Source organism: Elaeis guineensis, chromosome 5 (genome assembly GCF_000442705.2).
Source record: "Elaeis guineensis isolate ETL-2024a chromosome 5, EG11, whole genome shotgun sequence".
Lineage (NCBI taxonomy): Eukaryota > Viridiplantae > Streptophyta > Magnoliopsida > Arecales > Arecaceae > Elaeis > Elaeis guineensis.
In genome coordinates this window covers 128,096,487-128,168,575 of record NC_025997.2, presented here as the reverse complement: position 1 = coordinate 128,168,575, position 72,089 = coordinate 128,096,487, and the positions used below count along the sequence as shown (strand labels likewise).

At 38.9% G+C, this 72,089-nt stretch overlaps 4 protein-coding genes across 5 annotated transcripts; 2 read left to right on the top strand and 2 right to left on the bottom strand.

Moving 5' to 3' along the window:
- Positions 1–23,443: 23,443 nt before the first annotated feature.
- On the top strand, positions 23,444–39,483 carry LOC105045792 (uncharacterized). 2 transcript variants are annotated; one of them, XM_010924195.3, is made up of 14 exons: positions 23,444–23,590; positions 24,160–24,259; positions 24,456–24,583; positions 24,683–24,839; positions 24,925–25,037; positions 27,248–27,331; positions 27,508–27,556; positions 27,678–27,769; positions 30,628–30,757; positions 30,895–30,974; positions 31,048–32,639; positions 34,154–34,270; positions 34,513–35,254; positions 39,179–39,483. In XM_010924195.3, coding segments are annotated over exons 1-13 (3,201 nt in total). In that variant the 5' UTR covers positions 23,444–23,588; the 3' UTR covers positions 35,070–35,254; positions 39,179–39,483. The 2 variants fall into 2 exon arrangements, with proteins under 2 accessions (XP_010922497.1, XP_073114605.1); XM_073258504.1 differs by having other exon boundaries at positions 24,456–24,839.
- A 4,265-nt stretch (positions 39,484–43,748) lies between these two features.
- LOC105046162 (uncharacterized) lies at positions 43,749–46,161 on the bottom strand. The gene is made up of 3 exons (XM_010924685.4): positions 45,782–46,161; positions 45,504–45,647; positions 43,749–45,420 (listed from the first exon to the last, which is right to left on the bottom strand). Exons 1-3 carry the CDS (start codon positions 46,100–46,102, stop codon positions 43,990–43,992), a joined length of 1,896 nt encoding a protein of 631 aa, XP_010922987.1. The 5' UTR covers positions 46,103–46,161; the 3' UTR covers positions 43,749–43,989.
- Positions 46,162–50,084: 3,923 nt separating this feature from the next.
- On the top strand, positions 50,085–53,324 carry LOC105045793 (L-ascorbate peroxidase, cytosolic). The gene is made up of 10 exons (XM_010924196.3): positions 50,085–50,194; positions 50,279–50,424; positions 50,519–50,693; positions 50,816–50,881; positions 51,445–51,493; positions 52,160–52,245; positions 52,521–52,600; positions 52,695–52,797; positions 52,899–52,957; positions 53,045–53,324. The coding sequence occupies exons 2-10, from the start codon at positions 50,306–50,308 to the stop codon at positions 53,058–53,060; spliced, it is 753 nt and encodes a 250-aa protein (XP_010922498.1). The 5' UTR covers positions 50,085–50,194; positions 50,279–50,305; the 3' UTR covers positions 53,061–53,324.
- Positions 53,325–54,816: 1,492 nt separating this feature from the next.
- Positions 54,817–64,719, bottom strand: LOC105045794 (probable LRR receptor-like serine/threonine-protein kinase At1g67720). The gene is made up of 16 exons (XM_010924197.4): positions 64,510–64,719; positions 63,118–63,652; positions 61,172–61,677; positions 60,930–61,062; positions 60,713–60,784; positions 60,539–60,607; positions 60,387–60,458; positions 60,046–60,114; positions 58,019–58,170; positions 57,689–57,930; positions 56,598–56,724; positions 56,420–56,488; positions 56,165–56,348; positions 55,811–55,946; positions 55,301–55,648; positions 54,817–55,189 (listed from the first exon to the last, which is right to left on the bottom strand). The coding sequence occupies exons 1-15, from the start codon at positions 64,577–64,579 to the stop codon at positions 55,313–55,315; spliced, it is 2,772 nt and encodes a 923-aa protein (XP_010922499.1). The 5' UTR covers positions 64,580–64,719; the 3' UTR covers positions 54,817–55,189; positions 55,301–55,312.
- Positions 64,720–72,089: the final 7,370 nt, after the last annotated feature.

Genomic DNA, 72,089 nt, shown 5'->3' with positions numbered 1-72,089 from the left:
TTCTATAAACCTACAAATTAAACTTAAAGCGATGTTATTGATTTGATGTTATGCAAGTTTTTTCATAGTGAACGTATGATCCTTTAAGGATCATACAATCCATGATCTAATCCTAAAATCCAAATATATATCTTATGATTAAGGATGATAATTTATGATCTAACAATCAATTTGATCCACAAAAACAATCTACTTTAAGCAAGTTCAGTTTTGATATAAATAGATTTGGGTTATATATAGATTATTCTATCTCAACATGTTCATCAAATGGATTAGGTTCGGATATAGATTTTTGATCCATTTAACTTGTTTTGACTTGTTTGATAATTAGGTTGGATCATGATCTATTTAAAAATTGATTAACTTGTTTCTTTTTTTTTTAACCTAATCCACTTAATCTGTTTAACCCATTTAAATCCATTGGATTTTAAAAAATCTACTTAACCTTTTTAACATATTTAATTTGACTCTGCTTATTTAATAAACAAGTTTTGTGGATTAGGTTGGATTATCTATTTAACAAACAAGTTAGATTTGGATTAACAATTTTTGACCCAACTCATATCCAATCCAATCAGGCTTGATTGCCACCTCTACTTATGATCCATAGCTACCGTGATCTGAGAATCCAGGATCGCAAGGGCCATTTTGATTTGAATCATGGATTCTTGGATCTTGGCATCAATGATCCAAGATGAAAGAAAGAAATAAGTTTATAGCATTTTCTATTCCTGAAATAACAAAAACAAAAGTTAAAAATCTAGCCTATCAAATATATATAGGTATTTCATGCCAAAGAGATTTTGATGCATATAGAGAGATTTATTGAATGTAACTTTCCTTTCAGATAAAAGACTATAGAAGGAACCAAATTTAGAAAAATGGTAAAAAAGATATCTCAAGGTCTTAGCTCCAAAGAACTAAATCTATTTTTTCTGTGCTCTTAATAATAGAAATTTAAAGGGATATTACTGATTTTATGTTTTAGAAGTTTATAAATAGTGAACTTATGATTCAAAGGATCATATGATCCACAATGCGATCCTATGATCCAAATTTGTAGCTTATGAATGATAGCGACCTTGATTCAATGATCCAATCCAAGTCTAGAGCGACATTTCGATCTGAATCATGGATTATCAGATATTGGCATTGATGATCCAAGATATGAGAGGGAAGTAAATTTCCAGCACTTAGTATTCAGAAACTAAAAAAGACTGAAGTAATCTAATGCATTAAATATATGCAGGCATTTCACTCCAAAGGGGTTTTAGTATTGTACACGTCACCTGTATATGGTGTCCATTTAAATATGCATATAGGTTCAGCGTCGCTTAGGAAAAGTAAATTAAGGGAAAGATTTGTTGATAACGATGGAAGCCATGTAGGAAATAAAATTTTGGAGCCCTGGTTTTATAATATCGACCCATACAGCACATACTGCTCTAGCCCAGTGCAAGACAAGTATAATATATATATAAAATCAGAAGGTGACTACGTACAGGTTTCTACAAGTTCTATTTTTATATGTCTTTTATAGATTTTATAGATTTTTACAGATTCTGTTACAGATCTATAAATTTTTTTATTGAATACATCCTGTATTGCATCTGTAGAGATCAGAACCGCTAGTCATGTTCAGGGCTTTACGCGGAATGTAAGCTCTGATTCTTGCACAAGTCTGTGCTTACCTTCCAGTGAATTAGGATATTTGAATCATTAATTTAGTTCTATCACCATAATATCTTACTTAATATTATAAATATATTTTTCAATGATGGAAGCATCTTATTTTCTCTATATTTTTTTAAAAAAATATATAATATATATATATATATATATATATATATATATATATATATATATATATATATATATATATATATATATATATTGTTGGGATATGTCGATCGGTCCCTCTCGCGCCGACTCACCGTCGGACCCGCCTGACCGGCACCCGACTCTACCAACCGTACCGACCGATGACTGCCGACGCCGCCCGACCGAATATATATCGTTCGGGCAGACCCTCTCCGTTCCCGACTGACCGAACTGTAGAGCCCGATATCTGACTCCCGCAACGCCCCCGACTATCCGTCGGAGGGTTCCCGGGCTTTCACCCAACATTCCTCAATCAGATGCCAACGTACAGTCGGTCGGTTCCCCCGAATGCCGTACGACTGCTGTGGGCCGCCACCCTGACAAAGGCGTGCGGAGTAGCCGCCCTGGGACATTGTCCCACCTGAAGCATGGATCAACCCTAGTGATTTGACAGCCCCACAGCGACGTGACAGTCCCACGACGACTCTGACAGTCTCCGACGATTTGACAACTCTCTCATTATCTGCGCTATAAATGACGGCATCATGCCGCGCTCTACTATAAAATGGGGAAGGCAACAGTGCTGAAAGAGGTTCCTTTTGAAATCCCTAAAGTCTTCCTCTCTAGCTCTCTCACACTCTCTCGCTGAGCTCCTTGATTCTTTTCTACTGTTGCCTAGTCTTCTCTCTGACTTAACCGTCGGAGGGTCTCCGTCGGAGCCACCTCCGGTCAGTGCGGATTTTTTTTGCAGGTGTTCGCTCCCGACGATCAGACGACGAAGAGATTGACCGCAACATACATATATATATATATATATATATATATATTGTACTAGTACTAGTGCTTATCGGTACTTTCAGGACTCGAATCTTTGGCATCAATGCATGATAAGCTATATACCATGTGTTTGTGCGAAGGTCTAAAATACCAACTTGGCTTGTACAAATAAGCTACAAATACTGGGTCTAGTACTAACATTAAAATTTTTGTTTGAAATGACCTACAAATGGAAATAAAAAACCATGCGGGATAATCCATCTAAAATTTGGGATAGGAACTATAACTATGATAATGACCTTTTAAATCATATAAATTGAGAAAAGAAATCTCATAGCTTTGCTTCTTCCTTGGTTATAGCTGAATCCATGTCTACACTTGAATTTGGACTTGAAGTAGAGTTATCAGAACTGGGGTTTTGGCTGGAAAGGCTTATGCTAGCACTGACAATTTACATCCATAGTTTTCATCTCTAAACTCAGCACACGCCTTGCAACAAACTTACTAAAGTATTCTGCTACTACTCTCAAACAAGACCTCCTCCTTCTCTGACCTTCTTAATTGTTAGCTGAAAGTGCTTGAACAAAGATAATTGGTAGAATTTACAAGCTTGACATGTTAGCACAAACTATTAATGCCAGTTGTTTTCTACAAAAAATGGTTCGCATTCATCATTTAGTACGGATAATTCAACTGTGGCTCACAAGATTTTGACAATGCAAAGTATATCTTAAACTTTCAAATAATGATGACTTAAATGTGTTTGTAATGCATCTATGCATTTCCGCTATCTCAGTTAATTGCCAACTATTGTCTATGGAAATTGCTATTAGCATTTGTTACCGTCAATCTCCTCATCATTTGTTCGTCGGAAACGAGCACCTACAAAATAAAGTCCGCACTGATCGGAGTTGTCTCCGACGGAGACCCTCCGATACTTAAGTCAGAGAAAAAGATTGGACAACAGTCGAATGAGAATAAAGATAGAGCTTAGCTATCAAGATTAGCTTATCGAAATTTGTTGTCTTACCCCCTTTTTATAGAGTAGATCATCGTAACTACCGGATATAGTCCCGTATTTAGCGGTGTAGAATCACAGGGTGGTAATCTCATAGTGGGTTATTAATCTCCATGGATTACGCCGCGATACCAGCAGAGTAACCGTTCGTGACGGGTATGATATATTTGAATGAGTCGGCTGACTATTCGTCGGGAGTCGGTTGTCGGTCAGTAACTCTGAAATACCGACGATCGAAGTAGCTTATTGTCTGTAGAGTCCGAACATCGGCTGCCTACCGATCTTTATTTGGTGAGGGATATTCGGTTGGTCGGTCGAGAGTAGCGTCGGTCTGCTCAGTCGACATATAATCGATAATCACTTCTAGGATCGTCTGTTCGTTTGGTGGGTCAGAGTCGGGCGTTAGTTGGTATGTGCCGGAGATCAGTCGGTTTATAGAGATCAGTCGGTTTACTCCAACAGTTGCCCCTCCACTCTCGAGTCCAATGGTGGATCATCGCGTTGCATTGTCATGTGGTTAATTGCTTTGGACGAAAGGAGTTGTTGTCTGTCATATCGAATTCCGACTCTAACACCACCTTCGTTGGAGTATGACCAAACAGTCATTTTGTTGCTTTCGAGCCATCATATCGATAGGAGGATTTGGTGTCAGGCGTCGTATCGGGAAGGTGAGCCGACGCCAGCTGTTATATTGGGAAGGCGAACCGGCGTTGCGGGATTTAATTCTGGCATGTAGATTTTTGTCACGTGTCGGGGTGCCGTTGGGTCGAAAACTTTCATGCGGATAGGGATGACATGGTTCAATCTAGGGCAGGTGCGACGAACTATCGTCTGGTGATGGGTTCAGATATTACCAAGTGTCGTCATCCAGCGTGTTCTCGATCTGACCACTTTCATCGAGGCCGTCGAGCATTCTTATATAAAGGAGCTGCTGTCAGCCAGGTACTCGTCCCTCATTTCATCCTTTCTGATGGGAGAGCTTTGTCAGAGAGCCGCTCTCGAGTAAAAATTGTTCTTTTTTGTTTTGCAGAGCCTCCCAAATGGTTTTGATGGATGAGGTTCATGCAGGGGGTGGTTGGTTGGAGATTCCGACCGACGGCTACCTGTCGGACATGGAGGTTTTCCTGTTATGTGGTCTGAATGTAAGTCAGTTTCGGAAGCAGAATTGTGCTTCAAGTCGTCGTCAGCTTTTCACCCTTGGTGCCGATGGTGGGGTCGACGACCCGTTACCATATATTTCGCGTCTCCGTCTCAACTGCATGATCAAAGTCATTTTCATCGGTGGAAGAAAATCTAAAGCCTGCCTCTAGCTTCAGTTGTCAGTCGGGCTTCAGCAAGGAGTGTGCGGTTGTTGATCGTATTTTCCATGTAAAAGTGGATCGGCTGTTGGCGTGGTTGGTCAGGCAGTATGATCGGCCAACCATGTTCACAGTCTGATCCGATTCGTATCGTTCCTGAGCTGGAAGGTAAAGTTTATTGGAAAAATTGATTCAAAGAGGGTCCACCGATTCTTAGACGGAATGAAAAGCGGCGACGAAGATTAGTCGGTGTATCTTTTTTTTTTATAAAAAAAGTTGTAATCAAACTTCGGTCCAATTTTATATTTTTTTTTATAATGAATAAAAATATTTTCATTCAAGATATAGAATTTTTGTTTGCTGAAATATCTATAATGTCCGTCCGTAGAGTAGTCTCCGAATGTAGATCGTAGATCTGACCATTCTGCAGATTGTAAGGTCTGCTAGTCGTGTAGTTTCCAACGTATTTAGTTAGGATAACGATAGTAAGTCGTATATACATTACCCAGAGATTGATCGGGTTCATACGTCATTTTATCTGATAAATGGTGGCAAGCCAAATATCTCTCGACTGGTCGTGATCATGTCGATATAATTTCAATCCGATTTTGATCATTTTGGTATTTTGCCTTTCTTAGTTGATATCAAGTCAACAAATTAGCCAGCCATTTGAACGAAAAGCTGACTATAGGGGCGGTACGGCTTTTGTGGAGAAAATCTGCATGGTCGGTGCTAGCCTCCCGTTGAAGTAGATAGGTCGGTTCTATAGGGGAATAGGGATGCAGTCGGTGGTTAGGCTGAAGGTTTCTGACTTCTTTGGAAAATCAGACCCCAAGCCATGATATTGATGATCCGGCTCCATAACGAGGACCAACATTTCATTAGAAGTCTGGTTTACGATTCTGGAATAGAACTGTATTTTCAAGTGTGTACAAGGATCATTGATAGTACAACTTTAGATTGTCGGCGTTTCATGTTCGGAGAATAGCCGAACCTTCCAAAGTTTCGAGCCAATAGGCACCCGATCTGTTTGTCTATGATATCCTGTAAGGTCCTTCCCAGTTCAGAGATAGCTTTTCTTGATCTAGAGGTTTTGAAATTTTTGCTTTTCTCAGAACTAAGTCTCCTGATCGAAAAACTTTCGGCTTGACTTTGGTGTTATAGTACCGAACTATCTTTTGCCAGTACATGGCCATACGAAGTTGAGCTTCACGTCGGAGTTCTGGTAGGAGATCTAAGTCAGCTCTCCGACACTCAGAGTTGTTCGATTCATTATATTACTCAATTCTTATCAATGGTAATCCGATCTCGAGTGAGATCATCGCCTCCATCCCGTAGGCTAAGTTGAAAGGAGACTCTCCAGTCGGTATACGGAGAGTTGTCCGATACACCCATAAGACTGGATATAGCTCTTCGACCCAAAGATCCTTAGTCTCTTTCAATCGGGTCTTTAACACGTGCTAGATTGTTCAGTTGATCATCTGAACCACTCCGTTTGATTGCGGGTGCCCGACTGATGTAAGCTTATGTGTAATATGAAACTTCGTACAGAATTCTCTGAAGTCCTGATTATCGAATTATCGTTCGTTGTCAGTGATGATGGTATGCAGCAGTCCGAATCTATAGATGATGGATTTCTAGACGAAGTCTTCCATTTTGCATTTGGTGATTTGGGCCAAGGGTTTGGCTTCTGTCTACTTGGTGAAATAGTCGATTGCAATCACTATGAATTTTTTTTGGTCAGACGTCGGGGGAAAAGGATCGAGTATGTCGATTCTCCACTGAGCGAAAGGCCAGAGTGCGACAATGGACGTTAGCTGACTGACGGGTTGATGCTGTACGTTGGCATACTTCTGGCATGGTTCACACCTCTGGACCAAGTCAGCTGCATCCTTTTTCATGGTGGGCCAATAGTAATCTTGTTGCAAAATCTTGTAGGCTAGGGACTTGCCCCCCAAGTGGCTTCCACAAATTCCTTCATGTACTTCTCTAAGTGCATAATCGGCATTAGTCAGTCCTAGGCACTTCAGTAAGAGAAGGGAGAATGATCTTTTGTTGAGATGACCATCCATCATCACATACTGGAAAGCTGCCCATCGGATTTGTTTTGTCTCCGCAGGATCCTCAGGGAGGTCTCCATCGGACAGATACCGGATGATCGGATCCATCCAACTAGGTTCGGCTGTTAGCTGTAACACTTTTTCATTTTTGTCGATGCTCGATTGCTCAAGACACTCTATGAATGTTCGGCCCAGTGAACTGTAAACAGTCATTGCCAGTCTGGAAGGTGTATCGGCTCGAGCATTCTCAATCTTGGATATGTGGAAGATCTCGAAGTATCTTAAATTCATCACGAGGTCTTTTATCTTTTGAAGGTATATTGCCATGATCGGGTCCCGAGCTTTGAATTCGCCTTTGACTTGTCCCACGATCAGTTGAGAGTCGGTGAAGACTTTTAGACTATCAATCTCGAGCTCCTTAGCCATTTTCAAGCCGGCTAAGAGAGCTTCATATTCGACTTAGTTGTTTGAGGCTTTGAAGTCGAACCGAAGGACGTACTCGGTGACTAACCCTTCTGAGTTGGTGAGAATGAGGCCAGCTCCACTGCCTTAAGCATTCGATGCCCCATCGATATGCAGCACCCAGGTCGACCTTAGGTCGGGCTCGGGGGTTGTAGCCTCCTTTGTAGTTGCATCTTTCGACCTGCTGTCAGTTATTGTGCATTCTGCGATGAAGTCGACTAGAACTTATGCCTTCATGGACGACCGTGGTTGGTATTGTATGTCAAATTCATCTAGCTTCACCGCCCACTTCGTCATTCATCCCGATGTATTAGGATGGTGCAGGATCACTTTTAATGGTTGATCAGTAAGGACCTCAATGGAGTGTGCCTGGAAGTAAGGGCGAAGCCATTGCGCCAATATGATCAAAGTGTAAATCATTTTCTCCGCTCTTGAATATCAGACTTCAGCATTGTGGAGTACTTTGCTGGTATAGTAGACAGATCGATGAATTCAATTTTCATCTTTTCGAACGAGTACCGAGCTAACCACCTCTATCGATGTCGTCAAGTAGAGATATAGTTTTTCTCCGACCTTTGATTTTATAAGTAAAGATGGAGAAGTCAGATACTTCTTCAGGTCTTCGAAGGCTTGTCAGTATTCATCTGACCAGGAGAAGTCCTTCATTTGCCTCAAAGTCTTGAAGAATGGTAGACACCTTTCAGCCGACCTAGAGATAAATCGGCTGAGTGCGGCGATTCTGCCATTCAGTTGTTGTACCTCCTTCTTCGTATTTGGATGCTTCATGTCGATGATAGCTTTTATTTTTTCGAAGTTGGCTTCGATCCCTCATTGCGAAACAAGAAATCCAAAAAATTTCTTCGAGGCCACTTCGAATGCACATTTGGTCGGATTTAACCTCATTTGGTGTCGTCGGAGCGTGTTGAAAGCTTCTTCGAAATCTCGAATATGGTTCGAAGTCTGGGTGCTTTTCACCAGCATGTCGTCCACGTACACTTTCATGTTTCGTCCGATCTGTATTTTGAAGATTTTGCTGACGAGTCATTGATAGGTGGCTCCGACATTTTTCAAACTGAAAGGTATTACTTTGTAGGAGTATAAGCTCTTGTCGGTCACGAAAGCCATGTGTTCCTCGTCCTCTGATGCCATACGGATTTGATTATATCCAGCAAAGGCATCCATGAAGCTCAGTAGTCGATGACCCGATGTTGCGTCTACCAGTTGATCGATCTTTGGCAGTGGGAAGCTGTCTTTCAGACAGGCTCGATTCAGATCAGTGTAGTTGATGCAGATCCTCTATTTTTCGTTGGCTTTTTTCATCACGATTACGTTGGCAAGCCAGTCTGGATATATGGCTTCTCTAATGAATCCTGCTGCGAGTAGTTTGTCGACTTCCTCATTGATGGCTTTATCTTTTCAAGGCAAAGGACCGCTTTTTCAGTCTCACCGACTTGATGTTTGGACTGATGTTGAGCCGATGGATCATTATTTTCGGAGGAATGCCGGGCATGTCCATGGCCGACCAAGCAAAGATGTCGGTATTGACTTTGAGCAATTTGATTAGTTGTTGTTGCTCTGAATCGGACAAGTATGATCCGATTTAGATCGTTTGCTCGGGATTTTCTATTATCGGAATGGAAGTCAATTATTCGGCTGGCTCACCCCTTTCTTGGTTCTTCCTTTGGTTTAATTTGTTGGCCAGCAGAGAGTCCTCAGATTTATTGTTCTGGACGGAGATCGTGAAACAGCATCGGACAAGTTGTTGATCTCTACATATTTCTCCAGTGCCATTTTTGGTCGGGAATCATACCAACAGATGGTATGTCGAGACTATCGCTCTTAGGGCATTTAGTTTGAATCTTCTGAGTATGGCGTTATAGGCCGAGGGTAATCGAACGATCGTAAAGGTTATGAAGATGGTGCTTTGTTGTGGTTCAATCCCAGCAGTTAGGGGGAGGGTGATTTCTCCTTCCACTGTGATTGCATCTCCAGTGAAGCCGACTAATGGTATCGAGATTTTTCTGAGTCGGTCAATCGACAATTTCATTCAGGAGAAGGTCAAGTAAAACATAATATCAGTTGAGCTTCCATTATCAATAAGTATCCTTTTTACATCATAATTTACTATTGTTGATGAAACAATAACAGCATCATCATGGAGAGTTTGAATTCTTCGAGCATCTTCCTCCGAGAAGGTTATTACATCATGGAGTCTTGGGCACTTCATCGACTCCTCATCGAGAGTTACCCCCCGATCCAGCCATCTGGTGATCATATTGATGACTCCTATGATCGGTTGGTTATTCACAGCTTCCTCAGTCGTTTGGGATCGTTGATCGAGAGGGGGTTGAGTCGGCGGCTCCCTCCTATATTTTTTGAGGTAGCCACGTCGTATTAGGACTTCTATTTCATCCTTGAGTTGGATGCATTGTTCAGTGTTGTGGCCGTGGTCTCAATGAAACCGGTAATACTTCCTTCGATCACGGTTCCTCGCTTTCATCGATGGAGGGTGTCGTAGATATTCCGCCCCTTCGATCTCCATGAGGATCTATGCACGAGGAGTAGAGAGAGGGGTATAGGAATTATACCTGTTATGTGTCGGCCTCGAACTCCATCGTCAGGGTGAGGTTTGCTTGTTGGATGGGGGCCTACTTGTTTCAGCCGGAGCCCCACTCTTCTTCTGCTTTTTCTTCTAACCTTTGTTTTCTGCCTAGCGCCGGTCAGAAGCTCTTTCATCTGCGTGCATGTATTTGTACGTGCGGTCTAAGAGTTCAGCATACATCCGAGGGAGGATTTTATCCAGTGAGTACGTGAATCAGGAGCCTCTCAGATCTCTTTTCATGGCCGATATGGCCATGTCTTCGTTGAGGTCCTTGACCTCAAGCGTGGCCGTATTGAATCGAGTCACGAAATCTCGTAGTGTTTCGGTCTCTCCTTGTTTGATCGAAAAGAGACTATCCGAGGTTCGTGGCGGCCTCTGGCTAGTGCTGAAATGGGCCACGAAGGAATGTTCCAGCTGCTCGAAGGAGTGGATACTTCCTGACCGAAGCCCAGAGTACCAGGCCCGTACAGCTTTCCAAAGTATGGCCGGGAAGTCGATGCACAGGAGGGCGTCAGTTGCTCTCTGGATTGTCATGAGAGCCTTATAGCTCTCGAGGTGATCGATTGGATCGGTGGAACCATAATAGGACTCCACATGCGGCATCTTAGATCGAGTCGGGATCAGTTCGTTCAAAATAAATCGGGAGAGAAGCTGGGTGGTATGAAAATCGAAGTCGTTTGATGATTTCTGACCGTCTGTCTGGAGCTGGACAAGTCGGCGATCGATTTTTTCAAACTTACGTTCGTAGTCTTCAAGCTGCCGGTGGTGGGAGACTCCGGAGGTTGATCCTCTCGATGAATTAGAGGCAGACGGTGTTCGCGGTCGCTTCCCTTTCCTTGCTCGATCTAACTGGGAAGGAGAGAGGCATCGTGAATGATGGGTGGCACGTCGAGCTTGCCGCAAGTGCCACCATTCATCCCATTGAGAGAGCCAGGATCGCCGCTCTAATGGAGGAGACGGAGATCATCGCGAATGATGGCGGCTATGCTTGAAAGGCGCTAAATGCACCACCGATTGCTCCGCCAGCGATTGTGGTGGCTGGGTTTGCTGTTGTTGGAGGCTTTTGACTACCTCCGCGAGGACGTTTATTTGTTACACGATCGAAGTAATCTGAGCGTCCGTGATAACCACAGGACGTGGAGAACTGGGCTCTGCTAGTGGAGGCAAGTGAAGGGCCTCTTTTCGACAGGAAGAGTGTCTCGCTGAGTCGATCGCCGTTGATCGTTGAGCTCTGGTTCTCGTCATTGCGAGTTTCCTTCTTGTCGCTGTTTTTTTCCTATCTGGCGTGCTAATCTATTGTCGCCAATCTTCTCGTCGCCTGTTCGTCGGGAACGAGCACCTGCAAAATAAAGTCCTTACTGATCAGAGTTGTCTCCGACGGAGACCCTCCGATGCTTAAATTAGAGAAGGAGACTGGACAACAGTCGAATGAGAACGGAGACAGAGCTCAACGTATCAAGATTAACTTACCAAAATTTGTTGCCTTATCCTCTTTTTATAGAGTAGATCGTCGTAACTGCCAGATATGGTCCCGCATTAAGCAGCGTAGAATCACAAGGCAGTAATCTTGTAGTGGATTATTAATCTCCATAGATTACGCCGCAATATCAGCGGAGTAACAGTTCATGACGGTTATAATATATTTGAATGAGTTGGCCGACTGTTCGTCGGAAGTCGATTGTCGGTTAGTAACTCTGAAATACCGACGGCCGAAGTAGCTTATTGTCTGTGGAGTCCGAACATCGGCCGCCTACCGATCTTAATTCGGTGAGGAGTATTCGGTTGGTCTGTTGAGAGTAGCGTCGGTCTGCTCAGTTGACATATAGTCGGTAATCGCTTTCAGAATCATCTGTTCGTTTGGTGGGTTAGAGTCGGGTGTTGGTCGGTATGTGCCGGAGATCGGTCGATTTATGGAGGTCGATTGGTTTACTCCAACAGCATTAAACTTTTTTTTGTAGGTTATTCAACCATAGCTCATGTGTTGCGTGTTGTAAACTATAGTAGTTCTACACAATATTATTGAATTAAATGCATTTGGAACACATCAAACCATATTTTGTTGCCATACCAAATCACCAGCTATTATTCATAGAAATTCCCATCATTGTCGGTCATCCTATGATTATTAACTAATGTTTCATAAGAATTTCATGCAATAAATTTTATCGGACCTAAAAGATATAAATGAATTAAATATGTTTGTGATGCATCTAAGTATACCAATTGTCATTGACAACTAGGGGGTTAAATAGGACCGGGCTAGGTCTAGCCAAGTCCGATCCAAAATTTCTTTTAGTTTAAAGCTGGGCTTAGATCCGAAGATTTTTTCAAAAGTACAGCCCAAAACCCAATCAGGCCACCTTGAATTAGCCTATTTGCACCAAAAAATTGATTGACATGATTTATTCTCGTTGCCTTGCGGAAGACTTTAATTGCCATGATTTATTATTTTTTTAGTCGTCACTCACTATTGCCAACTTCTTCCACAAGCTAGATCTATCATTGTCACACTTCTACTACCCGTTGACACACTAGATACTCTGTTGTGGTTGATGGATGATGATGGGTTGAACCTCATCTTCTCCTTCGCATTCACCACCATCTCTGTCATTGCTTCTTGTTACCCCCACCATCTTCATCTATTGGGACCTCTGTCATTGTTCTTTGATGATGAACATGGATCAAGCTACCAGTATTTTAGAAACTAAAAAGGACTTGAGTAGCAATGGGTATGACCTCCTCCTCCATGGTGCAGCAGTGTTGCTCTTAAGATGGTCTACTTCAGCCATGAAAGATTAAAGAAACCTTATAGAGAGAGGAAAAGGGGAGTCCTCTTAATATACAGGAGCTTGGAGAATCCTACTAAGGGTATCACAACATGCTCTTGATGCATGGCATGGGAGGGCCGGAGACCTTGCTGGGAAACCCTAGCTCGCCACAGATCCTTGGTTCAAGAGAGAATAATGAAGTGAGCAAATGAGAGAGAGAGTTGAGGAGCAGTGTTGATGGGCTTAGTCCCCACGCTTGGTCTGACCTCGGGCTCTGGGTGGGTTCTCGGTGGGGCCTAGAATTGACATGAACCTGACCCAAAATTTCTTTGGGCCCTTTTGTTAAAATCCAAATCGGACCCAAATTTCCTTGAGCCTAGCCCATGACTCAATTCCAAAATCGGCCTTGCCCGATGGGCCTCTGTCCAACCTGTGCCCACAATTTTTCTGTTTAGAGTGGCTTGTACACAATAATTCTTTCATCTCCTATTTAGTTCTATTAACCAAATTTCATAGGATTGTTTGTTAATAATTTTGGTATAATCCTTTCTCGGTTTATAACACAGCATACATTTGTTAGGTAAAGAAGTTTTCTTACTTTCACTGGACCTATTATTTCATTCTCCTAAATTAATGCGATGAGAAGGATCATATCAATGTCATGGTCAGCAAAGTAAAGAAGTCATGTTTAATATTATGATTTTTCTATCCATTTCATGTCTTTTCTTCCTTTTTTTTTTTTTTAATGATAATGTTCGTTTAACCAGAGAATTTGCATGGATCATATCTTTTATTTACGGACTGTCCTAAACCTACTATGCAGTATAAAGCTTGATGTTGAAGGATACACCTCTTATTCACAAAATTGTTTCAAGGTGACTATGGATCGAGATGTCCTCACCCAATAAATTGTTTCAATTTGGCTATAGATTAAGATATTATCACTTGGCAAAATATCAATTCAATGGATTGCACGGGCTATGAAGCCAAGCATGCAGAATAGCTAATTTGCTCCTACACCAAGGTCCCATCAAATAATCTAAGTGAAAAGGGTAAAAACAAAAAATAAAAAATGAAAAATAAAATTGTAAGGTTGATTTCACTTATAATGATTTATAAGTTAGACCATGAGTACCTGAGGCACATAATTTTTTTTTTTTTATGATTTGCAAAGTGTTGTACATGGAAAATACCTACTGCCCCATTATATCAGGACCTTTGAAAACCGGTGTATATATAATAGAGATGAGAGTGGGTGGAAAGTATGACATGCCAAAATCCCATGAAGATGTCTCTTGAAAGCCAATTCCATGACTTCTTAGCTATAAAAACTAGCAGCCTATGGTACTTCGGCTTGAATCGTCTATAGCTCTCAAAAAATGAAAAAAAAGGTAGGTATGTAACTACGCACACAAGAAGTAAGGTAATATTGGTGAGTGGTTGAGTTATTAAAGGTGCCGATTTACTTTGTTAGCAAAGTCTCTTTTAAGTCATTTTGCTAGAGAAATGGCCTCAAATCCCATCTATCGTGCCTGAAAGGTTAGGGATATTGTAGGGAAAGCATTCCCTGTTGGGTAGCCCACACTGCACTTGGGCTACCTTTTTATCCAAATAGGAAAAGGAGGTCAGATTATTGGGCTTGCAGCATCATAATGGGGGCTAATGGAGAAAGTCGATCATATAAAGAAAGAGAAAAAGTTAGATGAGGCTACAAGCTTGGCCTACAACATAGTAACTATAATGGACTCAATCACCATCACAACCAAGCATTGTTCTCTTTTTCCATCAAAAGAAAAGAAAAAAAAAAATTGTATTATTTTCTGGTATCGAAAATTTAATATCTTTGAATGTCTTCTAAATCCTCCAATAAGTTTAAATTGCACTATGACTTGATTCATGACCATTATATGCTCACATACAGGATACTGCAATTGCCATGACATGATCCAGAACTATCATTTACAAACTCTGCTTTGCATCTTTGAGATGAACATCAAATGTTCCTTATTGGCAAAATAGAAGTTCAAGCTCATGCTCATCGTTAGGGACTACCTAAATTGTGGCAAACTGGCAATGCAAGTTTTCCTTTAAATTCATGATAACTAGTACGGGACCATGCTACGCGGCGGGCTTTAATAAAACACAAAGCAAGATAAAAAAAAAAAAAAATCTTCAGTGTCTCTTGTATACTCGTCCCAACTATATAAATATTATAAAAAATCATTAAAAGTATAATCAAATTATAAAAATTTTATTACGAAAGAAATAAAAAATATAATGTCAAAATATCTTGATCAGTCGATAAAAAAAAAGCAACGAGATTCACAATCTTACCTGCTAAGTACAGTCGATAACTTCATTACGTTGTATCAAACTTCAAATTTATATATTAAACCTCAACTTCATTATATTGTTTTAAACTCTCCTTTCAGAATCTAAAAACTGCCAGATTCGCATCGACATCATTTTATTAAGCTAATGAGAAAATACAAAGCATAATGAATGATCAAACAAACTAACAAAAAAAAAAAAAAATATGCAACTCATCTTTCGTGGCTTAATTCTCTAAGTTTCTTCTCGAGCAAACTGGTGAAACGACAAAAAAATAATAATTAAAAAAAAAGATAATCAATAAGAAATAATATCGCTAACCATACCTTGGTTTGAGCGAGAGAATTTGTAGCTAGAGCAGGATCAGGTAAATTTTTTTGTTCTCCATCAGTATCATGTAGTTTTTAGCATCATATGAGAAACCTAATTCGATTTCTCATCAGCTATATAGGAGGATTGCTATTTTAGTAATAACAGCCTTTCGCTCTTTATTTTATAACATTATTTGGGGAGAGGGGCAGTCAGAGGATCCAGACACAGTTGCTGACACAATGCAGTAGCTTACTATCTCAAAAAAAAATTTCAAAATGTGGTTGCCGCTGCAATGCAGCAGCCTTTCAGTACCCATGAACTTGAATAGAAGTTGCTGCTAGAACTTAGCGGCCGTCCATTATATCCATGAAAATAAAAAAATCTCAAATAAAAATTAATACTAATATTATTCTTATCAATCTGTATTAAACATATCTTAAATCTTGCTTACCAAGAGATTTATAATTAAATACCAACAATATGAAATAAATAACAAAATAAGTGCAGCTATAAAATATAAAAAGATAATTACATCAACAATCAATATAAAATAAAACGATACTATAAATTGAATTTAGAAAATACCCTAACAAAAATACCAATAATAAGACAATAAAATTATTTATTATACTATAAAATATAAAAAGATAATTATAATAATAATCAATATAAAATAAGACAATACTATTTGCTCTGATCCTATGGATCAATTCAAATCTCGAAACATATTATTTTTAAAAAATAATAAAAAAATATTATTTTTTAAAAAAATAAATAAGTATGTTATTATTTTTAAGATTAGAAAATAATATGTTATTATTTTAAAATAATAATTAATTAATATCTTTTAAAAAATATTATTATTTTTTATAATATTTTATTTTCTAAAAATAATATTTTTAAAAAAATATTATTTTCGTCTCTTATCCCTACCCACTTTTATTTTTTAAAATATTATTTTTTTCTAATTTTTTAAAATACTACTTTATTATTATTTAAAAATAATATTTTAAATTATTATTTATAATAAAAAAAATCATATTTTTTAAATATTTTTTTAAAATATTTTATTTTTGTCTCTTATCCCTCCTCTATTTTTATTTTTTAAAATAATATTTTTATAATTTTTTAAAATACTACTTTATTATTATTTAAAATATTATTTTAAATTATTATTAATAATAAAATAATATTATTTTTTTCTCTCCTTCTTCAAATATTTTTATTTTTTCATTTTTTTCCCTTCCCCCTTCCCTTTTTTCCTTGCGCCGCCTCCCCCCACCCCTCGCCCCCACCACGTGAGGCCCAGGTCGCAGTCGTCCGCACCGCCCCCACCGCGGTTCCACTCTGTCGTCCGCGCTGCACCCACCATCCATGCCGCGTCCGACTCCGCATGACCCCCAAACCCTCTCCCCTGACTTCGATGTCACCAACCCCCCTCTCCTCCCCTCCCCTCTCCGGACTTCGGCACCACCAACCCCCCTCGTCTCCCCTCCTCGGCCTTGGGCGCCTCCCACGCCTCCCCCACCCCCTCCAATCTCCTGCAAATAAAAAAAAAATGGAGATCTTAGGAAAGGAAAGCACCTGTGGGAGATTTGGGGGATCCGACATCGGTGAGGATCGGATCGATGGAGGTGACGATGGTGAGAAAGTCGATGGTGGTAACCCCACATCTGCCATTTAATCCACTGTCCCTAGCCCTAAAATCCCATCTCCTCTCCCTTAAATTAGTAAATCCCTTTGTTCCCCTCACCCCACTCCTCCGTCGTTGCCGATGGCCACGCTCTACCATCATCTCTATCTCCTCTAACTCCCCTCATCACCTTCACTGCACATGCCCTCGAAAGTTTCGGGAGGGCTCGGGAAGGGATCCACAGCACGCTCCTAGGAAAAGAGAGCCCAGGACCCCTCCCATTAACATTATAACCAAAAATTGATCAAGTTTTTCGATTTCCTAGCAACGAAAGCTTCTATGGCATCGATTTCAAGCTGCTTAAGTTAATAAAAGAAGAAACAAATACAAAGCCATAAAACAAAAAATCCATCCCAGAAATCTAAACAAACTCTAACAGTAACACCAACATTAACACTATATCAAAAATCAGTCAAGATTTCTATTTTTCAGCAACAAAATCCTCTCCATACAAATTCTAAGTCATTTCAAGTCAATCAAAGAACCAACAACCACAAATGCATCAAAGAAAATACAATGTATAACAAAACCCACCCTAAAATCTAAGAAAAAACTCAAAAAGAAAAATAAAACCCTTAAACCCATAGCAATCCACAATAACAATAGAGTGAGGGGGGGGGAATGATAGGGATTTGGATGCAGATAGCGTCGGGGTCAAGGGACTGGATAAATTTGTGGAACCCGACTTGGTGACAATAGGGAGGAGAAGAACCGACGAGCCACATCTACCACAAACTCCATTCAGTGGGGGTCGGAAACTGGCGAAGTCGGTGGGCCACCACTGCCTCCCTGATGCTAGCCATCGGTTGCCCCTATAAAATAAGGGGAAACCGTCGATCAAGGTAGGATCCGATGACCCCTCTTCCCCCTTTCTTTTTTTTTTTTGTTTGGTTGACTAGGCAGCCATTGAGCCGCATCCAACGCCTCTTTCACCACAAACTCCGATCGATAGGGGTTGGAAATCGGCTAAGTCAGCGGACCGCCGTTGTCTCCCTAACGCTAGTCGTCGGTAGCCCCCTGGAAGCAAGAAAAAATCGTCGGTCAAGACAGGATCCGATGACCCTTCTTTCTCCTTTTCTTTTTTTTTGTTTGGTTGATCGGGCCGTCGGCGAGCTGTATTCAGCACTGCCAACTACCCGAATCGTGATGCTTCCTATCCGGATGGCCGCTAGTGGTGGCAACATGGGAGGAGGAGAAGGGCACGACGGTGGGAACCATCGGTTTTTTTTTTTTTATAGGAGGAAGGGGAAGACCGGCGAGATCGATGAGCCCGACGAGGTCGGAGGGGAGGGAGGTGGCGATCGGGGCTGGGGAGGGGAGGCGAAGGGGGTCAGTGGTGGTGGAGCCGAGGGAGGGGAGGGGAGGGGAGGAAGGTTGGTGAGGACAACAGAGAGGGGGAAAAAGCCTTCTCGCGCACCGAGCAAAAAAAAAAACATGGAAGAAGGCCTAGTCGCCTGCTACACATTGTGCTCTCATGTTGGGAGAGGCCAGGACTCTCCTTTCATGTATTGTATAAATATCTTAAATAGTAATTCTTTTTTTTTTTTTTGTATGTGGCGGGGTCGGGGGGGGAGGGCGATGTAATAAAGTATACAAGTCTTTTTTTTTTGGTAAGAAAGGCATGCAAGCCTTTGTCTAGACTTATTAAATCATAAATCTCAACCTAACCTCTTTTCTTAAAGACTTGGATGGATAGGTCAAGCTTTAGCTAGCCACATTAGTCTATGCATCCTTATTTGTCTATCAAATTGAGCTTGGTGGAGCTAAATGATCAATGATTGTCATATAAAGATACATTTATATGTCATTGTGCATCACACTAGTTTGGCTTCATAACATTAGTTTCTATTAATCAAGGGACTATCATACCAGAACATGTATTACATCAATTTCTGAACACTTGGCTATGTCAAGATAAAGTTGCAAAGAGATGTTTTATTTATAATTTTACAACTCATGGCCCTATTGCTGGGTTTTGAGGCCTCAAATTCGATCTACGACAGTGAAGATCGGATCAGCAAAGCCCAAGATGAAGCAGCCGATAGGTGTGAGGGGGCTTGCAGCACGTGTGGCCTAGGCGGGGTCGGTAGCGTGTGAGTGCACGTGGCCCAAGACGACCGCACGCTCGTGGGAGAAAATGCGGTCCACACCTCGCGCGTGGACCGTCGCGGCCCAAAGGAGTTTTTACGTGGTCTACGCATGATTTGACAGTGGTTTCACACGATCGGATGGCCACGGCATGCGCAAACACGTGATCTTGCACGATCAAGCGGCCACGAGCACGTGTGGGAGCGATCGAATGGTAGGAAAAGATTTTTGAGGCTTTACAGGAGTTTGAATTCTATTTGGACTCGATTTTGGGTTTTTAAAGGGCCTGATGGTCTGTGGAAACAGTGAAGCGAGCCTGAGGATCTGATAGTGACAGAGAATGGCCTGTGAGACAAAGGTAGCGGCCAGAGAGTCTGTGGAGCGAAAGAAGATCTCCTTTGGGGTTTTTGTAAGAGTTTTTATAAAAGTTATGCTTCCTGTTGAGAGAGAGAGAGATTGATGTATGAGAGTTGATAAGGTGTGATCTTCTCTTGTGTTTGTTCTTTTTTTTTTTTTATAGTGAAGCTTGCATGTCCTATGGAGGTAAGTTTTGGACTAATTCATGTTTTTGATTGTATCTTTTTTTTTTAATTTCTCTTCTTTCTTTCTGTTGTGGTATCAATATTGTCACCTAGGTTAACGATCTTGGATGGAGGATCCATATTCCGCACTTATGAGGGATCATTTTCAATAAGTGGTATCAGAGCTCGTGATTGTCCAGATTGTGACAGTGTTGATAGAGATTGAAAAAGATAGAAAAAATATGTTCAATTAAGATGGAGATCAATCAGTACAATGGGAAGAGCAATTTCTCCTCATGACAAGCAAAGGTGAAGGATGTGTCATCTAACAAGAGTTGATTGATGCTTTCTTGTGTGAGAAGAAGTCGACTATCATGGAGGGGAATGATTGAAGGTGGCTCCAAATGTAGGCGAAGAGTACGATCCACTTGTACTTGACGGATGATGTGTAGTGATCCATATGCTTAGCAAGACTTCTCCAATAATGACATGGACGAAGCTCGAGGAGATGTACATGGTGAAGTACTCACCAATGCTCTCTTTTTTTGAAAGCAGTTCTACCAGCTATGGATGAGTGAGGGACGGAGCGTGTATGAACATCTCAGCAACTTTTAGAAGATCTTCACTGATCTCCTCAGTGTTGGTGAGAAGGTTGAGGATAAGACTAGGATGTTAGTCTTGCTTTCTTCACTTTTTCTTTCTTTTGAGTCCTTGATGATTGCTCTTCTTGTGGAAAAGAGTACCATCAAGATGGATGAAATTACTGCTGCACTACTTTAGAACAAGATTCTCAGATGAAAAAATCAAGCTTCAAATTCAGATGGTGACTCGATTGTGGCGATGACTGGAGGTGGTGGTGGCAGAGGATGAAGGGACAGAGAATCGTAAAGTAGGTGGTCCAAGTTCAAGTCAAAAGACTTCAGCAAGATCAAATGCTACGGATGTGATGAGTTGGGACATCGAATCAAAAATTATCTGCAGCTCAAAGATCGAACGAAGGCTACTATGGCGGTGGTCCATAGTAGCGACAGTGATGAAACTGATGATATGCTTATGGTATTAGGTGAGATATCTACTTCTTTCCTTTAGTAGATTTTAGATTCCGCATGTTCACATCATGTATGTTGCAGAGAGAAGCTGTTTGATTTCCTAGAGAATAGTGAGGGTACTATTTATTTGTCGGATGAATTAAGTTGTGCGATCAAGAGCATTGAGAATGTCAGCTTGTAGACACATGATAGAGTAATGAAGAAGTTGGATGAGGTCCGCTATATACCTAATTTCAAGAGAAATCTAATTTCACTAAGCAGACTGGATTCAAGCAACTACAGGTGGAGAGCTGATGATGAAATCTTGAAGATTCTGTGAAGCGGTAGGATTGTGATGAAGGAGAAGAGGTATGGAGGATATTATCTTTTAATAGAGAGCTTAGCATGAGATGAAGCTTCAGGAGCCAGTGGGAGCTCAGAGCAAGATGGAGCTCTAGATATATATGGATTGGGCACGAGACAAGAAACTCGGAATGATGATACCCGACGTCATAGGGTGAAGTTTCTATTACCGTAGGAGGCTATCTCGAGTAGATCTCAAGTTAGACAGATCACAATATATGACATAGATATGATAGAGCAGTTTGACTTGACTCTCATATTTATCTATCCATGAACAACCAGATATATGCCCCAGGGCATGAGGGCGAGATCATCATAGAAACTCTCAAAGTTATGTGGAGGCTGAATATCGAGTCAAGATAGAGATTGTTGAATTTTGGTACCTCGAATTCGATCCATAGCGACGAATAACAAACTAGCAAAGCCCAAGATGAAGCGACCCACGGTGCACAAGCTCGTAGATCGAGGGGGCCTGCAGTGCATGTAGCCCAGTCGGGCACGCACTCACATTGTGCACATGCGGTCCACCATGTGCTTGTGAAAGAAAACACAATCCACACCTCGTGCGTGGACCGTTGCAGTCCAGAGGAGTTTTTACGTGGTCTACGCACGATCTGATGGTGGTTTCGCATGATTAGACAATCGCGACACATGCGGACGCGCGATCTTGCATGATCAAGCGACCACGGGCATGTGCAGGAGCGATCGAATGGTAGAAAAATGTTTTTGAGGTTTAACAAGAGTCTGAATTCTGTTTGGACTCGATTTTGGATTTTTGAAGGACTTGATGGCTTGCGGAAACAGTGAAGTGAGCCTGAGGATCTGATAGTGATTGAGAGCGGTCTGTGAGACAAAGGTAGCTGTCGGAGAGTCGGTGGAGCGACAGAGGATCTCCTTTGAAATTTTTGTGAGAGCTTTTGTAAGGATCGTGCTTCTTGTTGAGAGAGAGAAATTGATATGTGAGAGTTGAGAAGGTATGCTCTTTTTTTGTATTTGTTCTTTCTTTCATAGTGAATCTTACATGCCCTGTGAAGGTAAATCTTGGATTAATCCACGTATTTGATTGTGTCATTTTTTTTATTTTTCTTCTTCGTTCCTGTTACAGTATCGACATCGTCACCTGAAGTAGCGATCTTGGATGGAGAATCCATATTCCATATTTGTGAGCGATCCTTTTTAATATCTATAAACCTAATATGATCATATTTGTATGGCACTGTTCGTTAAGTACCACTCTCAAATCCAAAGTGCAGCATCTATTATCCTGATATGTTGTAGCTAAGAGCAACAAGTTCCTGAGATAATCTTAGAAGAACTACTGTTCATTCAAACAACTCTTTTTCTCACACGATAATGCATGTGAAAATTTATTTAACTTGTTTTGCTTAAGCCAATCATTCTTCCACCATGCATCACTTGCCTTTATCAAGTATTCACATGGACCATGAAATTGAGCATAGATTTTAAAAATCAATTAAAATTTTTAATATACTTAATCATCGTACTCGTAATATTTTGCTTGTTCTAAAAAATTAGATCATGAGCATGAATAAAACACGACTTCACCACAAAATGTGAAAGGCCAGGGACTCTTCCCTTTCCTCAAAAGACTGAAGGAGAAGAAAACAAAAGCAAGGGATGGAATAAAGTGGGTCTAGTGACATGACAGGGAAAAGAAAGAAGAGAAATAATTGAAGAAGGGTCGAGAAAAATTGAATTGTTGGCAAAAAAAAAGAGCACATTTTTCTTTTAATAAATGTTAATGAACTTAGGTAGGAAATGGGACTTTTATTATATCATCTTGCAATTTTTAGATGATCATGACATCGTGACCTACAAACATGCGTGCAACTCAATTCCTTATCGTCTCATTCTCTCTCTCTCTCTCTCTCTTTTTTGGGTCAATGGTGAAATCCATTCAGATGAGTTGATTGGACACTCCAATTTCCGGAACATCCTCGAGCCCCTGCCACAGCACAACAAAACCATAACATCCCGTTTCCAGGGCTCAAATAAAGCTTGGCTCAAAAAATTTGTGTGACCACGTGTCGTTCGCGTGAGATTTGCCAGCCAACGCCTCACTTCCACATCCGGTTTCCATTTTTAGGCCGCACATTCTCTCGTTTCTCTCCCGTTTCACGCGGAAAAGGAACCGCTCTCTGTGAATCGCGTCGGCAGAGTGGGGGTAGAATCGGAAATCCGATTTTTCAAATGGCACGTCCGTAGTTTCTCACGACAACGAGGGCGGTTGTCGGTGGGGCGATTATTTTATAAATCGATAGCGACCCATACAGCAGCAGCGACAAAACGATCCACAAGAGGAGAGGGTTTGGTTCGTTCTCGACCCCTGGTTCCTTCCCGTTTCTCGCCGAGCGCTTTCTCACCTCCTTCCTTTCCCCTTTCCTCCCCTCCGATTCGAGTTGCCTTCGCGATCAGGTTCCCCCCAATGTAAGTCTCCATCTTTCCCTCTTCTGGTGATTGTTTCTTCGATTTCGATTCTTTGTGGTAATTTCGTTATCTGTTTATTTTCTTGATCGTTCTTGATCCACGAAAAATGGTAGATTTTAGGGTGCGTTATGCGATTTTTCTCCATTTATCTCTGTTTCTTGGATCTGGATTTGAGATGATTTTTTTCTTGCGGATCTTGGAACTTTTCGGTTCTTTGAATTCATGCAATGGAAAATTTTATGGCGATCATTGGATTTCGGAGCGTATAAGAGAACGAATTGAAGGTTTTGGTTGTTATTTTAGAATTTAGTTTGGTGAGATTAGATATTCTAGGAGATGAAGAGTGGGGGAATCGGGGAATAAAAATAGGGTTTTTTAGGGTTTGTATTTGGGGCTACTACGGAGGAGTATCTTGAGCTAATCCTGTTACTCTTCTTTTCTGAGGTCACGATCTTGATAGGGATTTAGTTTTCGATTGGATTTGGAGACTAGTTTGATGAGCTGTGAATGATTGTTTTTTAAATATTTTGATTTGTTGATTCAATCTTTATACTTAACCATGTCTGAAGGACAACCATGAGTGACGATGGAGAGAAGACGTGCCCTTTGTGCGCCGAGGAGATGGACCTGACTGACCAGCAGTTGAAACCATGCAAATGTGGATACGAGGTATGAGTTGCCTTCCGCTATGAGAACAGCAATCAAGCGCTGTGTCCTTTTAGCTTTGTATTTCTATTGTTTTATATTTGCTTTGCATGTGAAAAGTTCAATTTGTGTCTAGTGAGAACGCATGAATTCTTGGTCCATACTATTTGTAGGGATTCTGGGGTTGGAAACCTCTGATTTGATTCTGCAATGTTTATAGATTTGTGTTTGGTGTTGGCATCATATAATGGATATGGCTGAGAAGGAAGAAACAGAAGGGCGATGTCCGGCATGCCGAACACCATATGACAAAGAAAGGATTGTTGGAATGGCTTCCAAGTGTGAAAGGTTTCTATGTTTTTATTTTATTAGTTCTGTTCTTTTTATCAATTTGCATGCTGTCATGATTGTAATGAGAGTTTATCTGATATTTTTCTTTTGGGACAGGGTGGTAGCTGAGATTAATGCTGAAAAGAAACTAAAGTCTCAAAAGGCAAAGCCCAAAGCATCAGCAGAAGCTAGGAAGCATCTTGGCAGTGTTAGAGTGATACAACGGAACCTTGTGTACATAATTGGACTACCTTCTAATTTATGCGATGAAAGTGTGCGTAAGATCTTCACAACAAGCTGTTTTTATAAATGATAACCTAGGTCTTTCATCTTTGCCAAGCTTACTTCTGGTGTTTCAGATACTTGAGCGCAGGGAATACTTCGGCCAGTATGGGAAAATTTTAAAAGTATCAATTTCTCGCTTAACAGGTGCTGCGGCCCAGCAAGCATCCAATAACAACACATTTAGTGTGTAAGTTCTATTGTTGTAATTGTTTCGCATGTCATCTTCTAGTTTCTTAATGCATATTGCACGCACTAGCATTGATGTTTCTGGCTGTTTCACCCCCACCCACTCACCTGTCCATCCAAAAATAAAACAATTAGAACAAATAGAAAAAAAATATGCAATAAGTTATTGGATCAATAGTTAGGTTCGCAATCATATTTTTCTCTAGGGTCTAGCCCTTTTAATTATTTCCCATTTAACCAGTTATCTAATCTGAAGTCTCTATATCTTGGAAAGTATATCACACTGCCATTTCTCCATTTGTCTTATCAAAAGTTACTTGGAAAAAAAGTATATGTTCAGGACATTGCTTGTTCAAATTTCAAACTCCTTGACTGACCTAATTTAAAAGTTTCTTGGATTTTTTAGTGGAGGTTGTTAGTTATACGTATCTTTACTTACACAGATATGTTGATCAAGGGTGTTAGTGCATATATGTTTCATATTTGTTTGTGAAATTTTAGACATGTAAAAGTAGAGCGCGCGCGCGCGCACACACACACACATACATATAATATACATACATACATATATTGTGTGCGCACACACACACATACATATACATACACACACACAGACACACACAGAGAGAGAGAGAGAGACACACACACACAGAGAGACACACACGCACACGCACGCACGTGTTAGTATCTAAAGACTGAGCATTTACTTTTTTCCTCTCTTGTGGGGAAACTTTAAGCTCCACTTGGCCATGCATTCTCAAAATCTTTTGACCATGTTTCCTGTATTCCTGATTTAGTATTTACTTATTTTAAATAGATATATAGAGCATAGTTAAATGATTTTCAAGATTGTAGAAGGTATTTCTGTAATTGCATGGAATTCCCTAAGGTTGACAATACATTCTCACTTGGCCATGTTAAATAGGCTTGTTTCTGAAACATGTTGGTCCGTAAGCATGGATAATAAACATAGAACATAATAATCATGACTTGCCAAAAGACATTTATTATTAACAAATCAATATAGGTAGGTGATGATAAATCGTCTGTGGTTACATAAGGCTTTTCCTTGTCAGACTATCAAGCAAATCTGGAACAGCTCACCAAAAGTGCAATTGTTTAGTAAATGTATAGAGGTTTGCCTCATCTTTAACAGTTTAACCTGTTGGCATCTGTTTGGGGAGGCCTCCCAAGCTGTGACAAATACAGTTATTGACTTAACAGTCATTTCCAAGAAAGTGAAGTGGTTTTGCTAATGATAACTAGGATAATGTGGGCACAATACATGTATAGTGCAAACTTCCGCTTCGTATGTTCTGTCTTTTTTGCTGAAATAGAGTGCTGAATTAAGAATAGCAGGATCTGCAGGGAACAAGCATTACATTTCAATGAATCTGTAAGTTCCAATGCATTTAAATTGCAAGAATGATACCTATTATACTCAATGAGGAAGGAGTGAAGTTGCATCTTTAAGGAGGATTCATATACTAATGATGTTTCTGGATATCTGTAAATTAATAGTCCTATTTATAATTTGGTTAATGACATGCCATTTTTCTCTCTTGGTGTTCTTTTTGTTGTTGGCTTTAGGCAGATCAAAAGGAAATGCATATCTAATGAAGTATGCAGGTATAGTGTGAAATGTTGCTTTTTGCTGGGAAATCTGAAACTAGCGGGTTCTTATTGGGATTTTCTTTAATGGATATGGGACTTCAGTTTGTTCCTTTGTGGCAACCAAGTTGACTACTGAAAAAGTGGTGAGTCAGTTTGTCATGTGCAAGATCGATGGGCAGATATGTTCGTGAGGAAAGTTGGATGAATGAGGGCAATCTGAATCAACCTTAATGATCTAGTACTGGAAGTTGATTCAGGTTAATGGAGTGGACATCATATGTTGCAGAAAGTTGCAAAGGAGGATGTGAATAGGTTTTTAAGTATTGAGAAGCGTTAAGACAATGTGAACATCTAAGCATACGAGTATGAGAGCATTTTTATTATCCTAAACTGTAGAAGGTGACTAAAGACATCAGAAGAATTAGGAATAGGTACATACTATAGGGAAGAATATTTTAATAAGTGGATGTCCTCATTGTAAAGTTTGAATGTGATCTCAACCTGAGCAAGCTGTTGCTTTGTTTGGTCTCCTGGAATAGATTATTCATGTCTTTCACTAGTTTGGACTATTTAAGTATGAGTTTGTGACTGGATCAGGTACATAACATATGCTAGAGAGGAGGAAGCCATTCGATGTATTCAAGCTGTGCACAATTTTGTTTTGGAAGGTAAATCTTTGAGGTAAGCATGTGATGTTCTTATTCGCTAGACCATTATGTTTTTCATTCAATGTATTCATGCACAATGATGTTTTGGAAGGTAAATCTTAGAGGTAAGCATGTGATGTACCTTCCTATTTGCTAGACCATTTTGTTTTTGTATTATCATTTCTGTGATGCTGGAGTTTACAATTGCAGAGCTTGCTTCGGCACTACGAAGTATTGCCATGCTTGGCTGAGAAATATGGTATGAAGAGTATTTTGTTTGGACACTGCTGCATTGCTATATGGATATTAATATTAACCATCTAGCAATCCTGGGTTTTATCTTCCTTCAATTCACTTGAGTAGTTTGTTGACTAATCCAGGCTTGCAACAATCCAGATTGTCTATATTTGCATGACATTGGTAGCCAAGAGGATAGCTTCACTAAAGATGAGATAATTTCAGCTTATACAAGGTATTTTTATTGTATTTTCTTTGTCTCACAATTTACAATTTCTTTAGTGGACGCAGGTAGGATCAATTATTTACATCTATCTCTGTATGGATACATATTATACATAGTTTGAACCTTAAGTCCAGATATACTGTTGTGGATAATCCTTGAGTTGATAATAGTCAACTTGAAGATGCTTGAAGGTTTGACTTTGTCCTTAGCTTCCCTCTCAATTGCTATGACATATATTGACTGTATCTTTGCCATATTTAGTTGTCTGATGGTTTTGTTAAGCAATATATGGTTTAGGTTGTTCATTAGAAAAGAAAATCAGCAAGAGCATCATCTGTTGTATGGCAAGCAGTTCCTGGTGCATTCTTTGTCTCTGCTTTAATAGCTATCCTGTGCTAATGTAATGATTTGTTTTGTATATAATTAATCATGAGTCATTGCAGCTTTATCTGTTCTTTATATGGATACATGTGCTGGACAGAGATCGAACCTTACGCTGGCCCTATTTGGTTTGGGAACAGCTATGTCCACTTTAAGAGGAATAATGGAAAACTTGGGGCCCAAAATGAGGATAAACTAGATTTAAACTATTTTACTCTTTTTAAATAAACTTTTATCTGGGTTAAGGGGAACAGATGGGGAAAGAAGTCTTTGTGGACCTTCTTGTCCCTGAAAATTTATTCTAGATCAGAAGTAGCCATTTGATGGGATGGGGCGAAAGTGAATAACAGGGGTTATTTCGGTTTATTTTGGACTATCCCAAATTAAGCAGGGTTGTTGAGTAGTATATTTCGTCTTGCATAAACCTGATGGTGAATATGAACTGATAATGAAAATGATTGAGAATTTACACTTTACATTCCTTAATTCATGTTTCATTCATCTATTGCATACGTCTATAGCATCGCTGCATTACTTGTTTGATGTCATCATCTATCAATATATAGGGATTTTTTAAGAAAAGATGAATGAGAGCATTTCTTGTTTGGCAAACAATTCCTTGTGCATGTTTGTCTATGTGCTTTTATGGTAATTTAAGCAACACCAACAATTGTGAGGCCCCAAATTTTCAAGCTCAGGGAGATTGATGTAGAGCTCGCACTATATTTTGTTGATTGTTTTCCTCCAAACCATCTTACCTTTTATCATGATCATACGTTTATGTATACTGGAAGGTAATTGAATTAGAGCTATGTTGTTTTGATGAAGTGGTTTCTGCTGCACATGTCAAGTAGACTTTTGGTCCATCCCTGCGAGCCCCCCCTCTTTCTTTTTTTTGGTGTCAGCTGGTTATTATCATGATGCACTTACAGATAATAAAATTATGTTGACATGGGGATTCTTGTACCATATGATGAGGAGGGAGCTTTTTGCAGATGAATCCTCACTTGTTATTGGTTTCCTGCCATCTAAATACTCAAATAACAAGATATCCACTTATGCTGTGGGAATAAATGCCATAAGTACTGTACTTCATGTGATTTGCTCTGAATCTTGATAGAATCATGACTAGCATGCAGGCACTGTGCATTGTATCAACTTCCTCATTTTCTGGATGTTTATGATTTGAAAACATGCTGGGATAACATTATAACGAGATGGTGTTGTGCATGTGATAACAAATATAGTGGTCTTCAAGTTTTATATTTTGCTTTTTACGTAATCCAGTTATAATAATTTTGATGTATTGTTTTGAGCTCTCTTACCAATTGAAAAGAGCTAAAAGCTTGACACAGATGTGGTTCCAGAGGTAGTTCAGATAACTTATGGAAGCAGGTTGATTACATGTATGGGGAAACAGGTCTTTTAAAATAATTTAATGAGAAAGCATTTAGCAAGCAGACGGAAGGATGAGTTTCTGACTAGATTGGGAAGTTCGTACACCGTTTGAAAGGAGGGTTCTTGCTACTAAATTATGAAATATACTTATACTAAATCAGTTGATTCCAGTCAGTTTAAGTGGTTTGAATTGGGAAAAGATCCTGTGTAAGGATAATGCCAACTGTGATTTGGGTGTTGAGATTAGATCAGATGGTTGCTGGTGCATGTGCTTGTTGATCCCAGTATGTTTGATGGTGTGATTTGAACCAAACAAATCCCGCAAGGAACGCTAAGCTTGATGCTTTGCATTAGCTGCTTGATTTGACAGCCATATTGGTGCCATATGCCCTGCACTAATGATGCATGAGATTATCTTATTTTATTTATTTTATTCTTGATCTTTTTTTTGGGGGGGGGGGGGGTTGGGGGTGGTTGTTGTCGGTGGTTGAATTGGCGGGTTCAGCTTTCCTGTGTCTGCATAGATGGAAATGTGGGTTGCTGATGTGGCATCGTCATGCCTTTGAATGATTCCACTGTATATTATATAGGATGATATAAAATAATTCTATTTGAGACTGCAAATACCAAGACATCATCATTTTGCATAAGATTGCGGGAATCTGATGATCAAATGCAGCTTCTTTGTTATTTAACTCATTGAATTACAATTTCTTGTTGGATAGTTTAGCTGGCTTGATTCACAGACAAACTTCCATGTGGTAACTACAGTTGCAAGAGAAGAGTACATCTGATATTATCATGTAACATTCATGTGAGCACTTCTAAAATCAATAAGAAGATAGCAAGACCTACGAATTGAAAGCATTACATGGATTAGTAGTTTGGAGCTTTATATCTATTTATTCTTAGTTTTAAGACATGCTTTCAGTTCATTGTGTGGTTGATGACAATATTTGCTTTGGCATTTGGTTGCTGCATTTTTATAAATATTATTGTCTTCGCATAAATGATTATCTGATCAAGTTACTCTTGCCTTATTTTTGCCTCATTTTATCATTTGGTTAACATCTAATATGGTTCAATAGGAGTCGGGTCCCACAAATTGCTTCAAATAATTCACAACGACGCTCGGGGAATGTGTTGCCACCTCCAGTAGATGATTTATCTAGCAGTGGGATGGTTACAGGCAAACAAGCAGTCAAGAATGTCTCAAATGTATATCCTTATTCAGACTTTTGCATTTTAGCTTGCATTGTAGTACTACTTTTTATTTGAAATAATCCACATTCATGCTGGTTTTTTATAGCTCTGCTTTGATTTTCTTATGTTAATTGAACTATTTGTCTGTACAGAATGCTCCAAGCCATGCCAAAGGTTCTCCTCCTAATACTTGTCCGGGAAAGCCTACTGTTTTACCTCCTGCTGCTTCATGGTATGTTGTTTCCTATTCTGCTTCTTCTTATCTTGGCAAAAGATAGTACTGCTAAAATTTGGACATGTTGCAGGGGACTTCGCGGTTCAAATTGCCGGACTCCGGCTGTAAGTGCAGCATGCTCACAAACTCCTGTTAAGCAGAAAGTAGAAATGTTAAATGGTACATCCTTGTTTTCGTCATTGACTGCAAGCACAAAACAGTCTTCTGCATGGCATGATGATGTAGTTACAACATCGAAGATTCCAGAAAGAGTGCACGTAATGCCTATGGATGGCATATCTAGACCCTTAGAACCATCAAAATCTGGTTCTGTGAAGGAGTGCCGAACAGTGGTGTCATCAGAAGCTCTTACAGATGCAGATTGTGCTTCTGTACCCTCTGCATGGAATGATGATGTGATTGTACCATCTGAGAAATCAGAGCCTTTCAAATCTGTTAATGAGGAGTCCGGGATGTCTGAGTCAGATTTATCGCTTGATGATGTACTGGATTCACCTCCTACTTCTCAAAATTTTGGTAGTTGCTTATCTAGACTTCTAGCCCCGGTAGCTGAAGACAAGGGAAGGGGCACCACTCTTGCTGGGAGCAACACGGAGGCAATGAACAACCGTAGTCCTAAAGGTACTGATGGACGATCTTCTAGTGCTGATAAAGCTGCTAAAGGTAGTATAACTGTGAATGGTAACATAGGGAGTTTATGTTTGGGCTTGTCTTCAGTGAATATTGATAACCATATTGGGCATGGTCAGTCAAACATGGACCAGCGTCAGACTTCAAAGTCTGAGCTATCTTCAAGACCTCAACATTGTCAATCTAAACATGGGGTTGAACATTTATCTTCAGAGCCACGGAGCAGAGCCTCAGTTGTGCCTGATACATGTATTGCAAATGAATTATTTGCTTGGGATCTGGAGCCACAAAAGCAAGGTTTTACGTCTACAGAAATTGAGAAGGAAGATGAAGATAATAATCAGCCATCATGTTCATCTTATCTACATTATCCTGACAATATTGCAAATCAATCTGGTTCTAGTTCTTGGAATAATGGCATTGCAATGAAACGCCCGTCATATACTGGGGATGTTAACAGTATGGAGACAAAGGCAGACATGGCCTCATTTCTTTCAAGAGAAAATAAATCTGCGCTATGCAATGGACACAAGGAGGACGAGTTAAGCTGTTTCTCTAAAAGTGGGAAGGTTTTTGAAAGTCCTGAGATGAACTGCTCTGAAGAAAGGATAACATGTTTAGGGAAAAATGATGATGTAGCTACTTCTGACAATACAGCAAGTGTAGATATAGGAGAAAGCAGCATCATTTCGAATATATTGTCACTAGATTTTGATCCATGGGATGACTCAACCTCAGCAAATAATTTTGCTAAGCTGCTTGCTGAAACTGAAAAGCAGGATAGGTTGTCAAAATTATCGAGTTCATGGAGATCTCTTAATAGCAATCAATCCAGATTTTCATTTGCAAGGCAAGAAAGTCAAGCAGGTGGTCCAGAGGCTTCTTTTAGAGACAATGGTAATGCGCAGAAATTATGCTCATCTTTGCAGGATTCTTTTGGAGATGGTTTCCAACATGGTTTTCAATTCAATAATTTTGAGGGTCCCAATGCTGTCTTCAACAAAAATCCGGCTATTTCTGTTGATAGACTTGGTGAGTTTTTGTTGTTAATTTCAAAATGGGCAATTTATTATATTGAACTAATATTTACCAGTCAACTATCTGGTCATTCTGACCTTCTTGCCACCTGCTTTTTGCCTTGCTTCCTTTTCTTTTAATTTATATGGTATTGCATGCTTCATTTCATCTTCGTACATGATTCTATATTTTTGTTTTGATATTTTTAACATGTAATGATTACTGGATTGTGCGTAAATGGTGGCACGCACGATATGTTGCGTCCAACCAGTTTATGATTTCTAATGTGCTGATTGTTGTTGGTTTTAGAGACTTTCCATGCGATCTTATTTTTCTCACTTTTTGGACCTAAGATATGTAGGCAAGTGGTAGTTGCAGTTTTAAACAGCTTTAAATTGAGACTAGGCATGGAACATGAGAGATATTTGCTTATTCATAGTTATAATTTTTTCAATACCTCGACTTGGATTTCTAAGAAAACAAGTCATGGGCCCAATTATATCATCAAATGCATTGCAAAATAAAACTGAAGGAGTTATTATGGCGATAATACAGTGACATTCTGTAAATCATTTATTGGGTCCTGTGTGCTTCTTTATTTAGGTCATATTTATTGCTAGTGCAAACTATAAGCAGCATGTTACCCACACCCCCTCCCCACCCCCACCCCCCAAAAAAAAAGAAAAAAAAAAAAGAAAAGAAAAAACAACTTACTTTGGGCAACCATGTTATGTGTATCATCATTCAACCCTCCTCTTTTGAGCTTTTCTCATTTTGTCATGATATCTTGCTTTATAGATTTATACTTGATCTGATTTCCCTCTTAGTTAAACTGCAAACCAATAATCTTGTGACATTTTTAAATGCATGGGGCCTCAGGTTGTTGATGTTATCCATTTCAAGTTCCTTGTTTTTCAAGCTTTTGTCATTTGCTTCTTTCTGTTTGGATTATCTATTTCAAGTCCCTTGTTTTTCAAGCTTTTGCCATGTGCTTCTTTCTGTTTGGACCCAATTCATTGTTGGTGGGATAGTCTTGACGTTCTGTCTCGCATGTATATTGGGGAATGCAAGATTTTGGAGTTCAACTGTTTCTGGCTTGGTTTACTGATTTTTTTCCTCCTTTTGGGCCCAAGTCTGGACAGATACTTTCAGCTCACAATAACCACAATGTTTGAATGATTCTGAGCTTTAGCTTGTTTCATAGATTATCCTGAATGTCTGTTTCGTGGTCTGAGGTCTACCATTTGGACCATCTTTTGATTAGATTTGAATTTTCTATACTATTGTGAAGCCAACCCTTTTGGTATGCGGGCATTATCTTCTTGACAACTCTATCTTATCCTTGTTAATGGTTTTATGATATCCTGACCTGTTTGATATGTGGATGGTTTTATGATACCTTGACTCGTTTGATATGCGGATGTTAGCTTGCTTGATGGTTATATATTATCTTTGTATACATATTTATGACATGTTGCTTTTTAGTTATGCATGCTCTCTTAATGCATGTTATCTTCTTCCGTTTGAAGGAGTTTCAAGGGCTAAAATATCAGCGCCACCTGGATTTTCGGCACCAAGTAGAGCTCCCCCTCCAGGCTTTTCATCTCAAGAGAGATTCAACCAGTCTTATGATTCAACATACTCTGGTTTGTCCACTTTCTAATGGAGATTGCTTTGGGGCATCCACTGGTGCACATGAAGGGTTATATGTGCCAAGTGCCAACAATGCTGGCCTGGCAACTCTGTATTCAGGCACTGCATTCCTCCCCTTGTGCCACATGGCAAAGGGGACTTCTAATGTGCATGAACTGGGTACCCTGTAACATATTTTGCCTTGACTTTTTACACTAATTGTTTAATACTTTTGTTCTTTTTCCTCCCTCACCAGATAATCATCTGCTGCGTGGTCCTTCAGTTGGAAATCAGTATCAAGCACATTTAACTGGAAATCCAGATGATGTGGAATTCATTGATCCAGCAATACTTGCTGTGGGCAAAGGGCGAATGCCACTTGGAGTAAATGGTTCAGGGTTTAGTTCAAAACCTGATTTTCCTTCACAGTTTAGCCCTTCTGATGGTGATCCAAGGCTTCAGCTATTGATGCAGCAATCCATCTCTTCTCATCAAAATCTAAGAACACCAGATCATATTGGGGATAGATTCTTACCTTTAAATGATGCTTATGTTACATCTCAGCTCGTAGCTCAAAACCATGGAAGTTTGTCTCCATTTGCACCAATGTCACTCCAACCACCAAGAAGCATGCACATTTCAAATGGCCAATGGGGTGGTTGGAATGATGCAAGAAATGGCAGTGAAATTGGCATGCCTGAGTTCTTGAGGAACGAGAGATTTGGGCTTAATGACTTCTATTCTGGCAATGAGGAACATAAGTTTCACATTGCAAGCTCAGCTGGTCTGTATAGCAGAGCATTTGGATTGTAATGCTGGTCCGATGCTGCATGGCTTTCACCTGTCTTTCGTGCATCCTAGTGCATCTCTAGACATGGAGAATAGTTGGTTCTTCAGAGTAGATGACTTTGCCTGGTTGTTGATTGACATTTCTGTCACTGAAACCTTGGAGGAGCTCCATCAAATAGTACATGCAATTTAGGTCTCTTTGGCAACAGGTATGACTTTCATTTCATTTATTATATCCAAATATGAGTTGCCCTAGTAAGCAGCACTGGCTCCCTAAGAATGCGGCTGCATCCCTGCATGATTGCTAAGACATAGGGACAGGTGGTATGCTCCAGCCATTCATGAGTGGATACAACATTTTGGGAAAAGTGATTTCCACCATAATAGTTCTCAAGCATCCCAATAGCATGCTGCCGAGTGTTGAAGGCCAGTGTTGTTTTCTATCATATCTTTTATATAATTCATGTCAGTGGGCACCTGAAAGAGATCTTAATTTTGCAGAATTTAAAATATAGAGTTACCTCCCTAATTTAACTTGAATGATAAATACTGTTGGGGGAGCCTTTTGTGTCTGCATTAAGATATATTGCATCTCTTTTCGATAAAATTTACACCTAGCGGGTTGAATGGCTTTTTAAGTGACTACATTAGAAGATTGCCATTTAGTTACTTCTTGTTGGACAAATGCTGTATGGACCCACAATTCCATTGCATTGAGGTTACCATGGAATCAGCTGGTGAAGTTTGAATCAGGGTTAGGCCTAGCGGTGTGTATTGGACATCAAGTAGTGGCGGATCAGATGGGCCTTTGTCATTTTCTCATCATGGGCATCTCGGTAATCCCCTGTGCACCCGTGTCTCTACCTACTGTCTAACAGCAAGTCAACAAAAAGGGAATGACAAGCTTGGGACCTCAGGTTACAGCATATCCTTTTATGCTTAATGTATATGCTATTATGGTTTGAATGTCATGCACTGTAGGAGAAGTGCATATGTGGTGCTCTAGTTTAGCTGCGAGACTTCTGGGTAATTTTTGAAGGTTTAATTACTTTAAAAACTTTGAACCTTTTAGGAGTTCTCATTTTTATCCTAAACTTGATTTGTTGCAATTAGATCATTAAATTTTTAGAATATTGTAATTTCTCCCCGGCTGCTACTTCTATCTAACGGCCGTGACGGAAATGGTTACGTGCTGTCATGTGACATGTAGTGAAAGTTGATATGGCATGAAATAGCCGATATGAAACCTTTGTAAATTCTTTCTTCCTCCTTTTTTCCGTCTAGCTAGATTTTCTACTTTTGACTTCATCCTTTTTTCTTTACCACTACCTCGTTTAAAACCTCACCACCTCCTACATCACTATCGGTAGCTCTATCTCTACCATTATCAACTCCAAAGCCTCTACCATGACCACCACCACCACCAAGACTGCCTCCACCACTACCATCAAGTCCACCACTGCGTCCCCCATGACTCTTGAGAAGCAAGCCATTTTCATGGAGTATATGTTACGAAAGGTAAATCTCTTACACAATAGTCTATTGATGTTATGAAACTCCTTCAACCATGCTATGCTCATGTGCTAGTCTTCTCCTAAACATTTAGAAAAGGAGGTACAAATGATGTGGGTTTTGAAGAAGGTAGTGGTGGATGAGGAAAATGGGAACAAGAAATCCTAGCTAGAAGAGGAAAAGAAGGAAGAAAGAGTAAACCTTAGATAGAAGAGGAGAAAAAGGGAAAAGTAGTTTAAACCTTAGAAGAGGAAGAAAAAGGAGGAGGTTAGGATTCCACATTAGCTACTTTCATGCCACATCAGCTTCCACTAAGTGTCATATGAGGGCGTGGGACTATTTCTGTCGCAATATTTAGACTGAAGTAGTAGTCAGTGGAGAAATTGCAACATTTTAAAAGTTCAATGACTAGATTGCAACGAATTAAAATTCAGGATAAAAATGAAAACCCCCAAAAAGTTCTAGGTTTTTAAAGTAGTTAAGCTATTTTTGAACCCATATACAACCAAAGAATTGGCTGCTGGTTTAAGAAAAATCATAAATGAGTTTTAACTGTTTGCACATGTGTGCATGTGTGTTTTGGAGCAGGGTAGCTAGTTGGGAAAAGGCCTGATGATTAAGGTTATGTTTATGGGGTAGGGTAGCTAGCTTATAGGAAGCTTGTTCACTTCCAAAATGAGCTTGGCTACTGAACATCTTAGTTATACAGTTGAAAATTGTAAATAATTCCTGTATTTTCAATATTTTTTGGTTGCCTGGTAGATTTACATATATGCCCAAACTATATAAGGCAATGCAATGTTCAAGACTTTGCTTGCCCGAGTTAATGACTTTAGTCAAAACTAAGAAAAATATTTAAAAAGGGATGTTTGGTTGGGGTAATTAAGATTTGGAACGGGAATCGGAATGGATGACTCCCATTCCCACTGTTTGGTTGGGGGAAAGTCCTATTCTGATTCCCATTCCAAAGAGGAATGGGAATGATCCATTCCTTGCGTAATCAAATCCGGCCTCATTTCAATGGAGTCAAATCTCATTCCCAGCAGAATGAGATAAAAAAATAAAAAAATCATCCGAACGCAGCTGGGAGAGGAGCAGTGAACCCACCTGTAGTCGGGCATGGAGCTCCTGCAGGCCCGACGATCTTTGCTGTCCGACCTCGTAGAGCACCTCTACCTCGCCCTCAACCTCGCCTGCAAGGCCGCCGCCTCCTCACGATGGATCGCCTGTTGGCTGGAGCACCAGATGCCCGCCCATGTCCTCTCTAACGTCCACCACCTCCGCATTGAGTCCGTCGTCCGCTTCGACCGCATCGAGTACCACCTCCAGGACGGTGCCGCTGCAGCCGCCAACGCGATGATGATGATGAAGCCGACGACGATGGGGGTGGCAGAGACGGAGTGGGAGGCAAGGCGGTGCTGCCGGTCGGGGCGGCGGTGAGGGTCGGGAAGGAGAGGGTGAGGGAGATGTTCATGGCGACGGGAGGTAGTGGGGACGTGGTGGGGATTTGGGGGATCGAGGGAGTGGGAAGACCACGTGGGGTTGAATCCCTTTCTTCCCCTCTTTTTAATTCCTCTTTTTAAAATCTTTTAAAATTTTAAAATTTGAAAAAAAATATATTTTTTTTAATTTTTTAAAAAATTTTAAAGATATTATTATTATGTTTAATTTTTATTTAATATCAATTTTTAAATAATTAATTTTTAAAAATTTTAGTTAAAAATAAAAATAAAAATTTGAGTTGATTCTTATTCTCATTTTTATATGAATCAAACAACAACAATGGGAATCATTCATTCCGATTTCGATTCCAAACACGAATCAAATGCTTCGGAGGATTAGGCCATTTCGATTCCGATTCCTATTCTGATCCTAATCCATTCCGATTTTCATTCCCATTTCCATTCTCATTTCGATTTCAATTTCGATCGCAAACCAAACAGCCTCAAAAAGTATTTTGGTTTTTCACTATACAATTTTCTGCCTATGTGTTCTACGTTTTTTCTTTCTTAGGAGGTTCGTGCACTTTGATGCTATGGGTTTGGAATGTTCTGTTGGTAATTATTAGTGCGAGAGGCAAGTGCATGATGCTCTTGACTAAGTCATAATTATGATATTGATAGTTGCTTTTTGTTCAGACATGGTATTACTTGTTGGACCACTTCTTTCAAAAAATGGAGTGCTGATGAGTTCTAGTGTCATGGTGATGTAGATCAAAGGGTGTTGATACCTCTGAGAGTTTTGTTATATTCGGTACATAGGGTGTGCTTGGACTTCTCTTCTGACAATTAGATTAGTAGAATATTTTTCCTTGTTTTATTCTACTATCATTGTTTTGTATTTTTGCTAATTTTTAATGGGAATTTCCTGTGTATTTCCTTTGAAAGGATTTAAAACTTGTACGAACATCTTAACCGCTATGCTTTTGTCTATGTGGCACCTTTTATTTGATAATGTGAGCTTTCAAATCCCTCTATGAGAGGTCTCTTTTTGAATTTATTGTTCTGTTTCATCGGAGATGACCAGCCCTTTCTGTAATTGACTTTTTCTGTTTCACGCATGCCTTATTATTTTAGTGCTGGAGGGATACAGTGTCTGATGTCATTGTTGTAATTATGTAGGGACACTATTCAGAGTAATGTTTGCCATGCTTATGTTGATAGTGTTCGCCGGAGGCAGTGCGGAAGGGTGTCAGTTCAATTGTGTGCTTGTATACTTCTTTTCTATTGGAGGCAGGCTCTGAAGAGAAGGTTTCGTATCATAGGTGCTATTTTGTTTCTTGTCAAGGCTGGAATGACATTCAACCTTGAACAAATGAGACATGTAACAGCAAAGTGTACATAGTGTATCTTTTTTTTTTTTATAATCGGTAATCATAGACTATTTTGATATTTTTAATGAGAAAATGATCTGGATCCTTCTGCTTCGCCGACGGTTTCATGTAATGCAGCCTCCTCTTTTAGTAGTCGAGACTGCACCTTGCATTATATAGCGTAGATTTGGGATGGATGCTGCACAATTGAGTTCTGGTCACAGAAAGCCTGACCACGGATGCTGATGTGCAAATACTGTGTCGAGCACAAGGTGAATTTGATCTTCAAAGCTGTATCTGGTACTCTTCCCAAGGAAGTTCTGCAGGATGTAGCAGTAAAAGATGTTGCAACTGCTCCCCAAAATCGACCTATCTCAGAATTCTGATAAAATTGTGATAAAAGATTCTGTGCTAGATGGTAGGATAGAACAGGTTATAATCCAGCAGCCTGATGTTCCAAAGTAAAACCCTGAAGTTGGGTGGGCTTTAATACCCGAGATTTACCTATGCTGAGTTATTGTTAAATGGGACTGTTTTATTTGTGGTTATGTGCGTGTTTACTGACCGCAAGTGGAGGCTCTTCTGTTCTTCGGTGGGACCTTAAAGGTCGTCTTTGCAAGTAAAAAGTGATTTTGCCATCATGATTTGGATGTTCAAGAACGATCAGGCAAATGGTGGCTACCTTGGCAGGGAGAGGGGGTACCCTTGATCAATGCTTGTCTCGGTGGTTTTATGGAAAAAATTCTGAAATGATTATAGTTCGGTATGGTTTATGTCGTAGATTGCAAGAGAATCTATAGAGTCTTAGGGGGCAAAAAAAAAAAAAAAAAAGCGATGCACACATGTTGAGAGAATGCAATATCAAAAAAATTGCAACATCGTAGCTAGTCGAGGATTCAAAGAATCCTATAATCGGGATACGAAAATCAAGTCAGGGTGATATGCTCAATATGAAGAGGCAAACAGCAATGGCCATGAATAGCACGTGCATGTAAGAGGCTGAGGGCTTGTTTGGATGGCACAATCAAGTCAGCACATGTGAAAGGCTGAGGGCTTGTTTGGATGTCAGAGTGATATGCTTAATATGAAAAGGGAAACAGCAATGGCCATGGATTCTATTCTCCCCGAAATTGAGGGATAGGATGAATCAAATTTTTAACCGAATGAGTAATTCCTGAATACTGGGTACTACAGCATTTGTGCAACCCAAATTCTCTTGGATTCCCCTCTACACGAGTGAGGATCTAACTTGATCTAGTATCTGAAGGGCATTAATAGTTAGCCATTGCGTGAAGGATATTTGTTTAGTTGATAAGAATGCTAAATGTGGAGTGATTATTTGGAAATAGAGACAACTCTAGAATATCGAAGACAGGATATGACAATGTCAAGAGAGGTGTTCATGGACATGCTTGTATAGGAAGAGAGGATATGACGATGTCAAGATAGGTGTTCGGTCACATGCTTTACCTTAGGCCTTAACCACATCATATAGATAGATACTATGAGATAAGAAGTTGACAAAGGTTATCTACATTACTTGTATTGATTTGCTTAAAAAATGATTTTGGAAGCTATTTTATGCAATGAGACTTGGTGAACATGCAACCATTTTGCTCAAAAAAGGCTCAAGCAAACATCAAACACAAACAAGGGTTCTCAAAATATCGTGATAATTTATGGGACTCCTTCAAGGAGATTTATTATCAAAGGATAGATGATATTAGTCATCCACGCAAATCAGCATTTCTGAGTCTTATAATGATGTTGATTGTTGAAAGAATTGGGAGTGGGATATAGCTGACTTAATCAGAGTGGCTTTCATAAAGGAGGATGGGTTATGTAAGAAATCCTTTTTTTTTTCTCCCCCAAATGGAGGCCTAAAAGTAGATATGTTAGTAAATGCAACTTGGAAAAATGTATGATAACATTGCATGTCGTGATGAACTATTCTTCAGGGTACAAAAGAAAGATTGGATGGGCGGTGTGAATTATTGCTATTTTTTTCAAAAACAGGGAGAAATTAAAATTTGTTTAGAGAATCCGAAGTTTAGGGTTTCATTTGGATCTTCACACTCCATAATGTGAAGGATCTAGATAAGCTGCTGCTCCATTAGGCAAGGGAAATAAGCAGATACGATCCCCTCTCTCTGGGAGGAATTGGTTTCAGTTAGTCTATATGAATGTGTTTTTTCAAGAGAATTATTCTACTTCAGTATGAAAACAACTTGAGGTTTTCATTTTATATCTTCTACCTTCGGCAATTTATCATGAGAAATTATTATGAGCATCAAATCAACCTTCATGACCAGCTCAATGTTTCATGTTGTTGGCGCAGAATAAGAAAGATGTAAAGTTAGTTGTTTTAGTAAATTATGAGAGACACGAGTGGTAACGTTAACATCAAATATGGTGAACTGATTAAAAGCATCTAAGGTGCCTTGCCGGTATACTCTCCTTGTTGGGCTATCATCTGTTTGTCTAGGGTGCTTATCAGTTCAGCATTATCTTGATGGGATTTTCTTTTCCCCATTTGGCACCTCTTTTATACTCTTTGCCCTCTTCGCTTGAAATTATTTGTTTTTCTTTGATAAGCTTTAAGAAATATTGATACTGCAAGCATCCAATGCCAGAGCCTTGCTTTCTCCAATCTAAATAATTATCAACTTTTGATATTTTAACTCTATTATATTTACATACTATCGTATTATATAAGTTGGTTTTTTTATTTTTTATTTTTTTTGATAAGCCGGAGCATTTATATAAGTCTAATATGAATACAATCAAAATATCAAAAAACAAAATATCATAGAATGGTCTTGGAGCCATCCCTATGTCCATCCATAGCATGTCTCCAGAATATTCTGTAATAAAAGATGCCACTTAATCAGCAATACTGTTTGCCTCTCAGAAGACATATCTGTTATCAAGCGAAGTGCTCTTCATTAGCAATTTCGATATATCCTGCAAGAGGAGATGAGTAGCATCCCCCTTTGCATGCCTTTGAATCCATCTTATCACCGTGGATGAGTCTCCCTTAATGATGAGATAATTGGCTCCAAGTATTAGTTTCACATAGATGATCCCGATTGGCCCAAACAGCATACAGATCCACTCCCAGAATGGTGGGCTCAAATAGATGACTCTAGCAAGCGGTCACTAGTTTGAAATCTAGCCTACAGTTCACAAATCTAGTGCCTCCTCTACTATCGATCATACTACTATCGAAGTTGACCTTAAGATAGGTCGAGGTGAGGAAGTGATAAAAATCCTATAGACTATTGCATGAGCGGAGAGGGAGTCTCAAGTATCTAAAGTCCGTCTCAGTCAGAGCTCTCTCCAAGACGCACCTCTCTGGGTATCTCTTAGACTCAAACATAAGGTTATTTTTAGTTAATTGTATTTAGTAAGCGATACAAGTAGCTTGAATATCTATCTGTCTAGTAGTCTCAGATATAGCACTTCTCCTCAAGAACTCCAGGAAGGATTGAACCAGTGCCTTTGACTAGGTAATCACCAAAAGGGGGCTAGCCAACTGCTAGATTTGTTGTGCTCTTGAGCACAAGAATATGACATGCTCCACATTCTCCTCCTATAGCTCACAACATAGATAGGTAGGCTAGAGATCCATACATCTGTCCCTTATCATGGACTTGATAGGAAGGTAACCCCAAATAGCCTTCTATAAAAATAAGCTCACCTTTAGGTGCACTTTAGTCCTCCAAATCTATGCAGTGTCTATACAATTAGTGGGTTTCCTTTGATACATATCGTAGATATTAGTGGTGACTGCTCTCATACTGCAGGATGACTTCCACACTTTCACATCGTGACTGCTAGGGATAAAAATCGCTAGGGATAACACCCTCTTGTCGAGCTGCTCACCAAAAAATTGCGTCACTTCTAAGAGACTTCAACCTATACCATCAAAACGAAATAGATCACAAATCTTCGTGGACTCCCCTAACTCGATATTAACAAAAGTTGGCCACTAACTCAGAGCAAAATCAACGAGCTATGGGTCTCGTAGAAAATCTGTAGTCTATCCATCCCCCATAAGCCATCTCACTCGAGTCATCATATTTGGGGCATGAGCACAAATTTTCCTCCACATAAAGGAGCCAAGTCGACTCGTTTGGATGTCTATGCTTGATGACCATGAGCTGTATTTGGCCATCTGCTCCAAAGGCTATCCAGACGAAGGAGGAATCTAATGGTATATCACCTCACATCTCATCGCCATTGGTTTTTTGAGTGGTCCAAACTCTACGAACCAGGATCTACATTTTATTTTATAAACTTATGCAATTCACTTCTAACACGATGCAATTGAATTTTGCTTTACGCATCAGCAGAAATTGAATAATTGAATCGCTTAATAAATTTTCCCATATTCTCTTTCTTATTAATATCCCTTTAACATTACAGAATGTTATTTATTTTGTTGGAATTTGACAAGAAAAGTTAACATCGCATGCATGCAATGCAATTACATAATCAGTGTATCGTTTTCCCGTCAAAACATAACCAAATTTCTGAAGCTCAGACTTCAGAAGTTAGGATATTAAGATGAAGTGTGATATGTGCACAAATCCATTATATATATCTGATTTGGATGTTCTAATTTCCCATATAACAAGGAGCTGTGTAGTGGAACTCTATTTGCAGGTGCCGATGCAAAATGGCTTCTTCCGCCACTCCCCTCTTAATTTCATTTTGAAGTTCCCTTAGTGGAAGAGCTGCAAGAAATTCCTTGATGTATCGTTTACAGGATTCCGTTCCTTCGCAGACAACCTCTTTAGATGAATCACTATCCTCATCCATTCCTTCACCATGTGGAACGTTTTTAGTGCATTCACCAGAGTCTATAGTTTGGCTGCCTGAATCTGTATGCCGTCGATAAACCATGCTCTCTTTGCTGAATTTCAAAATATATGCTTGATTGCAGCCTTCAAACAGCCTTTCGCCGAAGGTGTCGATCAAATAAATGACATTTTTTTCTATTTTGAGAACAAAGAAATGGTCATTCCAACTGGCAATGTATACTCTCTCTTCAGATTCATCACCACAAATGAGCTCCTTCCATAGTATGTCAAAGGACATAGCCCCTTGCAGGAATTTTAGACTGTCAGGCATGTCATCCAGGCTAAAAAATCCTACATAAGACATCTTCTTGACTTCTGACAGTGGTCGTATTTTTGCTTCTAATACAGTGTCAAGGTCGAAGTGATGGTCAAAAAATTTTCCATTGTGGTTCTCATCTGCACAGAGTTTTCTCCATTCCAAGGATCCTTCACGTACCAACTGATCAAATTGGCATCGCAATGGCAGAGTCTTTGGATTGTTGTGTAGCCAGTCAGCAATGACAACTGCAATCACCGTACAGGCACTTCCACCTGCAGCTTTCTCGCTTCGCTGATCAATGGATGCAAGAAATATATCCGTTACAAGCTCCATCTGCCCATCTCTGCTTACCACTCTCTTCTTTTGCCAATTTCCAACTTCAAAGCGACCATCATCCTCAAATCCAAAAGTCCGTGGTTTCCCCTCAGGGTGCACTTCAGTTTCTCGTGAAAGTGCCAAGAATTGGCCGATCGATTGGCGCCGTTCTTTGTCGATATCATCACCACCATCTTCACTGCATGCCTTGTTCAGGAGTGGTGTACCTCTGTGATAGTTTACTGCCCTCGAACTAGCCTTCGTCTTGTTCCATGAGAGGATCCTGACAACAGAAGGTTGCTGTTTGATCCTGGCAGGTGATTCCCGGAGATACAGATCTTTCTCATCCTTATGATCTTCAATTTTGCCATTGAATTGGTCAACAAGGAGAATATTAGTAACCGATAGCTTCCGATAATTTAATTCAGGTTCATCATCTGATGAGGTTTCTGCTTCAGACAAATATTTTGATAGACCGCTCGTTGGATTTTGAATCCTGTTATTGTAGTTTTGCCGAAATCCAGTGCATGAAAAAGAGCGTAGACTAAAAGCTCGTGGCAGCATGAATGCAATGCTGCCCTTTGTTTGGAGCTCAACAAAATGGAATTCAACCTGAGCAAATTTGCATGAATAGATTAACAACAATTAATGATTGACTGAAGTGGTCGAACCCACAAGCTTTTAAAAAATATTACCTTCAGCAGGGCCTGAGCAGTGTGGCCTTTGATGTTGCAGATCATTGGAATTCCAATTCTTTTCTCCCTATATGATGGGGCAAATTCAGCAATATCTATCTCAGCCTTCGCAACAACTTTCACTTTTAAATCCTGATCATATTCCTAACCAGTGACCAGTTACAAAGAGTGTTGGAAAAATCAGTTCATTTAGTTATCTCTGATATATAATGAAAATAAAACATTAAAAAAGATTTCTTCTCTATGGCAATCAAGCTCATAATAGATGATTTCCTTACTTGAATTTCCAGGTCGATGATCCAACTTGTAAATCTCTGAGAGTTCTTCCTCTTAAGCTTGCAGGTTTGGTCGAATCCTTCATCCCAGCTTACAACACCATTGGGATGGATTGGCTGCTTGGATGTGCAATTCTTTCTGAATGCCGTGGGTAAGAAACTAGATTTTCTTCCACTCCCTCTCCATCCTATCTGCACCACCAAGCTGTTCTTGCCACGGTCCTCTAACTTGTCAAAGGGCAGACCTCCAATCTCATGGATGATTAGGTGTAGCTTAAAACTAATGCTGGAAGGGGAAGCAGGCCGGATCTTTGATGCCGGCATGTTGGGATTCCAAACAATGTCTTCTGTTTCGATGAACAGGAGAAGTCAATACTGGTAGATATGGGTTCCTTGTCGCGCGTGATGATTTGGATACAGCTTTTAAAGGTCAACTTGTTCCATGGCTCCAAGTCTAGAGATGATATTCTTTGCTCGAAAGGTTGACCTGTTCAGCCGAAGACCTTGCCCAGCATTGTCCACAATTCTTATTATCCTGCTTATTTTCTTCCTTTTCACATGATATCATATCCATTCCAGTGATGTCTTCTCAGTGCCCGCCGTTGTATTTGACGGCGCGATTTTATCAGTACGACCGATCCTTTTGTAGCACCTTGTCTTGTACGTTTCTTCGCCTGGGATACTTTTTTAAGATCTTGTCCGTTTGATCTTTTTGACCGTAGACATATCCTCATAAAGTTTGTTGGAGTTGAACAGCCCACGTTTTACGCCATCTGTTTAAAGATCATAGCTGAGCTCGTTGCATCTCTCTAACTATTTTGCTTCTACTGAAACCCACAGACTGTTATGATACTGTCCATGACTGCATTGTTGCTGTTTGTGTAATAGTTGTTATATCCTGCTGGATTGAAGGATAGCTTTGTTTGGATAAGTAGTATGAACGGTTGGTATTTGCAAGTTTTTTTCCTGTTTTTTATGTTTCTTTTTATATGCTTTAATTATATGCTTATCCTAAATTTTTCTCCAAGCATGCACATGGCCTGGATCCAAAAGTGTAGCCCTCCGGAATCGATGACCTACCAGTATGGAGTGTTCTCTTAGTGTTCAATTTGAGATTTAACTTGGTAATAAGCTCATGCCCTGCTGCTTAAACTTAGAGAGTGTTTAGTTAGAAGGAGCTGGGGTCTGAAATCGAAATGAAAATAGATAGACTCCTATTTCAACCATTTGATTGAGAGGAGTTTCATTCTGATACTGATTCCGTATGATCAAATTTATCTAAAACCCAATCCTTATTCTTTCTAAAGTTTCAAATTTCTATTTCGATCTCGATTTCGATTTCGATTCCAATTTCAATTTCGGTCATGAACTAATCTTTTTGGAGGATTTGACTATTCTGATTCCGATATCAATTCATTCCAATTTTGATTTCGATTGTGAACCAAATACATCCTTAAAGAAATATAAAGGAGTTCTTAGTTTGGGAGAGTAGAGGTCTGGAATCAGAATTGGAATGTGTGACTTCCATTCCAATCGTTTGGTTGGAAGGAATCTCATTTTGATTTCGATTCCGAGGTGAAATGAGATTGATCCCATGTATATAGAACTCAATCCCTACTCTTCTTTATGGATTCAAATTTTTATTGTAATTTTGATTTCGATTTCGATTTTGCTTACAAATCAAACACTTTAAAGGATTTGATCTTTCCGATTCTGATTTTAAGCCATTCCGATTTCGATTCTGATCGTGAACCAAGCATCCTCTAAACTACTCTGACATTCGTAATACATATTATGGCACTAATTTATTGTCACTATTTTATTGAGACGCACTTAGAACTATCAAGAACGTGTATTGATTTATTTAGTTGCAAATTTTTTATAAACGCTCGGTCGTTGACTTCTGAATCTAGAGTACTTTAGCTTAAAACTAAACTAAAAATTTGATACTGGCTATTTTAAACTAATGTTCTATCTCATCTTTATATTTTTAATATTTCAATTAAGTTTGGTATGGTTTCATGTGGAGCTGGTCAATTGGGGTGCGCCGGTTAAATCTTGGTTGCGCCATGGCTGACCAGCTCTCTCTTATGGTTTTCCAGTAGAAACTTTGGAACTAATAATCTCGAGGATTGTTATTTAAGTTCCTTTAGACCAATTTCCAACCGAAACATGATCTGGGTTCAAACATAGACCCATGAGAATTTCTATAATTTAGTCCCTACTAGGCTACTAGAAGTTCATCCAACTGGGACTTGACTTAACCTTATTATATATTATATTCAGGTATATGACTTTATGAACCGAACACAACTAGGATCTAGATGTAATCCTAACCCATACAAGATCCAACCCAGACTCAATTTCTGCTTCAAACTTGACCCTACCTGGATAGCACCCATAATTATCTAAGCTAATATAAAAGTATGTATTTTTTAGATACAAATCAACAAGATTTTTATGTATTGGCTCATATTTTTTAAATCTCTGTTCTACAGTTTGGTAAGATTTCAAGATCTTAGCTCCAATATATTATTTTTGTAACAGATCAAGATCCTAGAGATTTTCATTTTCCAAAATTTACCAACCTTCTAAGTTCGGACCAAGGTTTTTAAACAGTGGCATATCTGTTTATCTCCGCCTATATGGTATCGGCGGGAATTTGGAAGGAAATCAGATTTTTAAATATCTTAATCGATATTTTCTGACCAACATGTGGATTTTTTTTATTGATAAACCCAAGGTTAAAAATTATATTTAAAGGATATATTTATAAATTAAAAATTATATTTATAAATCTAGGTATTGATCTCACAATTTATTAATTAAAATCATTTAAAGATTTATAAAATTACCTGCTGTTATCTTATATTTTATAAATTTATATAATTTGAGGTAACAAAGTTGAGATTTAAAATATATGTTTGGCTAGGGAGAGTTGGACTTCAGGATGAAAATAGAAATGAGCAACTCCCATTTCAATTATTTGGTTAGAAGGAGTTCATTCCCATTTCAATTTCAAGGGGAATGTAAATGCCTTAATCCTTTAAAATCTAATTCCTAATATTCGAATTTCATTCTGATTCTCATCACGAATCAAATGCATCAAGGGATATAACCATTTTGATTTCCATTTTAGTCCATTCGATTTTGATTGTAGTCTTGAACCAAATGCACCCTTTGTGTATTTTATATTGTATGTATTCGATACTAGCATATAAAGGCTTCGATAGGTTGAAGGGAACTAGCTATCTGACTCATTACTCTATTTTTTTAATTTGTTTAATAACTTGGACATATTTGGTTGGGTGTTTAGACTTTGAAATAGAAATGAAAGTGAATTACTCCATTCTAGTAATTTAGTTAAGGAAAGTTCTACTTGACATTTACATTGCAATTTTTGAGGAGAATTGAAATATATCCAAATTTTTTAAAATCAAATCCCTACTCTTCTCTAGTATTAAAATTCTATCCTAATTTTAATTCAGATTTAGATCACGAACTAAATACATCGGGTGATATAGTTATTTTTGATTTTTATTTCAATCTATTTCGATTTGATCATGAATCAAATATACTAAATTACTTATTTTTTCTTCTTATTTGATTTCTTCTTCAACCTCATTTTTTTTCTCCATCTCATTCGTCTTCCATTTGGTAATCCTACCTGGACCCAAATTCTCCTTCGCTTTTTCCTTATTTCTTATTTTTTTTGTTTTAGTGCACCCAGCCAGACCATGTATCTCAAGAAACACGCCCCACTTCATCATGCGGATTATTTATATCAATATTTATTTATTTTCTTTCTGATGCACGTTTCTTTTAGCAAGATGGGCTGTACGATAGCCATAACAATTCTGTCTTGTAGCAGATCCGGTTCCCACGAAGGAAGACAATCTGGCGCATAATGTCACAGTTCACACCCGTATGCGTCAATCGCGCCGAGGCCTGCGTGGAGTCCAAACATTATCGGGCCCCAGGTCAAAAACCCACCAAACCCTCCACCTTTGTCTCCTTACGTGGCATTAAGTGATTCGTTGCATTCCAATTAATGCGATGGAATCATTCCATCTCAAGCCGCGTTCACACCTGCAAGCAGGAAAAGACCTAATATACCCTTCTCTTCTCCCATTTTCACGGAAGTAACCAGCCTAGATGCCCAAATCTTCCCATGACCATTTTCGTAAATGTACTTCTCACCAATTAGTCCAGCGACGCCCGGGATCCACACATCGAGCTATGGCATCCGATCCTGGCCGTAGAAACGTTGCGAGATCTCGCCCGTATATCACGATAGATCGGACGGCAGGAATTCTAGTTAGCAGAAGTTTCTCTTCGGAAGCTCCCGTAGATAAATAGGAGGAGAGAGCGTGTCTTCCTCGTGGCGTTGTGTGCTCCGAGCTAGGGATTTACAAGGTAAGGGAAAAGAGATGGCCGTCATTTTTTCCTCCGCTCGTGGGGGTACACCGATCTGACGGCTGCCAGGTGATCGTCACGCAGGTGATCGAGATCGGACGGTCGAGAGAGATGGGGAAGTCGTACCCAACAGTGAGCGCGGAGTACCAGAAGGCGGTGGAGAAGTGCCGCCGGAAGCTTCGTGGGTTCATCGCGGAGAAGAACTGCGCGCCGTTGATGCTCCGCCTGGCGTACGATCTCCGTCCATTCGGTGGATCTTAGCTATATTTCGTCGATTTCTTTCTAGCAAAGTTGTTAGATAATAATGAATGGCTGTGATTTCAGGTGGCACTCGGCGGGGACGTACGATGTGAGCACGAAGACGGGTGGTCCGTTCGGGACCATGAGATACAAGGCGGAGCAGGGGCACGGGGCGAACAATGGGCTTGAGATCGCCGTCCGATTGCTGGAGCCGATCAAGGAGCAGTTCCCCATTCTCTCCTATGCGGATTTCTATCAGGTGAGTTTTATCTTGTTCTTTTGATGGCAATTTTGGTTTCATTTCTTTGAGTCGTTTGATTCAATTTGTTTGGTTTCTTTGTTTTTGGGAGTTTTCTTGGTTAATGGAGTGATCGATTTCAGCTGGCTGGAGTTGTGGCCGTGGAGATCACTGGGGGGCCGGAGGTCCCTTTCCATCCTGGTCGGGAGGTATAGCTCTTTGCTTATGCTATTAATGTAGTTTCGATTTGGTACCTATTCTTTTTTTCCGCTTTTTTGTTATTTCTTTTTACGAATTCAAGAGGTGTGGTTTAGATTTGAGGCTTTTGTGTTTTTTAGTTTCTTTTTTCGATCTTAGAAACTAATGCTGTTTTTTCTTGTACTTTTATATTAAAGGAGAGGAGATTTTAGAGGACTGTACTTCGTTTCGTGGTTCCTAGAATAAACTGTATTTGATCTATCCATCATCTATCAAGGTAGCAGATTGCTACCACTCGTGGGATCACAAAAATGTAATTAGTGTGACATGTGATCCAGTTGCTGATTTTTTTTTTTTTTTTAGAGAGATTGAGAGTTTTTGTGGGAGAAGTTATTGGAAAACCAAAATTTCCGGATTTACGTACCTGATGAAAGGGAACCTTTGCATGTGTTTTTCCTTCTGATAGCTGGTGGTACAAAAAAAAGTTCTCGGACCATTTGCTGTTTTTATTGATTTTGTTTTTGTCGCTTAAAATGTGATCTTTATATTTATATGTATTTTTTGTTGGTATCAGGACAAGCCTGAACCCCCTAAGGAAGGCCGTCTGCCTGATGCCACCAAAGGTAAATTCTATGCCATTTTGTCGAATTCTTTGAAGTCTTCATGTCAGGTTTCATCCTACTTTAGATTCTGATAATTATCCCGCTTTCTTGCACTTATAGACTACATAATTGCTGTGTAGCACAGTCAGATAACTATCTTGAGTTGGTGAAGTATTTACATTTGTTACATGGTTCGTATGGCATGATATGATTTGCATATAAGATATTGTAGTTATGGTCTCTTGATCATGTTTCTTATCGAAATGATATGAGATGCTATATGCAAAATTTTATGTGAAATGGCAATATTTAGTCACTATTGATGATAATTTTAGGCTTTTAGCTACTGTTGGAACATTACAAGTGTGCAGATCCCAGACTATGGAGGTAAACAGACGATGCTATCTTCTGCACTGGTTCATGTTTGCATGTGATCTTTCTGTCTACCTTTTACCCATGTCAACAATTACTGCCATCTACTCATGCACATGCTATGTTTTGATAACATGACCTGTGGATTACATGCATATGCCTTTGTGCTTTCTGTAACATGAGGCTATTGGGGACATGCATTTTACGTTCTCTAATACTTTAGAAATTACCGATCTCGTCATCAATCTTGTTGTAAAATCACCGTCGACATGTGTTCTCCTACTTTGTTACATGTGTTATGTTCTAATATTACAGGTTGTGACCACCTGAGAGATGTATTTGTTACTCACATGGGTTTGACTGATAAGGACATTGTTGCTCTGTCTGGTGGGCACACACTGGTTAGTTCAGCTATCTGATTGTTCTCTTTTCCCTCTTTTACTTATCATATGCACTATATGTGCTGTTAATTTGCAAGTGCAGAGCACCCATTGCATGAGAATAGACAAAGCCATTATTTATATATTTTTTACTGATAAATTCAAACTATGTCTCTGAAACCATAAACTATAGGGAGATAAGCAAGGAAGGTGCAGTTACATAGACAAGTTTTCTCTATAAAATGTCTTTACTTGATTATTCATCTGGAATAATTTTTAATTTCGCTGCCCAACAGGGAAGGTGCCACAAGGAGCGCTCTGGTTTTGAAGGGGCTTGGACATCAAATCCACTTATCTTTGATAACTCATACTTCAAGTGAGTTTTCTTTGCTCCTCCATGTTCATATGCAGTTGTATAATGCTGCAATACAGTACACTCTTTTATCATATCCTTGCATTTGATGTAACAGGGAGCTTCTGAGTGGTGAGAAGGACGACCTTCTCCAGCTTCCATCTGACAAAGCCCTTCTTACTGACCCAGCTTTCCGCCCTCTTGTGGAAAGATATGCCGCGGTATGATGCTTGTTCGGAATTGGTTTACTACTGTTACATCTTATCATTTCCTTCATGGCTGATTGTTGAATTTCTTTCATGGTCTGGCTGATTGCTCTTAGGATGAGGATGTTTTCTTTGCCGACTATGCTGAAGCTCACATGAAGCTTTCTGAACTGGGGTAAGATTGTACACCGCAAACACATAATTCTCTATGAAAGTTGTATATGAGTTAGCTTTTCTCTGATGTCTTACTGGTCCGTTACAGGTTTGCTGATGCTTGAAGGATGGTTAAATCAAAGCACAGGCATCTTTCCTTTCATTTTGTGGGGCATTTAGGATGTCATTTTGCAAGCATAAACAGACTGATGGAAAACATCTTTGTAATAAGACCAAACTGTGGTTTTAGGCCAAATTTTGTCTTGTTGATCAGTGGTCGTTAATAGTTTTCTTTTGTGGTGCACCGTCTTCTACCTCTAAAGCAAGCTTGTATTGCAGACTGCATGAATGCATGTGTTTGTTTTCTTGGGCATTGTTGCACATGAAAATTGAATCTTCCCAATTGATGCTGCAACTTCTGCAAATTGTTTCAACGTCGTTGGAGGCACAGCTCTGCCGGTACGAATGATTCCAGCATCTTGCATTATGTTACGCCCTTGTTGCTCCACCATGCCAACTGTTTTTTTTCTCTTTGCTTTGCTTTTCTTTTCTTTTTTTGTTCTCTTCTCTGAATCTTCGGAGTAGGACAGATGGCGGAGATTTCCACCTCGTCTCTCCTTAAAACCTTCTACCGCGCCGTCGGCTATTCCTTGTCTATGATGCTTCGTGGGCCTGCAGCACTCACCACCGCTCCTGCCCTGAAGTGCCCAAAGATAAACTGACCCAAGTCAAATATCTGCCTCTAGTACCTCGGCTTACCAACGCCTTCATCCTGAGAGCAGTTTCATTAAGTTCAATTGATATCTCATACCATTCAAGTGTTTCAGCTTCACAATCATCCACACAAGAGATGGCTCTTTCCAATGTTCCCATATCTTGTGCAACTGAGTCCCATGACTTTTCAAGTTCTCGTCTCAGCTTGCACTTTTAAAATGAGTGCTACATCATTCCCTGCACTATAGATAACCCAAGTACCTCAGTCTATTTGCCCAGCTCTGCCTCTTTGGAGATTCTAGTCCCTCGAGATGCTCTGCCTTGCAACTTTTGCATGCAGCCTAAGTGCTTTAGCATTCATGAGCACTCTTCATCCTGAATTCTTTTTCCTCAGTCACGAACTGGTAGACCTTCACATTCACAGGCCTCCATCCACTAGTGCCATTGATGAGCAACCCTTTTTCATTCAGCACTGAGTACATTGTCCTGCAACATGCTCCCCCACTCTGAGTCGTTGACACCCACAACGGTGATGCTCTCGATTGATGAGACCTCCCAAATCCCCCATCCCATCTTTTCCCATGATCAATCCAAGCTTGAGAGCTTACTTGGAAAAGGTGTAGCATCACGAGTTTAGGGTATTCCTATGGTGTAGCATCACGAGTTTAGGGTATTCCTAGAACCATGATGATTTCTGTTTCTTGTTAGGACTTTCTCTTGCAAATCTTATGACGCGTAGATTCTCGATAATATGGTGTCTGTCTCCTCTTTAGGAAAAGCAGATGATAGACAGAGGCCCAGACTCACGTAGAAGTTAAAAAAAAAAAAAACATCGAGATTCTCCAGCACCTGTTAGCTTTGAACATATCTTTCAAGATGGGTTACCATTGTAAAACCATGGTAATAAATGTCATTACAACCACATTGTAATATACACCATTGTAATACCCCCCTCAAATTAAAAAGATGATTTATGCTTATGCTCTTCAGAAGACTATAAAAAGCTTCAAGCAACATCCGTCATCCAATATTTAAAGAGCATGCTTTCAAAACAAAGAGTTGGAATGCAGAAATTGTTAACCATGTTTCAAATCACTATTTTGTACAGAGCTGATACGATAAAAAGAAGCACCACACTCATCAGCCGAGTGGCTTCTGTAATCACGGTGCAGAAATTGTTAACCATGTTTCAAATCACTATTTTGTACAGAGCTGATACGATAAAAAGAAGCACCACACTCATCAGCCGAGTGGCTTCTGTAATCACGGTGGGTACAAAATACAGGGAATTTACGTGCGAAAAAGGATAGAAGCTACTTGACAAAAAGGGGTACCTCTCTCAAGATGCAGTTAGGACAAATTCTTGAACCACAACACCACAACTAATTACATGGGACAACAAGGGAAGCCAGTTTCAAGGTTCAGTCATCACTCAAATGCTCAGGAGAACTAAGGTTGGCCTGACAAGAACTTGAATGAGAATCATGTAGACGTTCTTTCACAGCAGAAACTTTACTTCTGTTGATCAGCAATATGCACACTGAAGAAAGAATGTTAACATCAATCAAGTGACTTCACTGCAGAGGTAATATATTTTCCCTAATGTCTCCATACGAATTTTTTTTTGTCTGAGGAGAGTTCCAAGACATACCTGCATTAGTAGCTATCGGAGTCCTGGCTGCACAAACAGCTCAGGAACAGACACATTTTGTTCAGGAGTAGCTGAGCAAATCATGTCCGAATTCACAGAAGAGCCCATGGTCTTCTTTGATATTACCTTAGCAGGGCATTCTCCATGAAGCCCTGAGACTCGCTCGATTGCAATAGCTTCTTGTATTTCCTTGAGCACTTCTGATATAGTTGGTCTTTGAATCCCTTGTGGTTTGACACACATAACAGCAGTCTCAGCAATCTTCCACAATGATTGCATGTTATAATCATCCGGCAGCATGGGGTCCATGACAGCCTCGATGTTCCCATTCTCAATATATGACTTTGCCTGCCATATGGTTGCTCAAGGGTTCAGATATTTCAAGAAAAAGAAAACCTGCTATAAAGTCTGCTAGAGCCTGAAGAAGCTTTACGATATGAATAACAGCATCAGCAATTATAAAAACTGTAGCCGCTGATTGAGAACAAGATAATTATATAGTAAACTTACCCAGGCCACAATGTTACGGCAGTTGAGGCCAAAATTTTCATTGGATATTGGTTCTTGACCTGATATCAGCTCCAGGAGAATAACACCAAAACTGTAGATATCGCTCTTTTCTGTTAATTGCTGAGAGATGTAGTACCTGTTCATGTTTCAGACTGATCAATTTTCACTAGTTGCAAAATGAGACATTAAATTCTGATTAATAATTATACAATCTGAAAAGCAGTATTCCTAGACATATGAGTCAGAAAATCACATACTTGTTAGGTATGTTAGCCATGAAGGTACTAGCAAGACAATCTATTTAAACCTAGCCAACAGTTTTAGTCTGCTATTTGTGCAGGAATAAGGCCTTACTCAGGGTCCAGATATCCAACAGTTCCCCGAACAATGCTTGAGACATGGGAACAATCCACTGCAGGTTTTGAGAGACCAAAATCTGAGACCTTTGCTCTCATGTGCTTGTCAAGAAGAATGTTGCTACTCTTAAGATCCCTATGAATGATGGTGGGAAAGCAGCCCGTGTGAAGGTACTCAATCCCTGATGCATTTCATAATATAAGAAAACTGTTTGGTTTGGATTATATTAGAGCAGTAGTTTGGGAATTTAACCTTTTGCAGCATCCTCCGCAATCTCAAGGCGCTTGATCCAGTTAAGAGTTCTTTCCCGAGCTGAAGGTCCTGTGAAAATTTATAAATCAATGTCTAACCCAAAATAAATAAATAAATAATCTGACTTGATATTCAAAAGTCAAAACAAAATCTTCATATGGATCCAGATGAAACTTACCACGAAGGTGCTCCTTTAAGGTTCCATTATGCATAAATTCATAGACGAGGATGTTTTTCCCATCTTGTTGGCTGTAACCCAGAAACGTGACAAGATTCCTATGATGAATTCTAGAAAGCAGTGTCACCTTTAAAAGAGAGAGAAAAAAAAAAAGGAGACTTTTCTGTTAAACAGCTGAAGTAGAGGAAAAGGTAAAATATCAAACATCTCAATGTATGGATATGATAATAACAGTTTAACTTTACTGTAATGATTTCTAGCAGTTATAATCAAAGAGATCCACTGACAGATTTGACGAAGCTAGTCAGTCTGATTTTGTTTGTGTCGTTGGTCATGCACTATATATGTAAATGGTCTGTGGTATTCTCATCGTTCTTAAGAGAAGTAGAACTATGGAGTCTTGAGCATTTGTTCATGCAGAACTTTCGATGAAGTGTGGCAGTACTTCACTATGCAGCTGTTCTTGTAGGACTTGAGGCAGTTTCTTTTAGTAGGTTCAGAGCCTATATCCCTTGAAGGAGAAGCACACCTTCAAATATGGTTGGGCATTACATGTTGCTCTCTCTACAATCTAGTCTTAAGTAAGCATTGTTTCTTTAGGTGGTAGAGATGGTGCAGGCTTCATCTGAACACCAAGAACGTACATAGCCAATGAGTTCAGAAATGCCTGAAGTGGACAAGATTTATGCATGAATTCACCTGAAATTCATGATCATCATTTCAAGCCACAGGTTTCTTGACAAGTTGGAGGTTGGACATTGGGACACTCTGATATTTCATAGTTCATATCATTGGTCACAATGAGGCAACATACTAATGTCAACATTGGACATTTTCTATATAGACTGACAACTGTCAAGTTTAACAGTGCATGGACTTGACGCCTTATCATTTCCATAAAAATATGTGGCAATGGGTCTCACAGATTATTCATTTTGGAAGACTTAATGGGTGTACATATAATCAATCATAAAGAAGTGAAGCAACAAGGTTGGTTTTTAACAGTCAGAGTTACTATCTTCATCAAACATACAGATGCGAAAAAATCCAGACAATTTGTAACATAAATTTTCCAAGCACGATGAAGCTACCTCGTTTAGGAACTCTCTGATTCCCTGGAAGGAATCGTTCGTGAGAACTTTCACTGCGATTTCTTTTCCATCTGCCATCTTTCCATAATATACGATCCCAAAACCTCCAGAGCCTATTCTCTTTTCAAACTTCCCAGTCGCATCTTCAATTTCAGATAATGAATACTTATGTGCTGATTCTGTCGCCACTTCACTGAAGAAAGTACTCAACTTTTTAGCTGGTGGGACACTGGTAACTTTGTCTGGAGAAGGCAAGATGTTGATGCTTCAGTTATGGTTTCTGTGATCCTAATGATACAATGAAACATTACAAAATCTCTCTGGATGTACCTTTTGGGATATTTTTCCCTTTTCTCTGAGTGAACAAGTAGTATGCTATACCAATGACCAGCAGCATAGAAACTCCAGTTACAGAACAGATGATAATTATTACACGACTGGTGTCTTTCTTTCCCTTGCGAAGATGCAGATTTCCTGAATAACTAAACACACACATACCCAAAAAAGGGAAAACAATCAATGAAAGTCAATGTACTTATCCAACTGATAATTCATTATGATGGTAAAAACCAAGGTTGTGTTTCATTGGGTTTTGTAGCTTATCTGTGCTTTACAGATGAATACAACGTCCTAAGTCAAAATTACTGTCCTCTGTCTGACTACAATCTTTTGAAGTCGAGCAAATTTTGGAGGTTTGCTCCACAAATCTCACACCATTATTTAGCAGGCGGACGTTAGGTTGATGGCCATACAAAATCTATTCAAACACAATCAACCCAAAAAATTAGCTATATAGTTAACCCCATCAGGCCCCATCTTTTCATGGGAAATAGTTTAACACTTTGACTGATGATGGTACTAATTGTTATTACAGAAAAAAGATGAACTCTTCCCTGTATCATCATACTTGATGTCTAATAGGTGATATACAATTCTGCTCAAAAAAGGAAAAAGCCAATATGCAATTCTTTAGATACATATCATATGCCAATATTTCTTCAAAAGTTTGCCTACTCTTTATTAGATTCTTACTCCTGGGTCTAAATTCATCTACTAAACAAATGGCTGCAACAAGTGCATCCACAAATGAAATGGCATAAAAAGCAGTAGTCCTTTAGAAAAAGCATCTCCAAGACAGATACTTCTGTAGTAGGCTTGGTACATAATAAACTCTATCCACCACCCATGAATGTGTTTGGCTGTCCCCCCTTATGAGAGGAGAAGAGCCCATTTATTATTGAGCTGGATAGGTGAAATGGAGCAGCCTACTATTAGTTTATTTTCCAAAAAAGGAAACTATATCCAACAATATAGGAAACTTCCAATAAGACAACAAAAAAGAAACAAAACAATTTAATTTGATTCCTTATGTTTTGTAAATAATAAAGAAGGGGAAAAGATAAGGACTGGTAAAGTATAGTCTTCAATTCCTCGCTGGCAGAGGCTTCTTGTGTGGGAGACCTTTTGGCGGAAACCCTAGCATCCCCATTGTTTAGTAATAACTTTTCTTAAAGGAGAGAAGCTGTGCACTAGACATGGGAAATCCCATATGCAAGTCCATGTTGGTGGTTCTTGGCATCTCCAAATTGGTATTGTTAGAAGGATTCTGAAACCTCCGTTCATGTGAATCCATTCCTATGTTTTTTTATGTTCAAACCCATCTCCTTTTGGTGAGAAACTGTCTTCTGTATAAAGGGCCATTACCCAGTAATGGGCTGGAAATCTGGGATCCTGGGAGAATTAGACTGGAGATGGACCTGCACTATCGCATCGGTCAGCCCAAGCCTTTTACCATTGCACCAAGCAATGGCCCTTGAGAAGATCTCGTGTATGCCAAGAACTTATTCTCTTGATGTTTGATATCCTCTTGTTTGACCTGGAGAGAATTATGATTCAAGAGGGATGTTCTCTTGAATCATTATCCTCCATGATTGCTTAGGGAGGAAAAACAAACATTCTGAACCCATAAGTCTGTAGTGCATGGTTTGGCAGGACTAGATCCCATGGTTTCTCCTGAGGGGTTTTCCACATCAAAATACCTAGGCTCTTGTTGATTTGCTACTTTATGGTGTTTAGTTGTACCATTTTCCCCATGTTTCAACTGTTTTTGCACAAGGAAAAGAGTTTGTTTGTGTTATAGGAGATTCATGTCTCAAATGTATCGTATCTATGTGCTCTATTGCTAGCTTGAAGCAGATATCTCAAACTTACACCTGTCCTCCTTTGCTAACAAAATGCCCCCATATGATGAGCTAACTAGTGTGCACAGGTCATTTTCTTGATATCCATTTTGTATCTTGAAGAATAAACTGAAATATATGAAATTAATTTGCATGTACTGACAAAGTAATACTCACTTGAAAATGATTTTTTTACTGAGAAGCCCTTGTGGCACCAATCCTGACAACATATTATTCTGAACGTACCTGCAGCATGTAATGTGATGTAACTAAATCTTTCACTTAGGGGTTAGGGCCATATATAAAATTGTGCAATACACACACACACATACGCACACACATATATAGAGATGTATATATATATAGAGAGAGAGAGAGAGAAGGAGTTCAACTTCCTAAAAATGTGGAAGCCGTGAATTGCCCAGTTTCGAGTATTTGAAGTACTTTGTTGGATAAAGCCCAAATCATTGATTGTTAACTTATGTTACACTTGCCATGGATTGGCTTGTAGAACTTACAGTTCTCGTAGACTTGGTAGGTCTGCCAAGGATGAAGGTAACGCACCACTGAGTTCATTGTTCTCAAGATGACTGCAGTAAGCAGAAATGTATTTTTCTTTGAGTACATGGAAAAAGTACAAGATAAGTAACCAAGATACTTGTAAACTTACATATACTCCAGATTTGGGCATCCACCAAAATCAGGTATTGGACCAGTAAGTTCGTTCCCATCAAGTCGCCTGTAGCAACCAAATATTCTTTGTTAAGATATGACAAAGTTTGAGACTTACATCAATAAATATTTAATATGTCTTAAAAAAACAAAAAAGGCATTCAAATCTTACAATTCAACCAAGCCTGGTAACTTTGTCAGTTCCAAAGGAAAATTCCCTGTCAAATTCTTCCTAGATAAATTGCTGCCAAATACCAGATAATATTAGTTTTGATAGAATTTTTGAATTACAGTAAAAAGGATGAGCATATATATGTCACCAACTTGAAAAAGTTACAAATAAAGAAACAAGACATAAAGGACGCGGTACCAATTTATGGTTTCAGTACATTGAAACTACTCTTGGTTGTTGATCTGAATTACACTGCACCCAAGACCATGAAGCTGGCACACATGGATCACCACCTTCTCGAGCCCAATCTGCCTCTTGATAGTGCGAAACAAAACTGCCCATGGCAGTTGCTGCAGTGTTGGTAGCAAATAAAAGATTTTGGTAAAACTTTTTTTCTCATTCAGGACTACGCTTTAAGCTAATGCATCTATGCATCGAATGAGAAAGATCAAGGCTTACCATCTTGAGAACCAAAATTTATCTGCAGGTATTTATAAATCTCCAAAGCATTCAAGATAGGTCCCCTGGATGAATCATTTGTTTTTCTAAACCCAAAAGAGAAGACAAATGGTAGGGACACATTGTTATATCCTGGTTCATAGAGCCGGTACTTCCCTTGAGCATTTTCTTGAACGTCAACAGTGGGTTTACTAAATACTGGCAAGCCTGGAATTACTAGCTTAAATTTCCTGGTTTCATCTGGACCAAAATCTTCAATTTCTGCGAAGTATGAGAATGCCCAACCATTTGCTGGAAAACCATCCAAGTCTAATCGGTATGTCAAGGAACCATTTTGACCCACCACAGCTGTCTGCATCACCTTTTCTGGTGGTCTTTCACCAGTGCTAACATCTATTGGCTTTTCCGTAGATATTGCTTCAGTTCCCGGAGCAACATCAACAAGGTAATTTGCCCTTCTTGCAGAATCAGATTCCCATATTCTATCAAATGGATCATCTGGATACCTGAAACAATAATGAAGAGTCCCCTCAAGTCAGGTGAGAAGGCAAAGCACATGCACATGAACCCACAAGAAGTTGGGTGGGGGGTTGCAAGGCAGGTAAGGAAGTGGTAAGATGGCTAGCGCACAAGAGTACTATGAAAAGAATATGTTATTATGTCTTTTGTTTTTTAAAGATCTTTCCCTCTACTAGAAACCTTGCATCAGGATAAAGTTAGCCGAAGTTGCAAAAATGCACTTATACTGCAATATTACACTAGTAAAGTTTTTTTTTCAGTAATCATTAACTTGGGTGGTAATTTATAAGGTTCCCAAGTACTGAATCTGTCCTTTTTTTTTTCCCTTCAGATGTAGGATTGTTACTCCTTGAGCTCATATTCATAGTACACGTATATGATGTAATAGTCATGTGACTCAATCAGCCAATGTTGTGAATCACCTTGTTCAGTTTTGGATAAGAATAAAGGAGAAAGTGCTCGAAATATATGATATTGCATGAAATCAGTCAAAAGGAAAAAACATCCAATATATAAAATTATGATATACCATAACTTTTTACACCTCCATTCCCCACCCTGTCTGTTTTGTCGTTTCAAATTATAGCCCAACAGCTTAGCCAGTTTACTGTAAATTGGACTTTCATGAGTTTTGCTTCTCCCTTTGCTTTAACACTTCCATGCATTTACAATATCCCTTCCATGTTTTTGTGTCCTATAGCATCCTTTTCACTTTGTATTTTAGATCTGGCACTATGACCATTTGTTATCCAATTCTTTTTGTAGTCATATTGCCATTCAGATGTTTTACCATCCCCACGTATTTAAATATTGCATAACATACAATATGTGCATCTCCATGTTACAAATTCTTGGTGTGAATATGCTATGTTGTAGATGTGGTTCTTTACATATGTAAATATTTGGGTAAACCTAAACAAATTACAGACACGTGCACACTTAGCAGACATGCATGCATATAAATGAGAAATATCCACATACACTTAGATAATATATTATGCAATTCGGCTGTACCTTTTGTTTTATCTGAGTGCAATTGAACCTAATAATGAAGTATGTATTTAGGTTCTACACTTGTAGCCTTTTCGTGTATGTCTTATTAGTGAGTATGCCCCAATGTGAGTTGTCTCCACTCCAACACACATCTTTGTTTGACACAACTAAGTCGTGTGGATTTTGGATGGCCTGGGATCCATGAAATATCACTTCATGGATTTTATCTTCCATCTAGGTTTTGTACAAGTACCAGGTGATCACAGATAGTTGTTTAATTTAATAGGCATAGTAGAAATTCCACAATTCGGGATGATGCCGAATACAATATTGCCAGCCAATTTGCATTAAAATATAGCATATTTAGGCCAATGATAAAATTAACCATAGAATAAAATTATACATTATTCTTTCAACTGATTAAATGTACCTACCTTACTGAATCATTGCTCTCAGCACCAAAGTTTATTCTTGCAGATAGGCTGAGAAAGAATTGAGTTTCATAGGTTGTATAATAAAGTGAACCATTAAACTGACGAAGCTCAAGGGTAGAAATGAACGGCTGCCCAGTGGTAGCATTTGACAGACACACACTTATCGTTGGAGAAGAAGCCAGCAAAATCAACTCTCGAACTTCCATTACATTTGCATCAGAAATTACAATAGTTGACCAATGAGTTGCCCCAATAGAGAGGTCAAACATCGGATAAAAATTACTTTTGTCAAAGTTGCCATATAAGAAACTTGCTCTTACAAGGTAGCGGGTTCTAGTCTTCACACTTAATGTGTAGCAATACTTTCTGCTATCCGCAGGGAAATATCTGACTTTCATGTATTGCTTGGGGTTCTCACCTGGGATAGATATGTTGGCAGTTTGACCACCATGAATAAATTGATCATCAGGAATCCATAGAAGTCCAATATCATCTGTATACTCCTCTTTACCTCCACAATCCAAACTTACAAAACCTGTCTCAAAAATCATTATTCAAGTAAGATATTGGTTAAATCAGATTGTTGATTTCAAGCAGCAAAATCATAAAAAAAAAATCTTAGATTGACCAAATATTATTTGTCACCGGATACATATAAAATCAATTAAAAATTGAACTAGTAAATTGTCACTCAGCAATACAGAGAGTTGTATATAACAGTAAGCAGAAGAATAGGCTTTCTAAAAAAGAAAAATCCCTGAACTTCATATAGGAATGAATCAACAAGCTGGGAGACTTAATCTGCTAGTACATGCTAAATTCTCCAGTTTCACCGTATCATTTTAAGTACTCATGTGGAAAGGAAGAATTAAAAGTGTAATTTGAAGGACAGCAAGCATCTAAGAATTCGCAAGCATAACAAACGCTTCGATATCATACAAATTTGCCAAATCTGCGAGAAACCATCACTAGGATTCGAACTGGAGCTATACGCGAGACATGATTATCGATATTTCTTATTAATAAGAATCACCAGATTATGAATCTCATAAGCCTTTTCAAGCGTACATTTCTCACTCCTTGCTGATGTCCCGTTAGTAACTTAGATAAGAGATGTCCTCCCCTTGATTCGAAATTTTCTTCTGTTTCACTGTTCCTCAGATTCAACGTTTATAAATCCCATCTGGTTTTATTCCCACTTTTAACACCAAAATTTAGTTGTTGGCTTGTTGCATTCAGTTGAACTAAAATATTCTGTACATTAAATAAAAATTATAGCAGCTAGAACAGTCTACAAATGACAGAATAAACGCCCAAATTAGTGACAAAAATCGAACTGAAACATCCACAAAACTTCTCATCCAAATCAGCATAATATTTCATGGAACTCACCAGGCATCTGAGCTTTTGATGCTGAGGAGAGAAGCAATTGGAAGAAGAGTAGGTGGAGAAGAGTGGCCATCTCTTAGTGTGACAGTATGAAATTTTCCTGTTTTATGTGCTTTTAGAGTGGAAAGGAAAGCTAGGCTAGCATGCTTTGCAACATATTCTCCTTCATATCATCATATGCTGTAATAATGCTGTGAAAAAAAAATAAATAAAGAAATTTTGCTCTTGGGATATGGAGGGGCGTTCACACTTTATGCAGTGTGGGAAAAGCACGAAAAGGAAGGCGCACAGAAAGGCGTGTGGGAACGGGTAAGTGGGGCGGCGAACACCCGCGGCCCATTCGAGAGAGAGAGATCTTCTCCCCATAAATTAATCCGATGACAATAAAATGGGCGACGGATCCAATGACAAAACCACACTTCGCGCGTCATTCGCGGGTCCCGGTTGCAAAGAAGAGAGATCTAGTGAATTATTTGTGAAGCTGTTTGTTGTCGTATGGCGAGTCTTTCCTTTTCTTGAAGCGGACCCGGGACTGAACGCCGTGGACTCTATCAGTCGGCAAGTGATGACCTGGGCGGTGACCAGACCAAGATTCCGCCGACCAAGTCGGACCAGCCCACTCTTGCTCCCCTCCACCAGCTAATCCACGCGTCCATCACCGCCCCGGTGCGTTTACCGAAGGCCATCGTTTCATCATTTGTCATCATCATCTCTCTTGCCGTTAGGAGACCATGAAACGGCCTCGCGACCAGCACATGATATCCCACACTTGCACGCAAGGTTGAGGGATAATGGGTGAGACCTGTGGTCGATAGTGTTAATAATTGAGTCTATCAATAAAGGGAAATGTTCCCAAGAAAATAGTTTTTCTTCAGTTCGCCAATTATAAAGTTCATCTAGTTCAGGACACTGCTGCAGTTCTTTTAATTTTCAAGTGGCCAAAAGTTGGCGACAAACGGGTAGTGGACCGATGGAGGAGGAACATGCAATCGGATCCTCATGCTAATGCACAGGACATCCAAGAAAAAGTGGAGGACTCTTAAGCGTTAAGCATGCGCTTCCTCCATTATGGAGTGTGGGCCAGTGTTTAGACCTAAGAATGGGATGGCAGAATCCTAAGGGATTAAAATAATGATGCATTTGTTAATTAAATTTTGATGGTTGTAGATTTTTATTGGGTCTTTCCATGTGATGCCGGGAATGTCTAAATTATTTGCATGATGTCTTAGTGTTCGCATCAAAAAGAGAGTTTAAAATCCTTTAATCTCTCTAATTCTATCATTAATGTATGAAGTCAGATGGACCCATGATTAAACTGAAGATAAATCCAAGCAGCACCGGTGCGACTTGTTGTCCAAAGTAATCTAGAATACTTCTCTTGACAGGTCTCAAAAAATTATCGAAACCTATGGATTTGACAACTAAAATAATATCCTTTTCTGGTAACTACTGAAATAATATCCTTTGTAAAAGAAAGCAAGCAACAAGTTGAAGTGCGTTTGCTCACGCTGATGTTACCAAACTTTGTCACAACTACCAACTTGCACTTAGACATTGCACTTATAAGCTACGTGACTTCAAATTTTGTGTTGCTTTTCATGATGAATGAAATTTGAGACAGGATGGTCAACGTCGCCTACCATATCTGATTATCCAGCAATAGTTTGATTTTCAAAATCGAGATGGTGCATATCAAATGTTGGAGAGAGTCATTTGTTTGGTTCTGAAGTACAGTCGTTTCGATGCTGCCGATCTATTTCTTGACATCTTCGATTTTTGGAACTCTCCGACAGTTTCTACAGCAATTCGAAGGATTATTTTCATATCTCGAGTTAATCAAAATCTGATCGAGAGCATGCGATAAAAAGGAGGAGCAGAAGGATGGCAAAAACCAACAGTTTATCAAGAACCGGGCTAGTTGGTTGCAAAAGTTGCTATTCACTATGGGCTGTATCCAAGATAAATGAAAACTACGTGTATCTATGTCCGTAGCCTCCCAAAAGTATCTTTCTAGATCATGCAGTTCATCATTATGGTTTCTACGAAATTCTTTATGTATCACAGATGATATAAAAAATCTAATATGGAATACATCATCTTATCTGATTGATTCACATAATCACTATTTTTCAATATACATTTAATACCTGCAGATTAACTTTTTCTTTTAAAAATTTTATATGATGAAAATATCTCTATTTTTTAAAAAAATTATGACATTCTATGTCCATATTATAACATCCTGCATCCAAAAAATAATAATTTTTATCTATAGGATGTCATAATATAATGCAGTATATCATAATATGCACAAGATGTCATAATTTTTTTCAAAGAACAGGAGCATCTTCGTCATACAAAATTTTTAAAAGAAAAAATCGATCTGTAAGCATTAAATGCACGTTGGAAAGTAGTTGCACAAAAATATCCCTCTCATATTATGATATTTTAGGCTATATTATGACATCCTAGGCCATATTATGCCACGGGATGTCATAATTTTTTTCAAAGGATTGGAGTATTTTCGTCATACAAAATTTTTAAACAAAAAAGTCGATCTGTAAGTATTAAATATGTATTAAAAAATGATGATTATGTGGACCAATCGAACAAAATGGTATGCTTCATGTTGCATTTTCTACACCACCCGTGGTGCACAAAAAATTTCTCTATGGTCTTTAAAAATAAATCATAACATGCTACAACAAAACATGTTATTAGCGATGAAAATTTTTCATCGCTAATACATATTAGTGACGAAATTTTGATCGTTAATTTTTCATCGTAAATAATCCCATCGTTGATAATATTTTATGATAAAAAAAAATTTCATCGCTAATAAAAGATATTTGCAATGAATACTTTTCGTCGTAAAAAAAAAAGAGGATGAAAAAATTTAATCTAAAAAAATATATTTATGATAAAAAAAATCATCGGTGATAAATAAAAAATTAATAGCGATGAAATTATTTTCGTCACTATTATTTTCAAAAATTTTAACGATAAAAAATTTACGTCGTAAAAAATATTTTTTACAACGAAAATAATTTATCACTATTAATTTAATAAAAATAAATAAAATTGAATAATATTAGCGATGAAAATTTTCATCGCAAATAAGATAATTTTTGATGAAAATTTACATCGCTAATAATTATTTATGATAAAAAATTATTCATCACTGTTAATTATATATTTATTGATAAATTAAATTATATTAGTAAAATATTTTTGACGATGAATATTTCATTGAGAATAATTCCATCACTAATAATTTAGTCATATTTTTTTTAAAAAATTTATAAATATATATTTTAAATTTATATGTATAATAATTTTTATAAATTAAAAAATAAAAATAAAAAAATTACATAATAAAATGATAAATAAATTTTATTATTTTATTATATTAAATTAAAATTATAAAATATTTAAAATAAAAAAAGTACATCAATAAACCGTCAAATATCGACATCTGGAGAACAAGCTGGGGACAGAGAGCGCTCGACGGAGCTCGGACCGATGATGGAGCTTGAATCGGCCTGTTGCTGCCTCATCAACTGTATCGTCTGCTTCATTTGCATCATCTGGATCTGAAAATGCTGATAGTCATCGATGCGTGCAGCCAACTCCTGAACTCGCTGTCGATCCTCGACAGCCTGCCTCTGCACCTCCGTCAATTGAGCCTGGCATGCAGAATGGATCTCAGTCCTAGATGATCGTGAGGATGAGGGAACAGTGATTCCATGTCCTAGACCCCTAATATAATAGAATCTCGTATCGAGCACCCGATCACAGATCTCATATTTGTTGGTGCGATTGAGTCCTCAGGGATAGACTGGGATCTCATGCCAGTCATACGATCCTGAAAATAAAAATTAGAGTTATTTTAATTTTTTAATAAAAATTAAATTATGAATGAAAAAATAATTGAAAAAAACTTACAAAGAGCTCCTAGCTCTCCGTTGTCCACTCCCCTGACCATCGTTGGTGGGTCCGCTAGTAGATATCGATCCTATCAGAAAATTTGTCACTCTCAACATCTCTCTGTAATTTGAGAATTAATTAAAAAAATTTTAAATAATTAAAAAAATATATCCTAATTAGAAATTAAAAAATACCTACTATGTGCTCCATATGGTGAGCAAACAATCTCAAACCCCCACAATGCGACATGATCTGTCTCGTCCGGTTTGCCGCATTCTGGACACATCATCTCTATACAATTAGTAAAAAATAAATTTAATTTAAGAATAAATAATTAAGTCATTAAAGTCTAAAAAAAATTTAGATGTGTAACCTGATATGTCGGATCCTCGTGACACCGGCATATGGTAGTTCAATCGTCGATGGTGCTGCTGTCATAGAGCTGCAGTCACGCTGCCTCCTGCCCATGAGCCTGTACCTTTCGATATCAATGCTGATGCATGTGATAGCGATAATCCTTGAAACACAAGGATAGATGGGTGTCGACCGCTCGCCTCACACGATCATCCTCAAAATCGACGATGTCAAATACACCCTGTGAATAACAAATATTAGAAGAATACTATGCAAATTAAATATTCACAATATAATTTATTTTACCTATAAGTGGGTGTAGAAAATCTCTCTTTGAGCCGGGACAACATGACGCCAATCGAAAAGCGTCACAGGGGCATAGCTGCGATATATGATATCCAGCTCGGTCTGCCATGGCTCACACCATCCCCTAATGGGTCTGGTGTAGCCGGTCGGTATCTCGATCCAGAGATGCTGTCCCAGGTGCTCGCGTCTTCAACACTCTAAAGCGAAGTTTTTCGATGGACCTCGCCCTCACCTGACCACCGATGTAGATTGACCTGAAATAACAATAAATAAATCATTAGTATGATCCAAATAAAAGAATCAAATTTCATTATATATAAAGTGTAATAATTAATATCACTGGGACTAGCCTCATTGGGACCCGTCTTACTCATACCTGACTCACTAGGACTTGCCAGTGCAGGACCCTTTGACACTGGAGCTGGTGAGGCAACGAAAATCGGTGAAGGTGCCTCAACCTTCGAACTATCTACAGGTAACTGTGAACGCGACCGTCGTCGTCTGTCTCCGATGCCATATCTGCAAGAATTGAGATGTAAATAAATATAATGTTAAATAATAATAATAAAAATTAAATAACATTCTAATGAATATAATTATATCGCATACCATTATTGTAACACAAAATTGAACGAAGAATAAAGATCTACTCATCAATATTCGTATTTTCCTCAATGTATAGATCTTCATCCGAGTCACAGTAATCGATATATGTATCGTCTTCTATCTCATCGTCATTTATGAACTGATCGTCGCCCTCTGACTCATCCAGATTAAATACAAAATCAGCTTCAACTTCGTTAGATGGGAGATCAGCCCTATTCAAAGGTGCCGTTACAAGTTCTTCATCAACCAAAAATTTGGCTAATGTTTATTCTTCTTGCTGAAAAGCTTCCTCTTCATATAAATCCAAAATTTCATCCATCTCTAATCGAGTTGGTATGTCATATACGCTTCTAGGTATTATTTTTTGTACGACATGTTGATTACCTCGATACTTTAGATCCTTCAAATATATTACTTATTTCGTTTGAGTTGCTAATATATACAGCTCATTTTGGTACTATATTCGTACAAGATTTATACTGATAAATTGTGAATCGATATGAATCCCAATCTTTTTATTACTAATATCCCACCATTCACACTGAAATAAAAATACAGAGTTACTGGACCCATACTTTAGTTCTACGATATCTATCAGTATACCATAATAATCAATCTTTTCTTCTCCTTCATATCTTGTTGTAGCAATTTCACTATTCTGGATCCGTCGTTGCATCTTAAGCTCCCTTATGTTAAAATTTGGTCAAATAACTTCTGACTCCATTGGTTCACGATTTTAATATGAAGTAATTTTATCAAAAACTCTAACTTAAAAAATTTTGTACAATTTGGATAAAGTGGCTCTCGTGCATCCCTTATAAGCTTTGCAAATTGTTCAGAGGTCTCTTCTACCTCAAGTTGGATATTATATTCATGATCAGAATTACTTTCAGATGCAGCAGTATTCATGCGTATATTAGAACAAGCATCTTGATGTAAATCATCTAACAATTCTCCTATACCACTATGTTTGACAGGTCCATCAGCATCACTATCATCTTTAGTATCGTCATCGTTGTGCACCACCTCATTCAGATCACCCTCCCCATGCTATGTCCAATAAGTATACTTCTTATCCATACCATATTGTAGCAAATACTCCTCAACAAGTGTTATGTGACGATATATCATATTGGCACATCTCTTACATGGACACTTTATTTGACTAGCACTGTCAACCTTATACCGTGCAAAGTCAATAAAATTTCGAACTCCTTTTTGATATTCAAGCAAAAAAATATCTTTAGCATTCATCTAACTTTTGTTGATATTCATCTAACAATAAATACAAAATCATTAACAACCAAAAAAAGTTCTGTAGTATTCAGGATCTCGATCTGAATTTTGGACTAAATTACGTTTTAAATTCCAGCCAAAATCCTGACCCAGATCCAGATATGCAAATTGAATATGCAAAATAATACATATTAAAAAAAACATGCAGACTGAACATTAACACAAAAAATATGTGGCACTATCCTTTTATGAAGTAAAAATGCATGATCCTATCCTTTTCAAATTATTACTAATAAGTGTGGCCCTATCTCTTTCAGAAAAATAATAATCTCATTATTGTTATTAGTGAATATTTCATCTCATTTTTGTAAAAATTTTGACAGCATCTCCCATAGTTCTCTAAGTATATGATGTAGAATGGTGCCCACGCACCCTATCCACCATATATCCGGAGAACAATGGACAGATAACTACTGAATACCACATAATAAAATGAAATATTAATTAATAATAATAATATTATTATTTTTTTTCAAAAAATTTGAATACGGGACATCCAAGTCTCGATCTCGATGAAGATAAAAATTTGAATGGAAATCTATAGCTCAATGTAATTTAAGTACCATCTTTGAATGTGCATTCGAAGATAAATTTCTAAATTATCAAAAAAAAATAATTTCATATTAAAATTTTTTGATCAAAAATTTTAATAGAATTTTTTCTAAAATAAAAATATATTTTTTATTTATAATTTTGACAGCATACAAAACAGCACATAAAATAACTTAATTGTAATAAGAAACAGCAATCTGCATTGTGTTAGTGAAAAAATAATTAATCAAATAATTAACTAATTTCAGTAGTAACACTAAAAAATAATATGTAACAATTATAATAATTTTAGTATCATATTTTATCTTCATGAAGACCTGATCCGCCCCATCCCAACCCCACCTGCCCTAGCTTGGTCCGGTGCGGACCGGATCAGACCCGACTCGACCCATCCCAACTCCACCCGACCCGCCCCAACCTGACCCGACCTGGCTCCACCCGACTCACCCCAGCCCGACCCGCCCCATCCCGGCCCGAACCGAAATTGACCCGGCTCGTACCCTACCATCCCTGACTCGCCCCATCTCGCACGACCCGCCCCA

Bases quoted from the DNA above. Each gene is read 5' to 3' on its own strand.
- LOC105045793 (XM_010924196.3), top strand. From the start codon at position 50,306: ATGGGGAAGTCGTACCCAACAGTGAGCGCGGAGTACCAGAAGGCGGTG. The intron at 50,425-50,518 runs GTACGATCTCCG...CTGTGATTTCAG, and splicing joins CCGTTGATGCTCCGCCTGGC to GTGGCACTCGGCGGGGACGT. The intron at 50,882-51,444 runs GTATAGCTCTTT...TGTTGGTATCAG, and splicing joins CTTTCCATCCTGGTCGGGAG to GACAAGCCTGAACCCCCTAA.
- LOC105045794 (XM_010924197.4), bottom strand. From the start codon at position 64,579: ATGGCCACTCTTCTCCACCTACTCTTCTTCCAATTGCTTCTCTCCTCA. The intron at 61,063-61,171 runs GTAAGCCTTGAT...CCAACACTGCAG, and splicing joins AAATTTTGGTTCTCAAGATG to CAACTGCCATGGGCAGTTTT. The intron at 60,115-60,386 runs GTAAGTTCTACA...TACATGCTGCAG, and splicing joins CTACCAAGTCTACGAGAACT to GTACGTTCAGAATAATATGT.
- LOC105046162 (XM_010924685.4), bottom strand. From the start codon at position 46,102: ATGCCGGCATCAAAGATCCGGCCTGCTTCCCCTTCCAGCATTAGTTTT. The intron at 45,648-45,781 runs GTAAGGAAATCA...GTCACTGGTTAG, and splicing joins TCATCGACCTGGAAATTCAA to GAATATGATCAGGATTTAAA. The intron at 45,421-45,503 runs GTAATATTTTTT...AAATTTGCTCAG, and splicing joins CTGCTCAGGCCCTGCTGAAG to GTTGAATTCCATTTTGTTGA.
- LOC105045792 (XM_073258504.1), top strand. The intron at 24,840-24,924 runs GTGCGTAAGATC...CTGGTGTTTCAG, and splicing joins CTAATTTATGCGATGAAAGT to ATACTTGAGCGCAGGGAATA. The intron at 25,038-27,247 runs GTAAGTTCTATT...TGACTGGATCAG, and splicing joins AATAACAACACATTTAGTGT to GTACATAACATATGCTAGAG.